Source organism: Peromyscus leucopus, chromosome 4 (assembly GCF_004664715.2).
Source record: "Peromyscus leucopus breed LL Stock chromosome 4, UCI_PerLeu_2.1, whole genome shotgun sequence".
Lineage (NCBI taxonomy): Eukaryota > Metazoa > Chordata > Mammalia > Rodentia > Cricetidae > Peromyscus > Peromyscus leucopus.
Genome location: NC_051066.1, coordinates 130,914,365 through 130,986,135, shown reverse-complemented (window position 1 = coordinate 130,986,135; position 71,771 = coordinate 130,914,365). Strand labels below are relative to the sequence as shown.

The 71,771-nt window shown below is 48.3% G+C and overlaps 1 protein-coding gene across 1 annotated transcript; it reads right to left on the bottom strand.

Annotated features, from left to right (window-relative positions):
- Positions 1-25,891: 25,891 nt before the first annotated feature.
- Positions 25,892-71,261, bottom strand: Chmp4b (charged multivesicular body protein 4B). Its single transcript, XM_028888901.2, has 5 exons — positions 70,934-71,261; positions 29,803-29,980; positions 28,161-28,275; positions 27,206-27,332; positions 25,892-26,225 (listed from the first exon to the last, which is right to left on the bottom strand). The coding sequence occupies exons 1-5, from the start codon at positions 71,121-71,123 to the stop codon at positions 26,161-26,163; spliced, it is 675 nt and encodes a 224-aa protein (XP_028744734.1). The 5' UTR covers positions 71,124-71,261; the 3' UTR covers positions 25,892-26,160.
- Between the last annotated feature and the right edge of the window lie 510 nt (positions 71,262-71,771).

Here is a 71,771-nt window from a genome sequence, read left to right as displayed (position 1 = left end):
ACAGGCAAGGGTGGGCCATGGCACCACCCTAACTGCGTCTAATCAACTCTAACCAAATTGGCTTCTGCTTGATTCTCAGCTGTCGTATTGATGCTTCTTGCCTTGGAGGCCAAATCAGCCCCTAATCAAATTGGATTCCTTATTTCTGGCCATAAAGAAACCCAGAGAGATCAATAAAAATAATAGTAGAGACATTCAGAGGTATGTATTGCCATTCTAGAAAAATAAAGGAAGATTCTTCCAACCCAGCTGGGAGTCCTCCAAGGGCAGGCACATGAGCGAACAGAGGCCAGAGCCAGGACTAGGGGCAGGGAAAACCAGAAGTGTACCAGATGGTTCTGTGGGGCCCAGCTGCCACCCAGGCCATCAAGTGTATGAAATGATCACTAACTAGCTCTTGCAGAGAAATCTGACGAAGGCCAGGGGCTCTTTGTGGGCTGGGAGGAGAGCCTCAGGGACTCGAGGGAAATCCTGGAATCTTTGTCACCAAACATTTGGTCCTCTGTCTACAAGGTCTCTTTGCACAATTTCTCTTCTTTTAGTGGATTCAAATCGAATCAGAAGTCGGACATAGTGACACAGTCTCCTTCCCAGGGACTGTCCCAACACACCCTCTAGGCAACAAGTGTTCCAAGATCATGCCTTTGGATGAAACCCACCAACAACACTGGGAGCATGGATCGGATGTCAGCATCTCCACGGACACCCAGGTGAGCAGCTGCAGTCGTCGGGGTCTGACCTGCTCCAGACTGTAGGTAGATTCTCCAGAATGGGTTGGTGGAGACAAACTTCTGACATCAGAGCAGAATGAGGCATAAGGCACCTGACCAGTCACCTGGCCAGTCTCTGCCAATCAGGGCCCTGGAGAACTTGAGCATGTGGATCATGTTTTCCAGGCAGCCTGGCCACCTTGACTGTCAGTCCACATCTCTCTGGGCTTCCCGATATTGATCCTCTGTCACAGTCAGGCCCGTTTCCAGCCCCGTGGCCCATGATTGCCTAGTGCCTTAGATAGTCCACCTCGAGTCCTCCTGAGGTGTCTTCCCTGTCTAGTGCCACCAGCTCTCATGGGCTCAGAGGAACAAATATATGACTGCCAATTACAGATGCCTAGAATGGGCACCCCAAAACTCCACAAGGCACCTTTCACAAGCCAATGTCCATTCTGTCCAACAGCATTCAGCAGACTATTCTGCAGCTGGTTCAGACTTGGGTTTGGAGTCAGATGGGCCCGGTTTTGAAACCTGGTTTGCTACTTATTAGCTGTGTGTTTGGGGGCAAAGCATTAACTCTTGCTACCTTGATGTTTCCATCTGTAAAATGGGGATATGCCATAGTTTACTGGTTCTATGAAGCATAGTTTTTCACATCTCTAAAATTGGCTTTTTACAGTAGGTGGTATGCCATATATTTTGAAATTTCTCTTCTCATTTGTTTATTGGGGAGTTGAGTACCAGAGTGGGTATGTGGAGATCGGAAGACAGCTTACACAATTCATTCACTCCTTCTACCATGTGGGACCCAGGGATTGAACTCACAACCTCGGGTTTGGCAGCAAGTGCCTTTGCCCACTAGGCCATCTCACTGACTCTAGCACACCATATTTTAATCAGTAACCTTTCTCTTTCTTGCTAGTAATGAAACAAGGAAGCTTATTGGTCTGTGGCAAAGCTGCCAAAATATGGCAACAGTATCTATTACAGGGAGATAGGTAAGGCTCCACAGCTGGAGCATAGGCGAGTGCCCATCCACACCCCTGCCGTGCTGGCTGGCCCCCGTGTGGGCTCTGCCGGCCGTCCTCCCAGGTTCACTGTCCAGGCTGGTCCCCGTGTGGGCTCTGCCGGCCGTCCTCCCAGGTTCACGGTGCAGGCTGGTCCCCGTGTGGGCTCTGCCGGCCGTCCTCCCAGGTTCACCGTGCAGGCTGGTCCCCATGTGGGCTCTGCCGGCCGTCCTCCCAGGTTCACCGTGCAGGCTGGTCCCCGTGTGGGCTCTGCCGGCCGTCCTCCCAGGTTCACGGTGCAGGCTGGTCCCCGTGTGGGCTCTGCCGGCCGTCCTCCCAGGTTCACTGTCCAGGCTGGTCCCCGTGTGGGCTCTGCCGGCCGTCCTCCCAGGTTCACCGTGCAGGCTGGCCCCCGTGTGGGCTCTGCCGGCCATCCTCCCAGGTTCACGGTGCAGGCTGGTCCCCATGTGGGCTCTGCCGGCCATCCTCCCAGGTTCACCGTGCAGGCTGGCCCCCGTGTGGGCTCTGCCGGCCGTCCTCCCAGGTTCACTGTCAGAGGCCTGAAAAACCTACCCAATCTGGGCACTGGGCAATGACTCTGGCCTCTCTGAAGAGCACTCCACTTGTTGGAAAAGTCCTTCATTTGGCTTGAGCTGGAGTGTGGGAGCCCTTGTGCCTGCTCAGAGAGGGAAAAGACACAATACTGTCTGCTCCTCCCCCTAAACTGGGGAGGCTCAACTCCAGAGATCCACCTCTTCCTCACTGGGGGCTTGTTTTAGAGGTCAAAAGTCTGAAGATCTAGTCCAGCTGACCTTTAAGTCCTGAGGTAACCCCTCTCTCCCATTTTGGAGACTATTTTTCTTTTCCTTTTGGGGGAAAGGTGCACATTAGGTCACTGTGCCACACCCCCAAATCCAGTGATAATTATTTGTTTGTTTGTTTGTTTTGAGGCAGGTTTTTCCTAAGCTACTCAGGCTGGTCTTGAACTCAATGTCTAACCCAGGCTGTGCTCTAACCATGGCCCGGCTGGAGACCCTGTTTCAGTGGGAGCCCTTTGGGTTGTAGCAGAAGCCTTGCCTCGTGTTTGCCTATCAAACGCTTCTCTCGCTCCTTTCCCAGGCTCTTGCTGTTCCCTCCAAGGTGTCACATCTGCCTGGTGACCGCTTGACTCAGGCTGTTCTCACACCTTTAATCCCAGCACTCAGGAGGCAGAGGCAGAAGGATCTCAGTGAGTTCAGGGCCAGCCTGGGCTACAGAGTGAGTTCCAGTACACAGAGAAAGAGAGAGAGAGAGAGAGAGAGAGAGAGAGAGAGAGAGAGAGAGAGAGAGAGAGAGAGAGAGAGAGAAACAAAGAAAGGAAGGAAGGAAGAAAGAAAGAAAGGAAGGAAGGAAGGAAGGAAGGAAGGAAGGAAGGAAGGAAGAAAGAAAGGAAAGAAACGGTCTCACGTAGCCCAGGCTAGCCTCAAACTCACTATGTAGTTGAAGATGCCCCTGAACCTTGAATCCTTTGCTTCCATCTCCCAGTACTGGATTACAGGCATGTGCTACCACACCCAGTTCATGAGACACTGAGGTTCCAGCATGTGGTTGGTGGGAGCTGGGGGTGAGAGAATGAGGGGGTGAAGGTGGCCTCACTGTGGGCCTACTGATTTAAAGCTTTTGTTTTTGTTGCTGTTTCTGCTGGGATAGAACCCAGGGCCTCCTACATGATAGGCAACGTGATCTACCCCTCAGCTCTGTCTCCAGCTCCTTGGATTTGACTGAAGAAACCTAGAATTATACCATTCATTGGAAGGAGGGGAAAGAAAGCATTGGCAGCAGAGTGGAGTGTGGGGAGTGAGCTCCGAGGTGGCAGGGCTGTGGGGGTTGTTTTAGAACACCGTGGGGTATGTGTCACAGATACGAGGTTACGGACAGCCACAAAGTCCACTCAAGTGCAGGGCGGACACCATGTGTCACTGAGTGGTATGCTGCACCCTGGCCCAGGGATTTCCAGGAAACAAGGCCACATTAGCACAGATGTGAGTTTCATAAACCTTAAAACATGCACGTCCTGACAAGAATAGCCCAGCCCCTTTATGAAAGACATGGGGCTCACCAGGGCCCCAGACTGCAGGCAGAGGTAAGAGAGCCAGCCGGAAGATGCCCTGAACCCTGAGAACTGCCTCTAGGTGGACACTCTGGTTAGTGGGAAGTGTTTTCCCTGGTGGACACTAGAGGAAACCCTAGACAAAGAAAATGTCACTTGGGTGGCATGACCCAGGGGCAAGTAGACAAGACACCAGCCATGCCCACCACATAGAAATCCATCAGAATGAGACACAGGGACACAGACTGCCAGAGTCCCCTGCCTTCCCTCTTCCTCCTGTGTATAAGTCAGACTCAGTAGGAAAGAGCAATCCCACATCATCAGGGATGCTGTCCTTTAGTGCCACCAACTGCTGACACTAACCTCATCCACAAAGCCCCTTCACAGCAACCCTGAGGCTGTGGGCACTGTGACTGACCACATCAGACCCTGCTCCTCTGTCCTCTTTCCATAAGAAGCCCCCCCCCCCAGGTATCTTGCAGGCCTGTGAGTCACATCCAGTCTTCCCCTGGCACATTCCTGTCAGCTTGTCACCCTAGAACCCCAGTGCCACAAGTGGGCAATCTGGAGAAGGCCCACTAGTTCAAAGAGCCCCTTTAAGCCAATGTCCCTCGTCTTCATCGCCCCTGATGGCTCCTGGGGGCCAGACACGTGACATCATTCTCCTTTAATCATTCAGTGCCTTGGTCAGCAACCCTGGGAGGCTTACAGACGAGGCCGAGAGAGCCAGAGAGCACAGAGAGCTTACTCAAAGATTTGAGGCTCTGGAGCTGGGGAGATGCTTCAGTCTGTAAGCAGTTTCCTGACTTTTTGTTGTTGTTGTTGCTGCTGGTTTGGGTTTTGTTTAGGTGCTCATTCTGGCATATATTTTTACCTTTTGGGTTTTTTTTTTTCCTGTTTGTTTTTTGTTGTATTTGTTTTGTTTTGTTTTGAGACAGGGTTTCTCTGTGTAGCCAGAGTTTCACACTGTTGACCAGGCTGGCCTTGAACTCAGAGATCTGCCTGCCTCCGCCTCCGAAGTGGTGGGATTAAAGAGGTGCATCATGACTTTTAGATTTACTTTTATTATTATATTATTTTATTTTGAAAGTTTTTAACCTTTATTTTATGTATATGGGTGTTTTGTCTGCGTGTATACCTGCATGCCAACTGTGTGCAGTGCCTGCAGAGGCCAGAAGAGGGCGTTGGGTCCCCTGGGACTGTAACTACAGATAGCTGTGAGACACCATGTGGGTCCTGGGGATTGAACCCAGGCTTCTGGAAGAGCAGTCAGTGCTCTTAACTGCTGAGTCCTCTCTCCAGCCTCCTATTGTTTTTGTAGGATTTTTTGTTTGTTTGGTTGGTTTTTGGGGTTTCTTGTTTGTTTTGTTTTGTTGTTGTTGTGGTGGTGGTGGTGGCAGTTTTTATTTGATTTATTTTGTAGTTTTTGTTTGTTTGTTTTGTTTTGTTTTTTTGAGACAGGATCTCTCTACATGCCCTGGCTGTCCTGGAACTCACTATGTATATCAGGCTGGCCTGAAACTCCTCTCCCTATGGAATGCCACCACACTCAGTAAACCTATGGTATTTTTTAAAGATTATTTTTTAATTTATATATTTATTTGTTTTGGAGACAGGGTTTCTATGTGTAGCCCTGGCTGTCCTGGAACTCACTCTGTAGACCAGACTGACCTCAAACTCACAAAGATCTGCCTGCCTCTGCCTCCCAAGTGCTGGGATTAAAGGCATGCACCACCACCACCCGGCAAATTTTGTACTGTTTTAAGGTGTGTGTTTTAAGGTGTGTGTGTGTGTTGTGTGTGTGTGTGTGTGTGTGTGTGTGTGTGTAGACATGAGAGCAGCTGCCCACAGAGGTCAGAAGCATTGGATCCCCCTAGAGCTGGAGTCACAGGTGGTTGTGAGCTGCATAACATGGGTGCTGGAAACTGAACTGGGGTCCTCTGCAAGACTAGTATGTGCTCTAACTGTTCTCCACCCTGATTATTTTTATTATTTTATTTGTGTGTGTGTGTGTGTGTGTGTGTGTGTGTGTGTGTGTGTGAGAGAGAGAGAGAGAGAGAGAGAGAGAGAGAGAGAGAGAGAGAGAATGATGGGGTAGGGTATCCACAGAAGCCAGAAGAGGGCATTGGATGTACCAGGCTTTCTTTTGGGCCACCAACCACCTCCCAAATCCTGACACAGAGACTTCTTATTAGTTATGGATGCCCAGCCTTAGCTTACGCTTGTCCCACTGGCTCTTAGGACTTAACCTGTTTCTCTTCCTCTACTTTTGCCTCGGGGCTTTTGACCTTTCTCTCCTCCGTACATCTTACTCTCACTGTTTCTCACATCTGGCTGGCTGACGGCCCTGGGTGTGTCCTCTCTCTGTCACCCTCGTTCTCTCCTCCTGCTCCTCTCTCTAGCCTAGATTTCTCCTCCTACTTATCCTCTCCACCTACCAGCCCTGCCTGTCCCTCTCCTGCCTAGCTATTGGCCGTCCAGCTTTTTTTTTTAAAGATTTATTTATTTATTTATTTATTTATTTATTTATTTATTTATTTATTTATTTATTATGTATACAGGAGAGGGCGCCAGATCTCATTACAGATGGTTGTGAGCCACCATGTGGGTGCTGGGAATTGAACTCAGGGCCTCTGGAAGAACAGTTGGTGCTCTTAACCTCTGAGCCATCTCTCCAGCCCCCCAGTCAGTTTTTTATTAGACCAATCAGGTGGCTTAGGCAGACAAGGTGAAACAAATGCAACATGTCTTTTCATAATTAAACAAATGCAGCATAAACAAATGTAACACATCTTTGCATCATTAACCAAGGCAGCAGAAACTAGTGTAACGCACCTTCACATAGCTAAAGTAATACTCTGCAGCATAAACAAATGTAGCACATCTTTGCATCGTTAACAAAGGCAGCAGAAACCAATGTCACACACCTTCACATAGTTAAATATTGCACAACTGGATCCCTTGGATATGGAATTACAGCTGTGAACCGCCTGGTGTGGCTCTTGAGAACTAAGAGGGTCCTCTGGAAGAGCAAGCAGCAGGTGCTAACTGTGGAGCCATTGCTCCAGCCCTCATGGCATGAGCTTGTAATCCCAAACTTGGAAGGCCAAAATGAAAAAATTCCTGGGACTCTGGCCAGCCAGCCTGGCCAAATCAGCAAGTTACGGGCCAGTGAGAGACCCTGACTGAAAAAGCAAGGTAAATGTGTCACGGAGTTCGAGACCATGAGACCTATCCTACAGAAGCAGGTGCAGGAAGGGCTTTTAAAAGCGAAAACCACTAGAGCTATTCTGCTCTGCCAATATTAGAGGGTCAAAGTGACCTCTGGCCTTGAAATAGTCCTTGAATGTCTGCATAAGCAAGTTCCAGAGACCGAAATCAGCAGTTAGTCATAACAAACAATGGTCACAGCTGTACACTCCTGGGTGGGAGTCACAGAGTCAGGGTTGCTGGGAACTTATCTCCAGGAACTTGAGTCAGACACAAACGGCTATTAGGTACCCAGGTGGGCCTACCACAAACTGGAGTTTCTTTAGCCATTATAAATGCTGTCTTGAGTAAGGATACCCATGGCTGACCTCTGACCTTCACTCAAACACACACAAATACATTTAAAGAGTTGAGGTACCAAGATTTCAACCCAAGCCTGTGTGAAGTCGGTGTCCACACTGCCTCTCGCAGCCTCAGAAAACAAAAAGGATTCAGGGCTCTTTATGATCTGGGCCAGGCCAGTGCTGGTGGCTAGTTCTGAGGGTTAGGACCTGGCTGTGCAGATGGCTTGTGTCCTTTCTCTGCTACTTCCTCCGTCTGTGAGCTGCAGGCCACAGCTCCAGCAGTGGGGCTGCCCAGAACTTCCCACTTAATTAAAAAATAAAATCAAGGAAAGGCAACTTTTTATTACACTTCCCTAATAGTGGAAAATAGTTTCGGGCATAAAAAAGGCATTCAGCTGGCTACTTCCCAGGCGTCGAAAATTAACAGCCACTACATTTTATTCTGAGGAATTAATGGAAAATTTTACATGGTGGTGTAAAATGCAGGGGACGAGATGAAGGACATGATTCTTCAGTGCAGAGCTCAGCCTCTTGCTTGTGGCTGGGTTTCGCCACCAGTTCTGAGGAACGGTTTTAGGTTCCCAGCTGCCAGGTAGGGTGTAGGAGCCTGGAGGGGAGACACAGGGGGAGGCTGTGTGCAGCTTTGGGGTGAGGGGAACACAGCCTTGGCCCCTCGAGCTGACATCTTCTTTACAGGTCTCTTCCCCAGGATGACCTACCTGGGCCAGGAGCCCTAGGACCAGCTCCTGGTTCTGCAAATTGAAACAAGAAATCTGGACTCTCTCAGGACCCTAATATCCCATAAACTTGGTCATTGTTCTCAGTTGTGAATGTGAACAAGAACCTGGGCTTTGGAGCTTGGCAGGCGTGTATTTAGATACCAGCCCAGTCCCACATCTACCTCACAGCTAAAGCAATTTGTCTCCTGAGTCTCAGTTCCCACCTCTATGAGATGGGGACCATTGCGCAGTCCTTTGGGGGTGGCTGCTTGTGGAGGTTTGAAAGAAACTGGCCCCCAAAGGAAGTGGCACTATTAGAAGATGTGGCCTTGTGGAGTAGATGCGGTCTTGTTGGAGGAAGTGTGTCACTGTGGAAGCAGGCTTTGAGGCCTCATATATGCTCAAGACCACCCAGTGTATCAGATCATTTCCTGTTGCCTGCAAGGTGCAGGACTCTCAGCTCCTTCTCCAGAACCATGTCTGCCTGCACACTGCCATGTCCCACCATGATGATAATGGACTAAACCTCTGAAACTGTAAGTGAGCCACCCCAATTAAATGTTTTTGAGTTGCTGTGGTCATGGTGTCTCTTCATAGCCTTAGAAACCCTAAGACACTACTTAACATTTCTCCTGTTTTGTTTGTTTGTTTGTTTGTCTTTCTGACTCTGAGGTCTCTGGGTGACCACCAGGATGCACATAGCTGAGCCCCACTTTTCTTTTCCTCTGTGGAACACTTCACTCTCAGCTGAGTGAGGAACCATGCGATGCTGTACCAAATCCTCCAAGAGCCAAGGGAAGGCAAGAGATGGTTTATCACCCCAGCCAGCGGTCAGAGCCTCACTTGAAGCCAATGTTCGAACCCTCCTCTGGGACATGACATGGGACTGCAGGGAACCCAGGGGCCTTTGTAACATGTAAGTATGGGGGTGGGCAGTGCTGACTCCTCTGTTACATTCTTGTCCATGCTTTTTCCGCAAATGTGTTTCTCAACCAAAAATTTAAACACTTACTTCTAGTCCTATTTTTTTAAGTTTTTATTTATTATTATGGGGGGGGGGCTGCAAATGCCACAGCATGCATGTGGAGCTCAGAGGACAATTCTGTGGCGTCATTCTCTCCTGCTGCCTTTCTGTGGATCCTGGAGGGAGAATTCAGGTCTCCATGCTCGCACAAGTATCCACTCTGCCAGCTCTCTGGCTCCAAAATTTATTTATTTTTTCAGATAAACATGGATCATTCTAATTATGATGACAATGAACTTGTCAGGGGGCCTACGCTAGAATAAAGTCCCATTCTTCCAGGACTTCTGTCCCCCGACAGCTTCTGTGTCCCCTTGCTCCCCTTCAGGGCTTCTGTCCCCTGACACAGCCATAGTGGTTCCTTGCCAGACTGCCCATGCTCTTTCTGCAGCCCAGTCTTTCTCCAGACCACTGAGTCTGCAGCTTCTAGACTATTCCCTGATGCCTCACCTCTCACTGGGCCTGACGACAACCACAGCTGCCTGCCCCTTCCCGCCTCCACCAGTCCAGCCTTGAGGCAGTGTTCCAGCCATTCTCCCTCGGGCACCTTGCTCAAGTCTGCCCCCTGCTGTCCAGGACTGTCTTCTCCACCTTAGTTCAGCCACGCTGTAGCCCTGCAGGCCTGGTACTCAGTAAGCAGCAGAGGCTGTCTCCCAAGTGCTGAGATGGCTCCTGAGGAAGACCACCAAGGTTGTCCTCTGCCTCCATATCCACAGGAGCGTGCACACACACACACACACACACACACACACACACACACACACACACACCACATGGAATGAGCACCTAATTTGTGCTGGGGACTCACTGCTCAGTTTCCATAGTCCCCCTGGTGCCCCTGATGCCTTGTCCCAGCATGTGACCCTGACCAGTCTCCTCCAGGATCTGCTTGACCACACCTCCCTGCTGCACACCCATATCTTCCTGTCCAGTGAGAGAGCGGAGGCCAGACAACTGCCTAAGCAGAATCCCCTCATGGCCCAAGAGACCCCCTTGCCCTCCTAGGCATCGCTATCTCTATAAGTGGTCCCTCTGAAGACCACGCCCCGTAAAGGGATGGACAGTAAATGGCTCCCTCCCAGGCCAACAAGTTATGACTCAGTAATTCTCACTGTCTCCTGCTGTTTTATGCTGATGGAGCCAAGGAAGGAAGTAGAGCCAGGGGAGTGACTGGAGAGCAGAAGGTGCCCTCCTTTTGTAAGTTTTATAGGGTGTGTCTGGCCCCAATTTAACTGTGCTCTTTAGAATTGGGATCTGATGCATTTGCCTGGCCTCAGTTTATCATTTCTGGGGCATGGTGGCACTTCATGCTGGTAGGTATACAAAAAAAAAAAAAAAAAGTGAATTGTCCAAGCACACACACACACAGTGGAAGCAGCCCTGGTGCCTAACAGTGAGGACCGGAAGGAGAGCAGGCATGGTGGCACACATCGGTAATCCCAGCACTCCAGGCATGGTGGCACACATCGGTAATCCCAGCACTCCAGGCATGGTGGCACACATCTGTAACCCCAGCACTCCAGGCATGGTGGCACACATCTGTAATCCCAGCACTCCAGGCATGGTGGCACACATCTGTAACTCCAGCACTCCAGGCATGGTGGCACACATCTGTAATCCCAGCACTCCAGGCATGGTGGCACACATCTGTAATCCCAGCACTCCAGGCATGGTGGCACACATCTGTAATCCCAGCACTCCAGGCATGGTGGCACACATCTGTAATCCCAACACTCGGGGAGGCAGAGGCAGGTAATTCTCTGGGAGATGGAGGCCAGCCGGGGCTACATACTGAAACCCTGTTTCCCCCCCAAAAAACAAATGAACCCCCCCAAAAGAATCAGGACCACATCTGACTGTTCAGTGTTATACCAACCAGTCCCTAAAGTGGTGCCTTGCACACAGTGGGTACTCGGGAAACATTGTGGGAGAAGGATGGGGGGCAGTGAAGAGGGAGAGAGAAAAGGAAACTTTGATTGGTTCTTCCAGAACAGCAGGAAGCAAACCCATTTCCATCAGCAGAGCTGGAGAAGATGTGGGAGGGGGCTTGGGGGGCAAGGGGGTGGCGGTGTGACTGCTCATTTCAACACTCCCATCCAGTGACGTCAGAATTCAGTTCCAGCCTGAGCGTTTTTCTTTTCTCATTTCGTCCTCTGCCATCTTTTTAACACTCTCTGTCGAATTTCATGTTTTAGAGGCTGATTGAATTGTGGCTCCGGGGACTTGCGACAGTCACTTTAGATACTTAAGGGTTCCAATCATGCTGCCGCCACCCAACCTCCCACCACCTGAGTGCTGAAGAAACCATCTCTTATGAGAGCTGATTATATCTTTACAGCCCAGAATGTCACACTCTAAAAACAGGGCACTGTAAAAATCAGAATTCTCCATGACTAACACAAGTCACACAGAAAGTAGTAAAATGCCTATTTAATGAGAAACGGCTGCTTAGAAAAAGCCACATGCTGGGAAAGTGTGTAGCTGATGTCATTGTGGGAGTCATGGGGTGGGTCCAAGGCCGGGGAAGCCCATGAACACTCCTGCCTAAGTCAAACTGTCCCATCTCTCAGACCAGTGAGGTCCCAAGGTCCTCCCACCGCAGCACCTGAAGAAGCTGACGGGTCAAGGAGACAGTGTGCACACTGATTGAGCACCTTCTCCATGCCAGGCACAATCTCACAAAGTCCTAAGAATAAGGCGTTTCCACCCTTTTCCAGGGGGCGCGTTTCCCTTGGGGCTTCAAAGGGTGAAGAGGAGTAACGGGAATGGAAAGGTCCGAAAAGGTGTTCTCTGACATGGGAACTGCATGTGTAAGCCAAGCGACAATAGAGTAAAAATAGTTGGCACTGCTGCAGCTTTAAATGTCAATGGGGATAGGTGACGACGAGGCTGGACAGTCACCAAGAGTTTTAAGCCAGTGGGTGCAAGAGTAAGTTGTCACAGAGTTCCCAGAGACAGGCCATGGAGCCTGGGGCCAAGTAAACAGGACTGGGTGGCTAGCTAGATCTCATGGAAGGAGAGAAGATGATGCTCGAAATCCAGTCTCCAGGGCTGATGGTGGGACCCACAGGAAGTAGAGCCATAAGACACCAGCCTGGCCATGACTCCTAAAGTCACAGAGTTGAAAATATGCTGGGACAGTGGGTGTGGGAGGCCGCAGTGGGTGGTCCCAGGATCCTCCCTACTATACACAGCTCAGTTTGACCTATCCAAAATCTTTGAGCTCTGTAGCTTGTCTGGGGAAACATGGCCTGGAAAATCCCAGAGTAGCTGTCCCTGGCTGGACGCCACGTGGACAGGATCCATGCTCTGCACCGTCCTCATCACCCTCAAGCAGAGGCTGTGGGGCAGGAGCCACGCCACGGCACTCGCCGGGATTTCTATGGCTACTCCTCTGTCAGCTTCTGGGAAACCAAGAGTGGCCTCAGAGAGACACGATCGCTTGTTTCAATCGAAACAGGACAGCATAGTTATTTGCCAAGACAAGTTCTGTAACAAGCAAAACAAGACCAAGACAGGATCCAAATCTAGGCCAGGTCAGGCTCTTTTCTGTCATTCAAGAGACCTGCTACTGGGGACTCCTGGTCCAAACAAAGACAAGATGGTGTTGCAGTTACTTTTGAACTGCTGTGACCAAACACCATGATGAAGGCAATTTATGAAAGAAAGCATTTAATTTGGGGATCGTGGTCCAGAGGGTTATAGTCCATGGCTATCCTGAGGTGTGTGTGTGTGGGGGGGGACATGGCAGCCCCCATGCCCGGCACAGGAGCAGGTCACTTTATCATGGCGCTGGGGATTCACATATGGATCCACAATCATGAAGCAGAGAGAGCTAACTGGGAATGCGACAGCTTTTCAAGGCTGCCCCCAGGGACAAACCTCCTCCAACAAGGCCACACCTCCTAAGCCTTCCCAAATGGCTCTACCAACTGGGGACCAAGCATTCAAATATATGAACCTACAGGGTCATTCTCATTCAGACCACCACAAAAGAGAAGGACACACGGGGAAGAGAGAGGAGAGGGCAGTGGCAGAGGAGGAGGTGGGGGAGGGGCGTAAAGGAGTTGTCCATTGCTGCCAGGAGGTTACAGTGGGTAAGGTGTGTGTGTGTGGGGGGGGGGTGACATGCAAACACACTCTGCGCTGTACATGAATCCACACAGAAGAGTGTACACATGAGTACATGCACATCCACTAGGCATGTTTGCAAGCCCACATATGACTCTGCATATTCACACCCTTTCCTATGCAGAGGTACATGTATGCACAGGCACAGAAGAGTGCATACAGGGGTGCAACAACATGTACACATAGGCATATGTGTGCATATATATACATTAAAGCACACATAAAGGCCAACACACTATCCTGTGTACACATACTCTTTCCTACACATACATGTACACACTCAGAGAAGAAAGAAATGCAGCGGTGTACAAACGTAAGTAGACACACAAACATGCATGCACATGGACTCAGACATTAGGTACACATGACTGACAGACTGACACACGCATGTGCACGCAGCCTGTGGTCCCCACCTCTAGGGATCCTTGCTCAGACCTCATGAAACCCTGCCAGTAACAATCCAACGACTTTGTAACTAAATAAAAATGATAAATAGCCCCTCCAGATGGCTCCACACACACACACCCACTCCTTGTACTAAGGGATGGCACTCTCTGTGCCAATAAATCCTCCTGTTTGAAAACATTTGCCTTCTTAATTGGCCCGTTTAGGAGTAAAATATGTTTTGGGATAGCGCTTTCCCAGAGAGGGCTGCTGGGCACAGGGTTGCTGCACAGGACACATCCCTTCCTTACCCAAGGCCTGCCCGACCTATGTCCTCGAGACCCAGCAGAGAGGGTGTCACTGTGCCAGAGCGGTCCTCAGGGGGTCCTCTGGACTCACTTTCGTAACAGCCTTCGGTAGGGGAAGGGTGATACCCCCGAACAAATGTTCCCACCAGACCCTGTGAATGCGACATTCCTGGATAAAGGCTCTTTGCAGATTTGAGGGTTTTGAGGTGACGTCATTCAGGATGTCACCTCCGATGTCAGTGACAAGCATCTTTACAACAGACAAGAGAAAACAGTGGTGGCACTGATGTCTGTACACAGAGCTGGAAATGGGGCCAGGGAGGGCCAAGGGCTGCCCGGAGTCCCTAGGAAGGACTCTCCCCACAACCTAGGTTACCACCACCTCAACTTCAGATCACGTAAGGCCTCCTGAACTACAAAGGAATAAGTGGTCACTGTTCAAAGCCAGTTTGAACTGTGAGGCACTGTGTCTGCACAGCCTGAGGAGACAGACCCAGCCCCTTGCCTCCACAGGAAGGGGCCTGATGCTTCCAGACAGCCTGAGACTGCCTTTGCACTGTACCCTGGTGCCTCAGACGGATAAGGACCTGACTCTGACGGATAAGGCGGTGTGTGCAGCCCAGAGCTGCCCAGCTCAGGCACCGCCAGGGGCCTGCTCTGGACTCCACTGGGGAAGAAGGACAGGAAAGTCCCCATGGGGCTCTGTCTGTTTCTACTGTCAGATGGAGCCTGAGCTTTCTCCTCACATACCCACCTCCACCCAGATCAGTGGGCATGGACATCTGTCCTCTGCTGGCTTGGCTGGGAAATGAAGCCAGGAAGCCATCTTTCTGCTTCGACTCCAGCTCGGGCCTGCCTTCATCTGACCTGCTTAACCATCCTGCCTCCCAGGAGAGACAGGGCTGCTCCCTGCTGTAAGACACACCAGGCCAGAACATCGGCTCGGGTACCGGTTCTGCTTCCCCTATTGTCCTAAGAGCTGTCCTATGGCATGCAGCCCCACCGTGTTCAGGTCAGTGAGTGGGCTAATCTTGACCCGATCATTCCTCCTCACAGACTGTTTTTCATCTGAACAATGGTGAACATGATCATGGCCCCTAAGGATCATGTGAGAATGCTCTCCACATCATGCTAGGCACCCAGGTAGTGCCTAGCATAGGCTGGCTATTGTTGAAGAGAGTTTAGAGGCCAGTAATGGGGTGGGGGTGGGGGGGGTAGGGTGGGGTGAGGCGGTTTGTACAGGACAACCTTGGTGTGACTGCAGCCTGTCAGTTGGGACTGAGCCCTGGGTCTCTCCACAGGACACCAAATCCTCTGTGTGACTCAGCCTGGCCACTGTCCCCAGAGCTTGGCCCAGGGTGGCCAAGAGTGATCTGCACACACACACACACACACACACACACACACACACACACACACACACACACGGAGGGGAAGGGAATAGCTGTGAACGCCATCTGGATTTATAACCAACATGATAGCTGAAGTGAGAATCTGCCTTACAGGAACATAAACCAGGTCATTAACACAGCCAGGAGTGGGGGTGAAGGTCAAATGTATTGGTGACAGTAACGTCACCCAACCTTTCACACTCCTGCAGAGGCCCTGTGCGGAATCCTGAGTCAGAGCTGCAGTCTCCGGCCCCTCCCTTGACTCTGTGGCAGGCGAAATAGAGGCACTGTTTTATGTCATGAAGATATTATTTGTCTAAATGATCCTGTTACCAAAACCTCCTGTCCCAGTCCAGCAGTCCCCTTTAATTAGTTCAGTTAGTAGCAGAGTGATGCTCACAGAGCACGAGAATATCACAGCTGTGGCTCTCACAGAACCTGTGGTCTGGAAGGAGAGATAGGCATTGAAGAAGAAAATGTAAAATTTCTACAGTGATGAGCAAGCCAGGCCAGGACATACGAGTGGAGAGTTCGCAAAATACAGAGAAGAGACGAGAACTAGCTGAAAGGCCTAGTCCTGGCTGGTGTGTGTGTGTGTGTGTGTGTGTGTGTGTGTGTGTGTACATGTACATGCGTGTGGAGGTTGGGGTCTACTTTGGGTGTCATTCCTCAAGAGCCCTCTGTGGTGAATTTTGATATAGGGTCTCTCTCTGGAATCTGGAGCTGAGTGAGCCCAGAGATCTTCCTGTCTCAGCGCCCAGGGCTTTTTACGTGGATGCTGGGTATTGAACTAGGTCTTCAGGCATGTGTGGGAAGCACTTACTGAGTGAGCCTCCCCAGCTCCGCCTAGCTCTTCAGGACAAGTGTCTGGGTGGTGCTGCAAGCCGCCGCAAAAATATACAAAGTAGGATTTCAGCTGATTATGACAAAGCTAATACCTGGAAGAAGCCAAGGGCCTTCCGGAGGTCAAGCTGAGGCTCAAGGAGCCTTGGTGAGATTTGGCTTTTGATTATCAGCCATTTTCTGCTATGAGTTTCTTGTGTGCTATTGTAGCTTTTCCATCGTTGATTAGGCACCATTTCCCCTCTACTAAAGGAATATTTAGATAACCTTCTGTGCTGACAGCTATGCACAGCCAGAACCCCAGTTCAAGCCTCCCTGTAATTATCGTCATTGGCAGCATCCGGCCAGGTCCATCTCCAGACAGAGGAGGAAAGTACCTTATCAGAGATACCTCTGTACTCTCTAAGAACAGACTTAAGCATCCAGACTACCTGTTTGAGAAGGCCTGGCAGATGTGCCAATTAAGTTTAACTTCCTCCTTTCCCAAACCTTACCACTGGTTCCAGATCTCCCTTTAACTATCACCAGAGGCATCTAGCTGTACACAGGTTGCCTAGTGACTGAGCACACTTTCCCCCACCCTGCAGAAAAAAACGGCAGATAGCTTGGACAGATAGGAGCCACAGGAAAAAAGAAGGCAATTTTATTTTCTCCCATTGACCTAGCAACTTATAGATTCTTAACATTTTCTACCAATCATATTTAAGGTTATAGTTGAGCATATAAGATCCCTCTTCTTAGATATTACCTGAATTTAGCCTTCAGTTAATTCATTAGTCACTTCCCTTTTGGGCTGCAAATGATAATTAACAACTACTGCCCCTTTGTGTGATTCTTATCACCCCTCCGTTTGACCCTGGAAGTCTGGCGGTTACTGCCTGAGGAAAATTCTTCCCTACCTTTATTGACCCCATAGAATTCAAGCCTGGTGACCTTGCTCAACCAGGGAATTGCTATTGCTTAGGTTTATAACTGGACTCCTGAGAGACTTGGGGAGGACAGAGAGATGGAGAACGGAGAGAGATAAGAAGGATTTTGACCAGAAAGTATGTGTAGACGAGATAGAAAATGAGGAAGATTCAGATGGGGAAGTACTAGCTGGGTAAGAACAAGACAAAAAGGATCTAGATGAGGCAGAATTAAGAAAAGAGAATTAAGATAGAACTTAGAGGGAGTGGTAGATGAATAGAGAGAGAAATCAGGCAAGAAAGGAGCTAGACATGAGAGCAGAATAGAAGCTGTGTAAATAGGATGTTATGCCAGAGGAATTAAAGCAAGTGGACTAGAGAGCTCGGTGTGCTGAGATTCTATTTCCTGAAAACAGTCCTCGACATTAGTAGTTCTCTCTCCTGAGCCCCTGGGATGTATAATTTTAAGGCTGGTCCCTCTAATATTATACAAGATGGTGGAAAAGTGACAAGACCTTGACTAGATACTAAAATGCCCCCGACTGCCTATTGGAGACCTGTGTACAGGGTCAGGTGGAGAGCAGGAGGTGGTAGAGGTCATGGCTGGCAAAGATGGCAGTGAGCAGGGCCTGTTAAGTATCATAGTCACCCAGTCCTTGCAGTTACACAGGCCTTCCATGCAACACTCATCTTTAATTAAGACTCACTCTCTTGAAATGCTTGTTTTGGATTGGTTTTTCTTGTATATTGTTTGGAGACAAGGTCTCATATACCCCAGATCTGGAACTCACCCCTTGCTCTGCTTCTGAAGACAGCCTTGAACTTCGGTTCTTGCCTCTACCTACCAAGTGCTGAGTTTATAAATGCGTGTCACCATGCCCAGCTACAATACCAGACTGCACCCATGTGTTTTGTTTGTTTGTTTCTGGAGACAAGTTTCTCTGTGTAACCCTGGCTGTCCTGGAACTCTCTGTAGACCAGGCTAGCCTGGAACTCACAGAGATCTGACTGCCTCTGTCTCCCAAGTGCTAGAATTAAAGTTGAGCCCACCAGGCCTGAACTATGCCTTTGATGCACGCTAGGCAAGCACTTTACTGAGTTACATCCCAGTCCTTTTGTGTGTGTGTTTGTGTGTTTGTGTGTGTGTGTGTGTTTCAGTGTTTTGGTTTTTTTTTTTTTTCTGTTTGTTTGATTTGCTTTGTTTTTTAGGGTTTTGTTTGTTTGTTTTTTCGAGACAGGGTTTCTCTGTGAAACAGTCTTGGCTGTCCTGGAACTCACTCTGTAGCCCAGGCTAGCGTCAAATTCACAAAGATCTGCCTGCCTCTGCCTCCCAAGTGCTGGGATTAAAGGCGTGCACCACCACCACTGCATGGCTTTGTTTTGTTTTGTTTGTTTGTTTTTTGAGACATCGGCTCATGTAGCCCAAGCTGGCCTCGAACTTGCTATGTATCCGAGGATGATATTGAACTCCTGACCTTCCTGGCAAAGCATGAGCCACCACCCAGCTTGTTTAGGTTTTTTGAGGCAGGATCTCACACTGTTATGGAGCCCAAGCTGGCAGAACTTTCTAGGTAGCTCCAGCACCCCTCCTCCAGGCCTCCACGAAGGACCCCTGCAAAATACGCCAGGGAAAGCAAGTCCTGTGATCACCACTGCTGTCGCAATAGCCTGCCTGTCCCTCTGAGGTTCTCTTACTCACCAGCCTCTGGTAGGAGGAGAGCACATCACACATCTTTCCCTCAACTGTTGGGGACATCTCTGAGACAGCAGGCAACGATGAGGGTGTGAGGGTGCGATTAGAAGAGGGGTGCACGGAGAGGAGACCCCCAGTGACACACACCCTCCTCCCGTGGTCAGCGCCGGAGGAGTCCAGAGCTGCTTCACTGCCTAGGAGATGGCGCCACCTGCAGGCCGCCGGGAGCGCTGCTGCCCTCACGCCCCACGCTCCTCGGAGTAGCCGGCTGCCCTGCTGGACCGCACATCACACCGCTGCGTCCCAGCAACTCCCCAAAGGTCTGTGGATCTAGTGGTTTGGAAATGTTCCTTGGACGTGCTTGGTGTACATCCGCCCCGAGTCTGACTTGAGTTAACCCTGAACAAGACCTTGGGGAAGGAACGGGGAGCGGGGAGAGGGGAGAGAGAGAGAAGGAAGAAGGGGGAGGAGAGTGTGTGTGTAGGGGGAGTGAGGAGGAGAGACATATAGAGAGATACAGAGAGACAGAGAGAGGCAGATCTGCCTGAAACCTGGAAGCTGTGACCACGGCCAAGGAAGATTTAGAGCAGCTGTTTTCAACCTGTGGGTCACGAACCCCTTTCACAGAGCTCACATAAGACCATCAGAGAGCACAGATATTTACAGTACAATTCATAACAGCAGCAAAATTACAGTTATGAAGTAGCAACGAAATAACTTTCGGCTGGGGGTCACCATAACATGAGGAACTGTATTAAAGGGTCTCGGCCTTAGGAAGGTTGAGAACCACTGTTTTAGAGAGAGAATGACAGCTTTTTTTTTCTCTTCTAAAAGAGAAGATCTTGTTGTGTTATCCATGCTGGCCTGAAACTCACAATTCCCAGGCCTCTGTCTCCCAAGTGCTGGGATTACAGGTAAAAGCTGCCATGTTTGAGCATGATGATCAGGTGGACAGCAGGAAGACAGGGAGGCAGCTGCGGAAGTTTCCAGGGAGAGGAGAATGATGCCCCTGGCGATGCCCCTGCCCACGATGGCAGGAGAGTGGGGGAAGAAGGCAGATTTCAGAGGTAAATCCTTCCACTCCTTTGGATACAGGAAGAAAGTGCTACACGTTTTTATTATGCCTACTTCTTATGTGTCTGCCTTTAAAAGCTTCAGGCAGTTACATGCATATTGCTATACAATCTAGCACAGCAGTGTATCTAGAATTTATAAATACAGAATGTGGTAGATATTCAAAAATAATCTTTTGATACAGGTTTAGGGGCCAGATGAATTAATTCATACTTGGAACTTACCAACACACTTGGACCAGCCCCCACTTTTACGACCAGGGTACTCTTGAGTAGAGAGAAGTGAGGATTATTTATTTATTTATTTATTTATTTATTTGTTTTGCTTTGTTTTTTGAGACAGGGTTTCTCTGTGTAGTTTTGCGCCTTTCCTGGAACTTACTTTGTAGACCAGGCTGGCCTCGAACTCACAGAGATCTGCCTGCCTCTGCCTCCCGAGTGCTAGGATTAAAGGCCTGCGCCACCACCACCTGGCATGAGGAATATTTAGATAAAAAGAGATACCTGGATGACAAGAGGAAAGACAGAAACATAGGATAACCTCGGGAGGGACTGGGTCAAAAGCCACCAGCCCAGAACTTTATTCAAAAGGACTTTTTATAACAATGCCAAGGGGAGGGGCAAAAGACCTCCCCCTTGCTAGATACAGCCAAGTGCAGACCCTTCCAAACACCTGGTACTCAGGCCTATGGCCCAACCATCCTCTTATGCAGTCCTGCGGGGTAAAGCAACTAGGAAATCTAGATGGGCTCCAACACTGAACGTGATGTAAAAAGCTGGGTGTGTAGCTCAGTGGTAGAGTACTTACCTAGCGTGGACAAGACCATGGGTTCCAGAGCCCAGGAAAACACACACACACACACACACACACACACACACACACACACACACATTTCAGGGTGGCTTTTTGTGCAGCAATAGAGAAGCAAACCCGCTTCATTATGTACCTTGGTGGCTTTGCCCACTCTTTCTGTGAAGGAGCCAAGTGACCCCAGAGGGCCATCCACGCTGAAGAGGGAGAGGAAGAACCGAACATCAGTGTCTGGGGAGAAAAGAGAAAAGGTCTAAGGTTGAGGGAGGGGCCTGGCCTTAGGGTCCCCATCTTATCAGTCATTATGGAAGGACACTGGACTATTGCATGGCTCTGACCCCACTTCTCCATTCCAGGGTTCTCTAGATGATTCTGGCTTCTGTGGCTTATAACCCTTTTGGCTCTCCACAGCAAGCAGAAATGAGAGGCAGCCCTCATTTCTGAGACTTTGGACCCCAGCATTGGGTCACATTCAGGTTTGGCACCTTCTGACAGGTATATGCCTCTGTGAACCTGCCCCTGCCTCACCGTGGTGACAGTGGAGGGTATGAGGAGGGAGGTTGGTTTTGTGCCTCCTTGCTCAATGCCCTATGACCTTAGGCAAATCTCCTTCACTCTTCTGTGCCAGGGCTTGCCCAGCTCTACAAATGGCTCTGAGACGATCTTCGACCTTCGGGGGTTGACTGGAATGGTGGCTCTGTGTGTGCCGAGTTCACGGCTCCTGCTGAGCTGTTGTTCCTGTGGTGCTCTGAGCCAGAGAACACACTTCCACCAAGAAAGGGACCAGCAAGGCCAGGATGCAACCTGGCAGGAAGGAAGGAAGGAAGCTGGTTTTGTTAGGTGGATACCTAAGACATATTGAAGGAGCCTTGCATGAGCAGAAGGCCTGAGACCATGTCTTAGTGCTGGCTGAGGCTTGGAACACCCTGGTGCCTCAGTTTCTTCATCTTTAATTCATTTCATAAATACTTACTCCAAGTCTATTGACTCCACCATCACTCTGAAGTGGGGCAGCTCCTGACCTCTGCTCATGCTTCAAGGGGGGGCTTCCTGTCTTCACCATCCCCACCCCTCAGTCCTCCTCACTCCTCCACTCTGGCTAATGGTGCTCCTTCCTACCAGCGCTCCTGGAAGGGGGGGGTGGGTTCTTTCCAATGTGTTTCACCACGCTGATTACTCAGAGCCTGGAGGCGAAGAGAAAGAGGCATGATGGCGACAACCTTTCTCAATTTCCTATCAAACCAAATCTTCATAAGAGATGGCAGAGAGACACTCAGAATACATTTGTACGCTGGCAGTGGTGGCGCACGCCTTTAATCCCAGTACCTCAGAGGCAGAGGCAGGCAGATCTCTGAGTTCAAGATTAGCCTGGTCTACAGAGAGAATTCCCAGGACAGCCAGGGCTACACAGAGAAACCCTGTCTTGAAACAAACAAACAAAAATGTATTTGTAGGGTTGGGCTTAGAGTGGGTGAGGTGCTGGGTTCTGGTCTCAGCAGAAACACACACACACACACACACACACACACACACACACGAGTGTGTGTGTGTGTGTGTGTGTGTGTGTGTGTGTGTGTGTGTGAGAGAGAGAGAGAGAGAGAGAGAGAGAGAGAGAGAGAGAGAGAAGGAAGAGAAGAGGGCTGTGTCCAGGAGTGGGAGGCCAAGGCCAAGGGACTAGAACTCCTGTTCCAGGAATTCTGGGTAACAGTAACTGGGAGATAAGCGTGGAGCCAGGTCACAGAGTGACCACATGCTTTCCTGAGGATTTAAGGAAAGAACTTTGCTAAACTGAAGTCTCAGATCCCTCACCTTGTTCTGGGGCTCCAGTTTTTGATAGGGTCTCACTCTGTAGCCCTGGCTAGCCTGGAACCCTATAGACAAGGGTGGCCTGGCCTCTAGCTGACAGGTCCCTCCACCTCATAAGAGTAAATGCTCAGCTATTCTCTCTTTTAAAGAGAGAATCTGGAGATGATTGAGGGATTTGCAAAAGTGTCTTGATTCCAGCTACTTTTAGGGGCTGTGAAGACAGCTTAGGAGTTAAGAGCACTGGCTGCTCTTCCAGAGGACCCAGGTTTGATTCCCAGCACTCCCTTATAACCCACAACCTTCTGTAACACCAGTTCCAGGGGATCTGACACCTTCCTTTGTCTTTCTCAGGCACCAGGCACATATAGTGTACAGACATACATGTAAGCAAAACACTTGTACACATAAAATAACCTTTAAAACATTTTAAATCCATATTAGCCATGTGGTTGATTTTTGGTGTCTGCATGGTGGACGCCTGCCCAGCAACCAGCTGCTTCCTCCTGGTAACAGAAGCCCAGTTTTGTCTACACAGCCCAGGCAGGCTGGCCTTGAACTCAGAAATCCACCTATCTGTGCCTCCTAGGGCTGAGATAAAAGACATGTGCTACTCTGCCCCAGCTTCTCTAGACTCAGACTGGGCAGACTGCAAGATACTCTGGGACCGGAAAGCCCGTCTCCAGGTGGGGGGGGGGCATCCTAGTGGACTCTGTTGCATACATCATATCTCCCAGACTCCTTTGCAGTAGGAACCAGCCATGTAATAGTCATGGCCCATAGAAATAGTCTGTGTGTAATCTTATGGGATCTGTTAACACAGGCAGAGGTGTAAGCAAGGCCAGATGTGGATCCTCCCATTGTTTGCTCTGGGAGTGGCCAGATGTGGATCCTCCCATTGTTTGCTCTGGGAGTGGAGTGTGACCCAGGGCAGCTTATGGACCTGAGGAAAACGCCACGTGCCTAGGCAGAACCGGAGGCAAAGCACTTTGGTTGTTTTTAGACAAGGTCAGTCTCTCTATGTCGCTCTGGCTGTCCTGGAACTACCTATTATATAGATCAGGTTGGCCTTGGACTCATAGAGATCCTCCTGCCTCTGTCTCCTGAGTATACCACACCTGGCTGTCTTGGTTGTATTTTGAGTCAGTCTCACTACTACTACATACAACAAATTAGCCTTGAACTTGTGATCCTTCCAACTTCAGCCCCCTTGGTGCTGGAATTGGTTGTGTTCCATCAGACCGGCAAGAGTGTTGTTCTTGAGAACATGGTTCAGCCACTGCTTCAAACCCAGAACCCCAATACTGCCTAGCCTTCCTGTCCTGAGACCTGCCTGCAAACACCAAGGGCACGGGCTCTTTTGTACACACTCCCAGTGCCTGTACACAGTAGGTGCTCAAAAAAAACTTGAATAAATTTAAAGTGTCATGTCTGTGTGTTGGTTGAGTCTTCTGTTGCTTGTATCCAAGGAATCTGGCATGGTTATGTCTCCCCAGGCCTGAGAACTTCCTAAGGACAGAAAGGGGTCTGGGCACTGGTAAGTCCTGTGCCCCACAGACCCAGGCACAATGTGTATGTTTTATAGCAATGAGCAGCGATTTCTTGGAGGGGCCAAGACACTGCCCTGGACTGGTCTCTGTGCCTGTCAGAGATGAGGGGGATCTGGAAGGCCTACTCACTGAGTCCTACGGTGAGAAGTCCAAGGCAGCTGGTAAGACTCAAGAAGGGCCACTCTGGCTTTCCCACACCAAAGGATGCCTGGGAGCCACACTACGGTTGGCTGTGTGCTACCATTAAATTCTTCATGAGGTGTATAGAACTTGTGACCTTAGCCAAATCCAATCTCTCCCAAGCCAGGAATTTTAAACCCAGTCATCAAGTCCCAATTCTGAGTGTGGCAGCCATGAGGGTAAGGAGCGGGGGCATGAACAGCTTCACATAAGCAAAGGAGAACATGAACCCAGGGAGCTATGGGGTTTGAATGAGGATGTCCCCCATCAGCTCCTATGTTTGAATGCTTGGTCCCTAGTTGGTGGAACTGTTTAGGGAAAGATTAGGAGGTGGCCTTGGAGGAGGTATGCCACTGGGGGTGGGCTCTGAGGTTTCAAGCCCATGCCAGGCGAAGTCTCTCTCTGCCTCCAACTTGTGGATAAGATGTGAGCTCTCAGCTCCTGCTCCGGCACAGTGGCTGCATGCTGCCTCGCTCCCTGCCTGAAGGACACGGACTCGCTCTCTGAAACTGTAAGCAAGCCCCCAGCAAATGTTTAAAAGTGGCCACGTGTCTCTTCACAGCAAATGTAGCAGTGGCAAAGACAGGAACACAGGCAGCTTGCTCTGGGCCCACTGTGAGTGTGCAGTATTCCATCGTGGACTCCGACTGGTTTTTATCTCAGGAAGGTGAGAAGCCAGGGCAGTGGGGGTGACTTCTCAGTCCTGAGACAAGATGCAGAAGGAACAAATGTGGAGATCTACTTGCCCGGAGGAGAGGTCAAAGCATCCATCAGTCTCTAGAGAGGAAGGTTCGGAGTGGAAGGGTCGGGCCAGAGCCCCCCAGACCGGCAGACCAGAGTGCCCTCAGTCCTCCCTCGCTCTGCACACTTCCCTACTACGAGAACGCACCTCCTGCCCGGGTCTTGTCATGACGGCATCATGAGGCACCAGGCGGAGGCTCCCACAGGCACTGCCTAGGTGCTGGCAGGCAAGAAGGAAGGTTCTGGGGCTGCACAGGAACCGCCTCACTGAGAGGGGCCCAGAGGTGAGTAAGGGCCGCAGCTGAGTGGCCTCCAGGAGCGCGAGGTTTCTAGGAAGGGCTGCTCTTCACAAGCCCTTCATGTTTCCCCAGGTGACCCCGGACCAGGGCTGGCCTGGAGAGGGTCGACCCCCAAGGGAGGTGAGCGATTGACTGAACACAACAGCAAGTGTGAAAATTAAATCGAGATATTTAATAGACAGTGCAAACCATAATTTCATCTGAATATAAATGTATGCACATGTTTCCAATGAGTTATCTATCCATTATCACAAACAGCATGAGGACCTTAGAGCTATGTTAGAAAACTGGATAGCTGGAATTCAATTCTCACAATCGTACTTGCTCTCAAGAGAATACATCCATTTCAGATCCGTGTCAGACTCCAGGAGACCAGCGGAGCAGGACTGACAGGGTCAGGGAGGTAAACACGGGCTGCTACACAGGTGACAGACAGAGACACAGCTCTTGAGGAAACCAAAACCAGATGTGCTATGACGGCTGAGGACAAGGGGAAGCCTATCTATGGCTTTTGAAAAACGACTTTTCTGCCAGTACCATACGCATCTTACAGAGACGTGGGACAAGTCAGCTGACTTAAGGACACAGGCTACGGTTCCGGATCGTTTCAACTGCAAGTGGCCGACCCTTTCCACGGAGGATTCAGCAGTGGAGTTAGCGTAGTCCAGAAGCTCAATGTTGGATTTGCAAATACAGTTTATTTTACAGAAATTCAACATTATAAACAGCAGGCACCTCCCTCCCGCCCACCCCTCCCCCGCCCGCCCGCCCCTGGGCACAGACCATGCTATGCGAGAGTGAGCAGTGATGCGGCTACTGCTTTGGGTGAGAGCTGAGCGATGGAGGCTGCCTGCACCGCGTCCTGCCTGCCCCGCGCACGCACGCGCCTGCCCGTCGCACAGGCCACCAGAGTCTGTCCGGGCCCAGCCTAGGCTGGACCAGTTACATGGATCCGGCCCAGTTCTCCAATTCCTTCATGTCGTCGTCTTCCTCTTCCTTCTTCTTGACTGTGGAGACAGAAAGGGCGATTTCTGAAGGCTGGCTGGGAGCTGGGGCTGTGCTCCACTACATCTGCACACAGCCCTGTCCTGCGGCTCGCTGAGGCCTACAGCGCGCTACTCTGGGGCCCAGAGGCTGCCGCCCAAATTCAGGAAACCAGGCACACCGCTGCTCCCCTCAGCCCTCGTAGGGGCAGCCACACCAGGAGGGGCTGTCTTACACCGAGGGTCCGTCCCTCAGTCCTAAAGCACCCTGGGGTGGGGAGAGAGGCAAGACCATCCCTCCAAGAGATGCAATCCTTGCCAAGCTGACCCCATTTGGAGTTGCTGGAGCCATGCTCGGACAGCGAGGGGAGGGGCCTCTCTTAACCGTGGGTCACACCCTGTTCACACCCTGCTGGCAGGCCCTTGTCTCCACTCCAGATGGACAGTTCTGCCTTTTTAGGAGCTCTGTGTGGAGCACTCGGGAGAGGAAGAAGGAGAAAATGCAGGCAAGGAAACGATGGTTTTACAAAACAGGTCTCCAAACCAGCCCAGCCGGCTCTTTCCCGAGTGCACATGGCGCAGGGTCCTAGATGGAGCAAGACTTCAGTTCTCACACCTCTGCCCAGTGCCTAGAACTTTCCCCTACTCGGAGGTAAAAAAACCACTCTAGAACAGAAGCTGTTAGTTCCCACTCCCAACCCCACGGGGGACATGTAGCAATGTCTGGAGACACTGTAGTTGACACAACTCTGTGTGGCAGCAGTGGCTGCTCATCCGGTGGGGAGAAGTCAGGGGTTACGCTGTAAGACAGCCCCACCGCCCCCAGAATTATCTGGCCACGCCAGCAGCGCTGAGGTTAGGAAATCCTGTCCTGCAAATGATACTGGCATTACAGTCATCACAACACACCCTCTTTGGCTCAGAGCCCAAACCAAAGTCAACTGACCATGAGATCACCCCCTTCTCATGGTGCCAGGGTGTGTCCTGACTGTGGGCATACTCACCGGGTTTGGACGGTAGGGCTACAGAGGGGACATTTGGTAGCGGGACTGTTTCGGGCCCACTGATCTCCAGCAAATTCTTGTCTAGCTCCTCCTGTTCAAGTTCCTCCAACTCTGCCAAGAGCTCGTCCTGCAAAAGGAAGTGTGGTGAGACCTCCCTGCAGCCATTCCTCCCCTTGATGCCCAGTGACCCTTCTGCGGAGGTCACTGGCGCATGTATGCATCTGGGGTGCCACCTAGGAGTTTATTGGGAAGAAGGACTGTATCTTTTCATTCCTTTGCAGGGGGAAGTACTGGCAACTGAAGGCAGGACCATGCATACGCTAGGCAAGTACTCTACCACCCAGACTTTTTCACCTTTTTAAAAGTTTGAGACAGTCCTGTGGTCCAGGCTTCTTGCCCTCCTGCCCCGACTCCCGAGTTGCCGGGTTACAAGCCTGCGCCATCAACCCAGCACCGCCCGCTGCTTTTGCTCATCTGAGATTGGATTTTGAGTGTGGGCGTGTTTTGTCTGCACACCATGTGCACGTGACGCCCCCAACAGCAGGCATCAGGTCCCCTAGGACTGGAGTTACAGACTGTCGCTAGCTGCCAAGTGAGTGCTCACACCCTCTTCTGGACCTCCAGGAGAACAAGGCGTGCAAGTGGTGTACAGATATGCACACAAGCAGACATTCTTAAATGTAAAGTCCAAATGATCTTTTCTTTCTTTTTCCTCTCTTTTTTTGAGACAGGGTCTCATTGTTACTCTGGCTGTCCTGGAACTCTATGTAGACCAGTTGGCTTCTGCCTTTTGAGTGTGGGGATTAAAGGCATATGCCACTATGCCAACCATAAAATACATTTTAAAAGTTTAAAAAAAAACCCAGACTCCAAGGAGGTGCACACTGTGCCTACTGACATCCGAGCCTCAAGTTTGCCACTGAGAGACGCGAGTGATCTTCAAGAAACCACTTACCTCATCAAACTCTTCCCCAAAGCCTACAGGTTTGGAAATAGCTGTGGAAATCTCTTCTGCAAGTTCCTGCTGGTCAGCAATGTCCTGCATTAACTCGTCCACTTTATCGATGTCCCTTGAAGTGAAATGAACAGGTTTTCACGTTAGCGAAGGCCGGCCTGTGCCTGGAGCAGAGGCCCTGCTGCATGGCCTCTGCTTCTCCGCACTCAGTAGTTCTCCTTCTCCTTCAGGAAACTGCCTGTTATTACTGCCTTCCTCCCTCCCTTCGAAACGGAGTCAGGAGCTGGCGAGACAGCTCAGCCGGTGAGGTGCTTGTGCAAGCCTGGTGACCAGAGCTCTTGCCCCGGAACCCACAGAGGTGGAAAGAAAGAGCTGACTCCACGGAGCTGTTCCCTGACTCCCACACGCACCAGGCAAGGGCACACACACTCAAAATAAACGTCAAGTGGACAATCACAGAATCAAGCAGACATCATTTAGTCCAACACCGAAGGAAATCAGGCTTAGCACTAGGTGGAATCAAGCCCCCCCCTCCCAACACCTTCATGAACAGATTTATAAACAGATTTGAGACCACAGGACTTAACTCCTGTGCCAAGACCTCTTCTTCAAGCCCCAGGCAGCTCTAAACAGGAGGAGGTAAAAGCCACAGAACACAGCCGTACCTTCCCCACTCAAACACCTATGAGGTCCCAAAGGAAAGGCAAATGCGTGTGTTTTATACAGTGGGTGTCACACACTTAGTTATTCAGGATGATCTGTCTGTGTACTTCAAACATACATGCTATCCATTGTGCTCAATGTCTGGGAGAGCAGAAATAAAGGGATTCAGATTTCACCTGAACAGCACACTCCCACACCTCATGCATGGGAGGGCAATGTTCCTGCACCTCTTGTCTCTAGAGCAGAGAGTGGCAAATTTTTCCAGCCCACTAATAACTATTTCAACGTGGTTTGCAGAGACTGTTACACTCAGCAGCGCAGCTCCAGACAGTGTGTAAATGCAGGCCAGGCTGCTGTACAATGCAGGCCAGGCTGCACCCGGCCAGCCCTGAGGAGCTGGAACATGGCTGAGCAGCCAAAGCAGCAAGGGCTCCAAGCACCCAAGTGCCAGCTGAGGCCAGGCCAGGGACTACAACAACCGAGTGTTTTCACGGAAGACCCTGCCTTTACAACCGGAACCAGGCTGAGTATCTAGCTCTCAGGCCACTGGCACAGAACCGTCCCCAGGGCGGAAGGACCGCTGAGGGCAGAAGCAGATCGAGGGCAGCCATAGCCTGAGGGCAGGGAGAGGCAAACAGGTCCCTCAAAGCAGGCCTAAGGACAAACTCAAAGCCCTGGCAGGAAGCACACGTGCTAGGGCCAATCCCATCCCCGCTTAGCACAGGCAGCTTCCATCTCTGATGAACAGAGGCGGCTGAGAGGACCTTCTAAGGACTGTCCCAACTTGGAACTAGGCCTATCACGATAACCTAGCACCCGGCAAAGCAAGAGCAACAAAACCACTTCTCTTTCTGCTCCTGAGCTCTCGTGGAAGCAGGCAGCAGGCCTCCGTCCGCTCAAACTCCAAAAAGGGAGTCAACCACAACCAGACCAGCAACATCCTCCCTCCAGATGTCCCCTCCCCAGCAGTGGCACGCACATGTTGTCGTGGGCAGCCTTCATGGCCTTGGCGGCATAGCCCATGTTCTTGAGCACCTCTGTGTTGGTGTTGGCATTCTCCAGGGCCTCCCGCTGGAACTCGATGGTTGACAGGGTGCCATCGATCTGTGCCAGCTGCTTCTCATACCTCTTCTTGCGCTTCAGAGCCTGCAGGGCCGCTGGAAGGAAGAAAGCAGACTTGAGTATGCTTGGCATGGTGTGATGTCAGAGAGGACTCGGAACCCTCTCCCAAGTGCACTGTATGCACGGCAGCTGTTGCCCCTCTGTAAGAGGGCTAATGACGTCTCCCAGGAGCACATTCAATTTTCTAAGGAAAGGCACAAAGTTCACACACCTCACAATGCAGACAGGGGAGATGCACGCAAACACAGTTTAAATTCTCTGGCAACCCCATCTGCTGCAAAAATCAACCTATGGACAGGCTCCTAGAGTAAGAATGCATTCTGGGATCAAACTGCAGCTCACATACCCAGGTGAGTGGCTCAGCTTCCCTGCTAGGTTCACTGTGAGGAGTAAATGGGCTAACACACAGAGCAGCCTGGCATATTAGCAAAGCAGATAGCACACCAAAAAACCCCTGCCAGCTCTAATTATTATAAAGCACCATTCGGTGCCATTTCACACCAACTAAATGACAAAAATAATAAATGACTGTAGCAAATACTAGATCAGTTTGGTTAAAATGCTATGTCACACAAAGCCAACAGTTCTGCAAATTGTTATGCTTCTGAAAGTACAGTGGGAACAGAGGACAGCATAAAGATGTTTCTGGCTCTCCAAGCCAGTACTTTCTGTCTGGAAATTAACTGAACAAAACCAGAGAGCCCCATGCCTACTGGTGGCTAGTACAGCACTCTCTGTAACAGAAACCACATAAACAAACTGAGGACGGGTTCCTGCCATGAACAAATCTGGAGTTTAACCATTTGGTCAAATCAATGGTATTTGCTCTCTTAGCTCTCTGCCTGTGTAGAGAGAGATCATTTTGTCCGAGTTCCAGTCAAGGCAAGCATTTCAATAAGACCAATCTGTGGCAAAGCTAGGACCAATCTACATCTCCCCACTTTACATTCTCAGAAAGGTAGCCTAGCAGGTTTAGGCAGAAGGAACAGCTGGACTGGACTGGGTTGGGTCAGGGAAGCTGCACGTACATGCACTCATGCATGCATGCTCCTTCATCCAGGAGGTGTGTACCAGTTCCATTCCCAAAAGGTGCAGGTCACAATCACCTCCACTACAGAGGTGGTTTCTTTGTATGTCATAAAGGTTAACACGTTCCTTCCACTTCCAACTGTCTACCCTACAACATGTCCATGGGGTATATATGAATACCCAACACAAAACTGTAAAGTTACTTAAAACACTGCAAATTATCTTTTTGTTTTGGTTTTGGGTTTTTTTTTTTTCCTTTGGTAACTCAATTGTGTACTTCTCCACTGAGAACTCTGTAGATGACAGCATTGTGCCCAATGTCTGATGGTTGAAGATACCTGACTATTAGCCTAGGCATAGTTCTAAGTAAGAACCATAGTTCATAGTTCATAGTTCATCTGTTCTAAGAACCACTTGCCAATAACAATGGTTTGGCCTCAAAATAATTAGGTCTTTTGGTTTTTTGAGACAGAGTTTCTCTGTAGCTCTGGCTCTCCTGGAACTCTCTCTGTAGACCAGGCTGTCCTCAAACTCAGAGATCCAGCTGACTCTGCTTCCCAAGTGCTGGGATTAAAGACATGTGCCACCATACCCAGCATAATTAGGTCTTTGAAAGGGAACATTTAAATTGGTTAGGACTGGGGACACAGTTCAATACTAGGTCCAACTCCTAGCACTGCAGAAAAACCAACTCCCCCAGCCAGAGGAAGAGGATAAAGGCTCTCAACCTGCAGGTCACGACCCCATCGAGGATCTCTAATCAGATATTTACCTTACAATTCAGAACAGTAGCAAAGTTACAGTTATGAAGTAGCAATGAAAATGATTTTATGGTTGGGGTCACCACATGTGGTATTAAATACATGCTGTATTAAAGGATCACAGCATTAGAAGGGTGACCACTGGACAAGACAACCTGAAACAGACGAGAAGAGCGATGTACTGCCCCTCACTGAAGTTTGAAAAGCCACTGAATCTGCTGACTTAGATCTGGTCCTGAAGGACCGAAAGGGCAGACCCAGCCCCTTGTTGAACTTGTATGCGCATGCTGTGGAAGTCTCTCACATCAGCAACCCTGCAAGGTTTCAGCAGATGAGGAAACCGAGGTTCAGAGCGGTCCTACTACTCAGCCAGGATCTCCAGGCAGTAATTCCAGAGAGGGACTTAAACCTGGTGCGGAATCCAAAGCCAGTGCTTGCTATTCTGTTAGTGGGCTCTCGCCCTGGAGGGAGTCACCAGCCCAGCAAGAAGTGGCCAAGGAGAATAAATCCAACCATTTTTCTTAAAGTTTTCATGGCTCTCTGGCCCATACTACAGCCTCCTACATTCAGGGTCCTGCAGATGCAAGAGAAGGTCTTCCTCCATAAGCCTAGTCTGGGAACCCTAGCACCCGGCTGGAACAGTCACCCTCAACAACTACGGCAGCAAGCAGGACAATCAAGTTATCCAGGTCTGGGGCTACTTCACTTGTGACAGAAACTTAACACCCCCACCCCAATCATCCAGTGACTTCAAGCCTTCATTCAGGCCTTCTCAGGCAAGGCCCTCCATCTCCCAAGTGCTCCTTCCTCAGACTCCCCTGCTCCTTCTAGCCATTCCAACCACCCAGGGCTCAACTGAGAACAGAACCTGTCTACAAAAGACTCAGAAATGTAGCTCCATGGCTGAGTACCTGTTTAATCTCTAGTACCAAGGGACAGACAAACAGACGGACACAGGGACAGATGAACATACGTACACACACATATTCTCTCTCTCTCTCTCTCTCTCTCTCTCTCTCTCTCTCTCTCTCTCTCTCTCTCTCTCTCACACACACACACACACACACACACACACACCTACAGAGTATTCTGGAGTCTAAAAGGCTGTTTGTGTGGCGGTCACTTAATTACGTCACTCAATCCTCTAGCACCCTGTCGTAGCATAGAAACTCCAGATCACAGCCTAACATGGAGACTTGGAGCCCATAAGGGAAAACATTCTACAAGGTCATCGGCTGTTATGTGGGAGAGGACAGCTCTTGTCCCCTGCTCCCCACCAGCTCATACTTTTTTTTTTTTTTTTTGGTTTTTTGAGACAGGTTTCTCTGTGTAGCTTTGCGCCTTTCCTGGAACTTACTTGGTAGTCCAGGCTGGCCTTAAACTCACAGAGATCTGCTTGCCTCTGCCTCCCGAGTGCTGGGATTAAAGGCGTGCACCACCACCGCCCGGCTAAAACTAAAGTTATTATTTCCCTATTGACACCATTAGAACCACTTCATCTTTTTCTCTAGTACATTTTCTAGTTAGCAGTAAATCCTAGTATGCCAGATCTTAAATTTTCCTGATTATCCATCTCTACTTCTAAAATCCCCCAAATCCCAGGCATGATAGCACACCACTTTAACCCCAGTACTTGGGAGGCAAAGGCAAGTGAATCTCTCCAAGTTCAAAGCCAGCCTGGTCTACAAAGAGTTCTAAACCAACCAGAGCTACATGATGAGACCCTGTCTTAAAACCAATCAAACAACTAAATCTAAATATATATATAAATAAGCTGGGTGGTAATAGTGCACGTCTTTAATCCCAGCACTTGAGAGGCAGAAGCAGGCAGATCTCCAAGTTCAAGGCCAGGCCAGCCTGGTCTACAGAGTGAGTTCCAGGACAGCCAGGGCTACACAGAGAAACCTTGTCTCAAAAAATCAAAAAACAAAACAAAAAATAAATTATATATGTTTGGACATATATAATTATACAAACACACACACACACACACACACACACACACACACAAAAGCCCCCAAGAATAATGACTTAGAAGCAAATGCCAATACACCAGGGAATAAGGAAGCAAGCCCCAGTGAATGAAATGATGATTACTATCCGTCTTTGCAGACCAACATCTAACACACGGATTGGTGTGCAGTTAGTTAATATATGCCAAGTTGAATCTTGAACTCCATGTGTTTTCATATACAAATGGTCCCATCCTAGCACTTAAGGTAGCTATGTAAGGAGTACTGTATGCAATTTTCACTTTTTATTTACAATGGGTTTATCAGTGTAAGCGGAGGAGTATATATTCTATATAGGAGTCTTCAGGTACACTCCCTGCCTTTTTCTTGGTTCATACAACAGCTCCTTTTGCAAGCCCCTCACTGTAAGGTAAGCATGCAAAAGCTAGGTAAAGGTCCCCAGAAAATACCCTGGTCTCCAGGATGCCTGCTGCGGGCATATAAAGTTCATACCATTAAAGCAGTGGATTCCCCAGGCTGCTGTCTGTCAGGGACTATGTATGTGGGTTTTTTTTCCCCTCCTACCTCATATTTAACCTGTGTGTGTGTGCATATATATATATATATATATATATATATATATATATATATATATATTTGGTTTTTCGAGACAGGGTTTCTCTGTGTAGCTTTGCGCCTTTCCTGGAACTCACTCTGTAGCCCAGGCTGGCCTCGAACTCACAGAGATCCGCCTGGCTCTGCCTCCCGAGTGCTGGGATTAAAGGTGTGCGCCACCACCGCCCGGCTTAACCTATATTTTTCAACTACCTGACCACACTCTGAGAAAACCCCAAAATATGTTTCACAAGTAAAGTAACCCTGAAAAGTGCCATTTGCTCAGCATCTGGCCCCCAAGAATGGGTGTGAACACAGGTATCCCAGCACTTCCCGCACTTTCAAATGTGGGGCACTGCACTGGGGGATAACTCAGGGGACAGGTGCTCCCATGGGCCAAGTGACACATTCCTTTCTCAACACTGTCCAAGTAAAACTCCCTTCTTCCCACCTGGATATCTACTTGGGGTGGGGAGTTTGAGACAAGGCCTTTCTTATGCTATAGTTCAGGCTGGTTTGGAATTCACTGTAGTCCAGGTTGACCCTGAATCACCCTGCCTCAGCCTCCCAGGTGCTAGGATTAAGCTATGAGTCACCGTACTCAGCTCTAACCAGATTTCTTTCTTCTTTCCCCCTGTCCCCTCCCCCCCACCCCGGAGCTGAGGACCGAACCCAGGGCCTTGCACTTGCTAGGCAAGCGCTCTACCACTGAGCTAAATCCCCAGCCCCATCTAACCAGATTTCTAACCAGTCTTGTTTTCCTAAGTAGCCCAAGTCCACAGAGCCCAAATCCAGTATTTACATAAATAAATGCAAACTGGCTCACAAGGACTTGCCAACCTTCTTAAATTCTGGATGGTTATAGTAAAGAAAGAGCTTCGAGGCTAAGGAACAGCTGTTCATCAAAGCCAAATCTTCAAAGAGGAAGCATCCAAAGAAACCCATCTTCAGCCACAGAACTCAGTGTCATTTGTAAACACACTGGCTTTAACAGCAGAAATTTAACCCTGCTAACAGAAGTTTAAGAGGTTGTTTTTAGAAGAGAAAAAGTCTGTGAAATCTCCATATTTAATTATGCCTTTGCCAGTTCCAAGAGAGTAATTACAGCAGCAATTACAGAATCTAATAACCAGCTTTATTGGCTCTGAAAGCTGAAGCAAAAGCAACTGCAACCATGTTGACATAAACACTGGTCTCCAGACAGTTGCTTCATTAGCCCTCCTAACAGCTATTTAGACAGCGTGCAGGAGACACCCCAAGAAGCAGAGCAACTAGTAGGGAAGACATTCACCAGCACTGGATGCCTTCTACAAGGCGTCGACAACAGGGGCCATGTCAGGTCAGCACCACTAGGGAGGACTTCCTTTCTTCTAGGTGAAGGTCAACTCGATTCTCCTGGAAGAAGAGAGGTCTAAGTGCTTCGATCTGCCCCACATTCAGTATAGATGAAAACGGCCCAAAGCACGCCCATGCACTCCCTATGGACACGGAGAGCCCAGGAGCCAACTCTTACACAAGTAGATGGCAGTGTCTGAAGTTCTTCCAAGAGCCATGATCTACAACTGAATGACCATCAGAAGTGAAGGTGAGGTGGGGTGAGGGTCTGCACTTCCTTCCCAATCAGCATACACCACACAGCAAACACCAGCACAGTCCAGAAGATATTCGCCAAAAAAGACAACACTGTGCCTCCAGCATGAATGAGACTATGAAGACCCTCAGTGGCTTGGGCATGCAAGGGAGGACCACCACGGGCAGAGAGCCAAAGGCAGCTGAGGGGCCTGATTCACCTGCCTCTAGCCCTCTTTCAAGGGCTCTTACCTCACTCTGCTGTGAATGAAGATTTTTAGAGAACCATGACCTAGGAGACCGGAACTAGGCATCAAGCCACTGATCACTTGCTGAAAGCAGGCTAGGGGCTCATCTACCATCAGTCCTATGTATGAGAGCAAGACAAGACACAAAGTCAAAATCCCAGTTAACCAAAGTCAAAGGCGATCCTTCTGCAGGAACAGCGATCAGCCAGAAGAGAGGTTGGATCCCTTGGAGCAGAGTTAAGGGGGCCTGAGCCACCCAATGTAAGTTCTGGAAACTGAGCTCTAGGTCCTCTGCAAGAGCAGCATGCTTAACTGTGGAACCATCTCTCGAGCTCCTCTCTTTCATTCCTAAATTCTGCCCCTTGCAAATATTGTTTAAGATTTGTGCTGACCCATGGAAGAACTGAAAAATGACACCGTTCGCTCTCCTAAGTCCTCAGAAGAAAAAGAGGCCAGGCACAGTGGCTCACATCTGTAATTCCATGCCAGTCTGAGCAACAGGAAAAACAGGAAAAAAAAAAAAAAAGAGTTGACAATTGACCCAGGTCAAAGGTCTTTTCTCTGAGTAGTGCTGGGATTCTGCCTACAGTACCAGAAGGCTGGGCTAGGGTGGAGTTTTCATTTTCCTACCCTGTAAAAAGGCAGCGGGAGCAGCTTGGGCTTTAGAGTAAACACCAAGCTCTTTGGGAACCAGGTCCAGTGAGATGGACACTTGCCAGCAAACACGATGATCTGACGCAGATCCCCCAGGATCCACATGGTGGAAGGAGAGATATCATTTCCTACAAGTTGTTCTGTGATCTGTGCACATGCGCGCGCGCGCGCGCGCGCACACACACACACACACACACACACACACACACACCTCTAAATAAATGTTATAACATTTTTTTTTAAGTTCTCAGAAGCAAAAATGCACCTTTAAAGTCCAAACAGGTTGCTTTGTTTTAGGATCCCCTGAAGACCAGCCAGCCTCACTCTGACACAGCCTTAGAATGATACCCCAACATCATTGTATTTACTCCCACACAGCTGGGGAGTTCAGGTCAAAAGCACAGACACATTTTTCCAAGCAGCATCATTCTCGCGATATATCTCCTGCTCCCTAATTTGCTCTCCGTGGCCTGGAGCAAATGCACTCCATTTAGAGATGGTAAAAATAAGGACTTGTGTATGACCAGGAAATGGGAGTCCGAAAACCTGCTGACTTCATCAGCGGACACACAGGGAGTACACAGGCAGTACAGTAGTACTCTCAGCAGAGGAAGATTCTAGAGAAAAGGACTCTGATCTGTGTAACACAGACAAAGATGAAAGAAATAAGCCCCACAATAACAGCCTCACAGAATGCTGAGCCACCCAGAGGCACTGAGACAGCACATAGTGTGTTCTATGTACAACTGGATGAGACACCTGCATGGTCCAGCAAACTCAGGATCTGCTGGCTTACAGCATGGTATAACTGTGGCTTGGGAAGTCCAGCTCCACCATTATCACCCTGAGCCAATTTCATAATTGTGACGGTACCAATCTCAAGAGGTTATCTTACTGGTCAAAATGAAGTATGATGTGACATGCTGAGCAGAGTCTGATACACAGTAAGTGCTCAGAAAATATCTGTCACTGGTATATGTAACTGCGGAACTTCTGGACAGAGCCTATTTTAACAGGAAAATATAATCATCAGTCTCAAGATTAATAAAAAAGATCCAACAAAGCAAAATAAACAGTGTGCATATGCACACAGACATATACACATCAACATCTGCAAAACACAGCATGGGGCCCAGGCAGTGGTGGCACATGCTTTTGATCCCAGCACTTGGGAGGCAGAGGCAGGTAATCTTTGAGTTTGAGGCCAGCCTGGTCTACAGAACGAGATCTGGGACAGGCACCAAAACTACACAGAGAAACCACACTTCTCAATGTTAATTCCTTCAATTCTGACACCTCAGGGCCCGGTGGTTTCATTATTAAGGCACAGTGAGCCTGGCCATCCCGTGACTACACCGAGAAGGAGGCAGTGGAGACTTTAGTAAGAGGGAGCTGTTCCAGACTTGATAAGGAATGGCCCAAGACACAAGAGAGGAGAGGCGAAGGGAAATCACCTACGAGGGAGAGAGTTCAGGGGCCAATGTGGCTGACACCTTCTACTCATATGAGGGAATGGCTTCCCCTTGGCTCTGCTACATCAGGGTTCTGCCTGGGCAGGAGGAGGTGGGGATTCTTGTTGTTTTTGTGTTAGGGCCGTGTATGCGCTAGACAAGCGCTCTCCACTGACCCTGACATAGCAGCAACCAGGAAGTAGCCATGGTGATAACTCAGACCAGGACAGGGACCTTAGGAAAGAGGTAGGCCTATCACTGGCTACTGACGATCTACCCAAAGCCAAGGTCCTTTTCTGCTTATCAGCCAGGCTGACTTCCACTTGAACAGCTTCATAAGTTCAAACTCAGAACCAGTCTAGCCCACACATAGGTCCTAGCTATTTCGTGTCTTTATTAAAACTTGTTTTAATTAAAATGTGGGCCTTAGCCACCTGTGGTGATACAAGGCTGTAATTCTAGCACTTATGAGGCTGAGGCAGGAAGATTTTGAGCTGGAGGTCGGTGTGGACTTCAAAAGTGAGATCCAGTCTTAAGGAAGGAAAACAAATTCATAAAAACAAACAGACAAATGCTTGGTACGGCAGCACACACCTACAATCCCCGCACTTGGAAGGACCAGAAGTTCAAGGCCACCCTCAGCTACACAGTAGGCTTAACACCAGCCTGGGTTATATGACCCTGTCTCAAAAAATAAAGTAAAATAAAAACCCGACAAAAGGTCTTTATATTTATGCATTTATATATCTACATTTGGGGCTCCCTCTGCAAATGCTGATTATCTGGCAACACGCAGCCCCCTCTGCAGCCTGGCACCAAACTGCAGCAGCTAAGCAGCAGCCAGCAGCCCTTCGATGTATCTACCTACCTATCTATGTCTCTGTCTCTGATGCTTTTGAGACGAGACCTCACTATGTGGCCCAGCTCGGCCTTGAATTCTTGATCCTCCTTGCCTTACAGCCTTTTACACACTGGGATTACATGTGTGCATTATCCACGGCCAGCTGTAGAAGATGGATGATGTACTTCCTGGTCACCATAGAGCATATGGCAGCCCCTCTGCTACCTGACAGTGCTGGACACCAAGTTTACCTCTGGAGGAAACCAACAGGGATTATCCAGATATACCGGCTTGTCTTCAGACAGTGCAGGCTACGTCCAACTGAAAGCAGGCTCAACACCTTGCTGAGGTCACAGCATCGAAGCTAACAGACAAGAATCTAGGTAGGCGTGTTCTGAATGGGCAGCACTCTCTCTACTCTGAGAGACACTGGGTCCCGACAGCACCTGCAAGATACACCCCATAGTTCTGTATATGGAATCTAGCTCCAACTGTGTCACCGCCAAATTCACATCTCATGGCCTCGGCCTCCCCAGAAAAGGATGGGAGTGGAGAAGAGATATTTCCCTTTAGTCTCCCTCCAATTTTACAACATGGGAGCGCACGGAATTTGAGATTTGCACTAACAAGTCAAACAAAGGTAAAACTCTCCTGATGGACATGTATCATCCTGAAATGCAATTAACACCCACACACGCCACTTCCTGAGTATGTCATATATCACGTTTGTTCTGTGTGGGGTATTTATTAGCAGCCTCTCTCGTCTTGACTGGTTTCACAACCTGCGTCAAAAAGATCAGAGACTCCTGCGGGCCTCTGAACTCAGCTACTCCAGCTGGGCAGAGGAAGTCAGCCCCCAGATTTAATGCTGGCCATAAATGTCACTCGGGAAGAATAAAGCCAGATCCCTCCTGCCATCTCCTTACACTTCTAACACTACCACCCTCTCGCAATCCCTCTGCTGGGGGCACTCACTCTGGCAGGCTCCCCTGCCCCACAGCCATCTCTTGCTTTGTTTTTTCCGCCCTGTGTAGGTAACTGAACCCAGTACCTCACACAGAAACACATGTTCCAGCACCGGGCTAAACCTCCAACCCCAACCATTTCTTCTTCAGTTTAAGAGGGTTTCAAAAAGCAAGCAACTACCTTGAACTCCAGTGTTGCTAACGACTCCCTGGGGGTGGGGGACAAAAAAGCACAGAGTCAACAGCACAGACACTGGGAGTCAGGTGAAAGGCAAACAGTAGACTTGTTTATTCAGCAATGAGGAGAGCCTTATAGACCCGCCTCCCAGCACCCAGGCTGCTTCCCGATTGGGTGACATTGCGTGGTTGCCCCTCACTGGCTAGGCAAAATCACAATTTCTGACAGTGCCTATTGCTATGCACTCAGGAACACTCCAGGTTGGCTCATCTCTCGGCCTTATAGGCCTTATCTTCCTACATTGCCACTCCAGGTCATCCTCCTGCTTAACCCCTGAGTGCTGGGATTACAGCCACACGTACACCCACTGTGAGGATTTTTAAAATAAGCCTGCAAAATGGAATCCAGACTGGCCCTCCTCAGACTTCTCAGTACTGGCATTACTCATTTGTATCACCATGCTCAGCCATAGCTAGCAGATCTTAAAAGGATAAACAGTTCCCAAGAAAAAAAACTCTATAAGAATACAGAAATAGGGGCTGGAGAGATGGCCCAGAGGTTAAGAGCACTGGCTGCTCTTCCAGAGGTCCTGAGTTCAATTCCGGTGGCTCACAACCATCCATAATGAGATCTGGTGCCCTCTTCTGGCCTATAGGGATACATGCAGACAGAACACTGTATACATAATAAATAAATAAATTTTAAAAAAAGAATACAGAAATAATAGTATCCAACAAGGAAAAATTTACATTTGAGATTCAACCAAAAGTTTCTGATCATAAGAAAAGGGAAGAGGGATAATAACCATAATGCAAAGAAAAAAATTCAACAGTTACATAGTAACACAGTATGAACACAGATGTTAGAATTAGAAGAGACTTTTGTGTGGGAGCCCGTTCTGGGGTTCCTCGTGGCTTTACCCAGCAGGTCCGAATAGAAGATGATTAGGACCACAGACCTGAGTGCAGGTGTCTGAGATGGTCTGCACTTGGCTGTGCTGGGGGAGGAGGTCTTTTGCTCCACCCCTTGGCGTCTCTATAAAAACCCTGGGCCAGAGACAGTCGGGGCCCGTTGGAATAGGTTCCAGGCCCTCTCGAGGCTATCCTTTATTTTCTATCTGTTTATCTCCGCAAGATTCTCCGCTATAAATCCTTCTATCTAATATTTCCTGCTGCTCGCACTCAAGAAAACTCTGGGAAGCTGTGGGGGTGGTGGGTAAACGCCCCACACTTTTGTTTTGAGATTTTTTTATTTTTTGTTTTATTTTTATGTATTTATGTGTGTGTGTGTGTGCGCGCGCGCGCGCGCACACACACACACACACACACACACACACGCATGTGCGCTTATATGTGTATACCATGTGCATTCAGGAGCCTGCAGAGGTCAGAAGAGATCATTAGATCCCCTAACTGGAGTTACAGACAGTTGTGAGTTGTCATATGAGTGATGGGAATTGAATCGGGGTCCTCTACCAAAGTGTTCTTGACTGCTGAACCATCTCTCTAGCCTCTAGGTCATATAAAGCCCAAGCTAGCCTCAAACTCACCATGAAGCCAAGGATGACCTTGAACTTCTCTTCCTGTGTCTGCCTCCTGTATAGTGGGGTTACAGATGGATTACAGACAGAACATTATACCCAGTTTATATAGTTCTGAGGTAACAGGCCAGCCTTCCTGCATTTGAGGCAATCATTCTGACAACTGAGCCGTATCCACAGCCCTAGCCAGGACACTCAAACAATTATAACCTTTACAAACTGGGCAAACCTGTAATCCTAGCACTTGGGAGGTTGAGACAGGAGGATTGCTTCAAGTTTAAGCAGATTGGGCTATATCACAAGAACCAGGCCAGCAACCAGTTACACAGCAAGACCCTGTCTCAACAACAACAACAAAGAAAAGAAAAGAAGAAAAGAAAAAAAGAAAAAGATTTAACTCTGCTCTGTGTTCAAAATATTATGGTGATTGGAGATTTTTTTGTTTGTTTGTTTTTGTTTTTTCAAAACAGTTTCTCTGTGTAGCTTTGGAGCCTGTCCTGGAACTCACTCTGTAGACCAGGCTGGCCTCGAACTCACAGAGATCCACCTGCCTTTGCCTCCTCAGTGCTGGAATTAAAGGCATGTGCCACAACCTGGCGGAGATCTTTTTTTTAAAAAAACCAAACTGAGCCACCAGATTTAAATTACTGTTGAGGACTCCCTGAGGACTCACACTGCAGAGGAGAGATGGTAAGTAAGAATACACAACAGCACAAACTAACCAAACAAACAAACTGGTACCAGGTGGAAAAAAGTAACGCTCTAAGCACAACAAACCTCTAACACGCACACCCCATCCCACAGCACAAAATGAAAGTGCTCAAAACAGAGACAAAAGAAAACCTTTAAAGCATCCAGAAGAAAAACATAATCATGACACAGAGAATAATCATGGTTGCTCACCCGTTATATTACCTCAGCACTTGAGGCTGAGGCCAGCCTCAGCTACACAGTGAGACCTTGACTCAGTAACCAAACAAGGGCTGCGGGTGGGGCTCAGCTGGTGTATGCGCCTGTCCAGTGTACAAGAAACCCTGGGTTCAACCGTCAGACGTAAACTCTATACAGTGGCACATGCCTGTGATGCCAGCATTCGGGGGGAGGCAGAAGGATCAGAAATTCAAGGTCAGGGCTGGAGAGATGGCTCAGTGGCATACAGGGACTTGCCACCAAGCCTAAAAACCTGAGTTTGATCCCACATGGAGTATGCAAAGAGTCAACTTCCACAAGCTGTTCTCTGATTTCCATGTGATACGTACACACACAAAATGTAATAAAAAAAAAAAATTTAAAGAAAGAAATTTAAGATCCTCCTCAGCTATGTATGGGAGTTCAATACCAGCTTGGGCCACAAGATACCCTGTCTTCAGAACAACAAAAAGATACCAGTGGAACAATTTCTTCATTTGTTGTAGTGCTGGAAGCTGAATGCAGGGCCTCGAGCATGTCAGACAAGTGCTCCAGCCCTGGGCTCCACCCGCAGTTCACTGGGGCAGTTTCCTTAAAGTACCAAGAACATCCCTGGAACCCACAGTAGAAAGAAGAGGACAGCCTCCTGGAGGATATCCTCTGACCTCCACGTGTGCAATGTACCACACATGCACCAGCACTCACAAACACATTACACACATGCACATTTGTACACACACACATACACATACTAATAATTTAAATTAAAAAAATTAAAGTACCAAAAACAGCTGTGCATTGTGGGACATGCTTGTAACCCCAGCCCTTGGAAAGCTGAGGTAGGAGGATTTCTAATTTCTGGCCAGTCTGATTACATAGTCAGACTCTTAAAAAAAAAAAAAAGAAAAAAAGAAAAGAAAAGAAAAGAAAAAAGTCCCACAAAATTCCATCACCTTAGAATTCTAAATACAGCAAAATTTCTCAAAAACAAGGGTAAAATAAATAATTCATCAGGTACAGAAAAACTGAAAAAGATTCCTCATCACACACACACCCTTTGAGTCAGCAGGAAAATGGCACAGCTGAAAACCAGATTTCTAAAGGTATAAAATGAAGAGCATCACAAAGGACAAACGCATAGGTGATCACGTCAGACTTTAGTTATTTAAATCTTGATGGGCAACAACAAAATAATACAAAACTTAAAACATACACAGGGAACTCGGAATCCCAGCACTCAGGGGCAGGAAAGGTGGAACTGTATGAGTTCTAGGCAAGCCTGGTCTACATAATGAGTTTTAGGACAGCCAGGGCTATATAAGAGAGACCCTATCTCAAAAAGCAAATCAAACAAACAAAAAACCTAACCAAACGTACATGGGAGAGATGCAGGTACATGGGAGAGATGCAGCAGTGCGTAGGAGTGTCCTGAGTTCTATCTATCCATGGGACCTGTACTCTGGAAAGAAGGAATTGATTCCACAAGTTGTCCTCTGACTCCTCCCCCACACACACAATACATAAATAGAATGTAATTTTTAAAAAAAAGAAAATTAAAGCCGGGCAGTGGTGGCACATGCTTTTAATCCCAGTACTTGGGAGGCAGAGGCAGGCAGATCTCTGTGAGTTCAAGGCCAGCCTAGTCTACACACGGAGTTCTAGGACAGCCAGAGGTACACAGAGAAACCCTGTTTCAAAAAAACAAACAAAAATAAAATAAAACAAAAAGTACGTATAAGCTGAGTGTGTGGTGGCACATGCTTGTAATCACAGCCCAAGAAGCTAAGGCAGGAGGAAGACTGGCACCAGTTCAAGGCTTGCCTGGGCTATATAGTCAGTTCAAGCCTGGGTTAACAAGACCCAGTCTCCAAATTCCAAAAGCAGGAAGTGCCCACAGACTAAAGTAACATGAATGACAGCTGCACCCAGGCCAGGAGAAGCAAGGCAGTGTGCTCCTGTGGTCCAGAGGCCATACATGGGGTGGCAGTGACATCACTGAAAGCAGACCACAGTAAGTTAAGGATGCACATTAAGCTTGGGCATGTGAGAGCACTTCCCTAGCATGTATAAAGTCCTGGATTTCATCCCTAGCACCAGCAGAAGGGGCAGTTAGAAGATGTGTTTATAAACTCTATCTAAAACAGACACTAAGAATTTGTTTGAATTATAAATAAGAGGATAAAAATAATTATTGTCTTAGTTAGGGTTACTGTTGCTGTGATGAAACACCACAATCAAAAGCAAAAGTTGTGGAGGAAAGGGTTTATTTATCTAGCTTACACTTCCATATTACAGTCTGTTACAGAAGGAAGTCAGGACAGGAACTCAAAAACAGGCAGGAACCCGCAGGCAGGAGATGATGCAGAGGCCATGGAGGAGTGCTGCTTACTGGGTTGCTCTTCATGGCTTGCTCAGCCTGCTTTCTTACAGAACCAAGGACCAGCAGCCCAGGGATGGCACCATCCACCATGGGCTGAGCCCTCCTCCACCAATCACTAATTAAGAAAATGCTCCACAGGCCTGTCTTATAGAAGCATTTTCATTTCCTTTTCTTTCTTTCTTTCTTTCTTTCTTTCTTTCTTTCTTTCTTTCTTTCTTTCTTTCTTTCTTTCTTTCTTTCTTTCTTTCTTTCTTTCTTTCTTTCTTTCTTTCTTCTTCTTCTTCTTCTTCTTCTTCTTCTTCTTCTTCTTCTTCTTCTTCTTCTTCTTCTTCCTCCTCCTCCTCCTCCTCCTCCTCCTCCTCCTCCTCCTCCTCCTTCCTTCTTCTTCCTCCTCCTCCTCCTCTTCCTCTCTCTCTCTTTTTGTTTTTTCAAGGCAGGGTTTCTCTGTGTAACCTTGCTGCCTTCCAGCCTAGCCCCAGGTTCAAAGAGACCCTGAGGGTATAGGGTGGATCAGGATGCCTGACACCTGGTGTATACGGGCACACATGCAAACTGCCACCACCACCAGCTCCACCACCTCCTACAGAAAACCAATAAGGGCATACTACAAGACTTTAACAGGCAACTGATTAACCTGATTTAACTGATATCTGTAGAATACACCACCAACAGAGGGGCAGTGGTGGCGCACACCTTTAATCCCAGCACTTGCAAGGCAGAGCCAGGCAGATGTCTGTGAGTTCGAGGCCAGCCTGGTCTACAGAGCGAGATCCAGGACAGGAGCCAAAACTACACAGAGAAACCCTGTCTCAAAAAAACCAAACCAAACAAACACACAAACAAAAATAAACCACTACCACCACCAACAACAATTCAGTCTGGAAACAGGAGTGATGGCGAGCAGTTAAGTTTCCTGCTCTTCCAGAGGACCAGGGCTCAGCTCTCAGCACCTCTATCAGGGGCTCACAACCACCTGTAATTCTAGCTCCAAAGGATCTCCCACCCTCTCTGGCCTCCACAGACACCTGCACTCACATGCACATACCCTGCCCCCAATCACATAAATAACAAAGTAAAAACCAGGCCTGCTGGCACACGCCTTTATTGTAGCAGGAATCTTAAAAGTTCTTAATAATAAAATCAAACCCGAGGCGAGTTATTGGGGTCCATGCTGGTAGATCAGAGAGACAGAACAAGCCACAGCTATCTCACCTCGCCGGATCCTCAGCAGGTCTTGTCTCCTCAGACTGGAGGCCTCTGAGTCCTCATCCGGAATGGGTCTCAGCTGAATTACTGCTCAAAAGCCTGAATGCTTAACCAGCCACATGTTTAACCAGCCAAAAACTTCTAGTTTCTGGTCCTCACGCCTTATGTATCTTCCTGCTTTCTACCACCACTCCCTGGGATTAAAGGCTGGCTTTCTGGGATTAAAGGCGTGTGTCACCATGCTTGGCTATTTTCAATGTGGCCTTGAACTCACAGAGATCCAGAGGGATTTCTATCTCTGGAATGCTAGGATTAAAGGTGTGAGTGCCACCATTTTCTAGCCTTTGTATCTAGTGGCTGTCTGTTCTCTGACCCCAGATAAATTTATTAGAGTACACAATATTTTGGGGAACACAATACCACCACACTTTATTCCCAACTCTTAGGAGGCAGAGACAGTGGGTCTGTGAGTTAGAGATCAGCATGGTCTACAGAGCCCATTCAGGCCAGTCAAGGCTACCTGGTAAGATCCTGTCTCGAAAAACAAATAAAATAAACCTAATAAAACTACAGAAAATTTTTGTTTAGTTTTTGTTTGTTCATTTGTTTTTTGTTTTTGTTTTTTCCAGACAAGGTTTCTCTGTGTAGCTCTGGCTGTCCTGGAACTTGCTCTGTAGACCAGGCTGGCCTCAAACTCACAGAGATCCATCTGCCTCTGCCCTCTGCCTCCTGAGTGCTGGGATTAAAGGCATGTACCACCACCATGCAGCTATAAAACTACAGAAATGTTTAAAAAATAAATTTTTAAAACAAACAAAAAAATCAAGACATCTCATTCTGTTGTTATGCACACAGAATATTTACTAAGGTAGGCTCTATCTCAGGCCACAATATAAGATTCAACTAATTTAAAAGGTGTGGGGGCCCACAGAGGCTCCCTAGTAAGGCCTTACTCAAGGTCAGAAAGTCTGAGCTTGCTTTGCCCAGCAGAGCTGCATAATAGGATGATTTGGCCAAAATCGTGATTACCAGATGTTTTGAAGGGTCTACACTTGTTGGTACCTTGAGAGGGGGAGGTCTTTCGCACCTCCCCTTGCTGATGTACAAAAAGCCCATCATGAATCAAGTCGAGGCAGCTGGGTATTGACCCAGGGCCCTCCTGAAGCTATCCTGTGTCTGTCTTTCTCGTCATCTCCATCTCTATTTCTATCTAATACTTCCTCACTCCTCTCTCCTCTCTCCTCCCTCCACAGCTGGCCTCCTACAAAAAAAGATTCAAGTTATGCCAAAATGGAATTAAACTAGAAATCATAGAAGGAAGGTATAAATGAAGTCCACGGCAAAGGAAAGATAATACAGATGGAGTAAAGTGAACGTAAGAGAGAACTAGAGGTCAAGAAAATAAAATCTGGTTCTTTAAAAAGACCAATGAAATTGAACCTCTAGGCTGGACAGTGGAGGAACACACCTTTAATCCCAGCACTCAGAAGAGGCAGGCAGATCTGAGTTCAGGGCCAGCCTGGTCTACAGAGCAAGTTCCAGGACAGCTAGGAACAGAGAAATCCTGTCATGAAAAACAAAAACAAACAAACAAACAAAAAAATTGAACTTCCAGACAAATTAATCAGGACATAAAAGATGATAACTAGCAGGGGTAAGAAATGTGGAATTGCTACAGACCCCACCACTATTTAAAGGGTAAAGGACAACTTAGATGAAATAGGCAAATTCTTTGATCAACTCAAATCCAAGTTCTTTCTACTACATCAAGACTTTATCTTGTTTTTGACATTTTTCTAGAGAGACAGCACACACTTGACAAGAAGGTAAGAGACCCCAGAGGTGTGGGAGAGCTGAGAGTAACGTGCTTTGTTAGGGAGCTGATGCTGGACTTTATCCCAGGGCCAATGGGAAGCTCCTGAAAGACAAAACAGGACAGCAACAGACACAGACTTCCAGTGCAGAGATCTCCAGCGGCTGTGGGCAGTGGAGACGGCGGACTCTGTGGGCAGGGTCTGGATTTCAAAGGCCTGAACTGGGGCTGGTGAGAAGGGCTTGCTTGAGTCTGGACACACTACGGCGGTGACTCTAGGGGCCTGTGCCACCCGCTTACCGAATCCACATCAGGGAAGAAAGGGGTGGGGATTCTGCTGGAGTCCCGGGTTGTTAGGTGGGGAGCCAGGTGAGGAGATGACTAGCATTTCTCAGACCAGTGACTCAGAAGACAAGGTGGGTCTTGAGGGGAAAAGTACTCGAAGGTCTTTCTGTGGGACTGTGGGCTCATATTTTCTAAATCCATTTAATGAAGATGCAATCCAGGGATTTCTGCCGATTTTTGCTTAGTTTGGCTTTGTGTGCACACAGCCCTACTCTGACGGCCAGGGTGGCCTGGAATTTGTGATCCTCCTGCCCTCTGACTGCTAGGACTACAGTGTATGACACATGCTTAGTTCAAATCCATTAAAACAAATAAATACAACAACTAAGAGCACAGGATCCAAAGGTAACCGTTCCTAACAGTTACCATTTCGGGGTGTATATATCACAATGCACAGGCCTGTCGACATCTCAGGGTCCACCTCCGGGCCTTGTACCTGGGAATCTCGGGAAAAGACGAGTGGGTGGCCAAGCAAGGTACTTTTCACGGTGTTACCATTTATACAAGTTTCTTAACAGAAAAGAATACAAGTAAAAAGCTGACAGGTAATTCCTTCCCAAGGGAATGGCGGCTGCCGTGAAGGCTGCAATCAGTTCCCAGGCACAACCTCTGCTCTGTGCTAAGCTGTGTGGTCTGGTCCTACCCAGAGGAAGAAAGCTCGACGCTCTTCCCTACAAGCCAGCCCTGGGCTAACCGCCCTTAGCCTGGGTGACCAGCCTGGGCTGAGATGGGGGGAACTGCCTGCCCTTGGTTTCCGTTCCCAGGCTGCGATGCAGGGTTTCTTTTCCAACTGGCTTTTCTTCCTCTGCTTCTAACTGAATCCATGCCAACAAAAGCCCCCTTCTGCCTGAGCGAGCATGAGTGCCTTGGCGACTGAGGTGACAACAGAGCTGGGGGCTGGGGACACTTGTGTGGAAGTGAGCAAAGAGGAATGTCAGCAGAAAGTGTTTCCAGTCTGTGCAAGTGTTAGAAGATCCACCAAAGCAGCCCGCCCTTGCCGAGTCAGTCAGTCCCAGGGAGGGGGCTGCAGGGCCACATCATTCCCTTGTCCAGTCAGCAGCAGGGGGCACGGGGCAAAAGAGGCTCGCTTCTGGGAACAGGCAGCCTTTGCTTGGTCCATACAAAAACAGGGCCCAGAACTGCCGAGTCCTGGCACCGTGATGCGTGTCTCCCTTTACTCCGCGTGCCGCTTAACTAGAATGTGGCCCACTCTCCCAGGATCCCCGTACACAGCAGGTGCTCAGAGACAGACACTCCTGCAGGAAGTTTAAGCCCTGGGCAGGGGGCTCAGCAGACCCCAATAGGAGCCAATGAAGGAGTGGACCTAGGAGCAGAACCCAGGTCTCCACCTCCCCTACAAGCCTGCTTGGGCTGGGAAAGAAGACCTGAGCAAAGCAATATGCCAGATCAGGAAACAGGAGAGATGAGGTGGACAACTGTTTTCCTAAAGCCCGAGCCTTGGCAAACAGACTGCTTCCCTATCACAGGGTGGGGTCGCCCTGTTATCCACAGGTTTGTAGTGATTGGCTGGTCATGAACACATGACCCCAGCAGCCAATCAGAATCCTCTGCTGTGAGTTTTCTAACTGGTGGGAGAGAAAAGGAGGTAGGAGGAATTTTCCTTCCAGGAACAAAACTATAAACCATCCTGGCCAGCTGCCATGACTAGGCTTAGAGGATGGAGCCAAGAGAACAGAGGTGACTGGCAGAAGGGAGTCCAGCCCCACCCTGCCCTTTCCCACAGTCCTGTGAGCCAATAAACCCCTTTGCAGCAGAGTAACTAATGCCAGCACCTCTAACTACAGCATCGCAGGCCTGCTACGGCGGCTCAGCTTGCAATCCCAGGCCTCAGGAGATGGAAGCAGGAGCCTCTCCTGACCAAGGCCATCATCCTCAGGGAGTCCCAGGTCTGCCTGAGGTACTGAGCTCCTGTCTCCAAAGAAAACCAAAACAGCTGCATGTAGCAAGTGATGGAGCTCAGTTCCTCTGACTCCAGAATCCTTCCACTATCCTGTCTGTTTTGAGAAACAGCTCATCTTAATGGCAGGAAGGAACCAAACATAAGAGGTTTACATAAGAGTAAACGCAGGCAGGGGCTGGAGAGATGGCTCAATGGTTAACAGCACTGACTGCTCTTCCAGAGGACCCGGGTTCAATTCCCAGCATCCACATGGCAGCTCACAACTGTCTGTGACTCCAGTTCCAGGGGACCCGACACCCTCACACAGACATGCATGCAGGCAATACGCCAGTGCACATAAATATTTAAAAAAGAGTAAGCACAGAGCAGTTTAACAGTAAAAAGTGTACTTAAAGGCACAAGGCTATACGTTTACTAGTCATTAAAATGGTAAGTTTCACGTTTTGTGTTATATATATCTTTACCACCCTTAAAACAGAACAGGAGGCTGGAGAAGCAGCTCAGGTGACTGAGTATTTGCCTAGCATTTGCAAATCTCTGGGTTCCATCTCCAGCACTGCAAAAATCAAACACGGTGCCACACGCTTATAATCCTAGCCCTTGGGAAGTAGAGGCAAGAGGATGAGAAGCTATATTCCAAGTTTGAGGCTGGAAAGCACTTGGTCAGCATTCACAAGGCCCTGGGTTCAATCTCCAGCACTAGGACCAACAGCAGACTGGTCATGAGCCCACCCCTGATCTTCCCTAGAAACACAGCAGACAAAACATGTCATGTATGTGAGAATAACAAAGTTGGAGGACATGCTCCAAACTGCACAGAATTAACAGAAATTGAAACACTGGATGAAAATGATCTCTGCTCCCTTCAATAAGTCTCAACGGTGCTCCATCACAGACTGGTAGTATAAAAAAAAAAAAATGGAGAGTAGGAAATGATCAGAAAGGAGGATTCCTAATCCAGCACAATGTGTTGCCCCTAGAATCTTAGCACTCGGGAGGCAAAGACAGGAGGATTACCATGGGTTCTAGGCCAGCCTGAGCTAGGTAAGACAAACAAACGAGTGCTGAGGATAGTTTAGATGATAGAGTGCTTGTTTAACACACAGGAAGTGCTGGTTCTAGCTTCTGGATCACATAAATTGAGCACTGTAATGCACATCTGTAATCTCAGCAGTATGGGTATAATCTCAGAAGGTACAGGACAATCAGAAGTTCAAAGACATCCTCAGTTATACAGTGAGTTCAAGCCAGCCTGAGCTGTTACACGCCGTCTCATAAGCAAGAGGTAGGAGATGAGATGGCTCAGTGAATAAAGACTAATGACCTAAGTTCCATCCACAAGACCTACACAACAGAGACAGAACTGACTCTACAGATGCACTGTGGCACGTGCCTGTGTACATATGTACGTACGTACGTACGTAAAATAAATATAGTTGTTAAGAGTAAAGGATGGAATAAAGACATTTAAAAGGGGAGAGAAGGATTAGGTGACGGCTCAGAGAGTAAAGCATGAGCCACAGCATGAAGAAGGGAGTTTAGATTCCCCAGAACCAAGGTAAAAAAGCAGGTGAGAGAGCCGGGCGGTGGTGGCGCACGTCTTTAATCCCAGCACTCTGGAGGCAGAGGCAGGCGGATCTCTGTGAGTTCAAGGCCAGTCAGGGCTACACAGAGAAACCCTGTCTTGAAAAACCACAAAAAAAAAAAAAAAAAAAAAAAAAAAAAAAAAAAAAAAAAAAAAGAGCAGGGGAGTGAGGGTGACAACACACTTGTAATCCCAGAGAGGAGGAGAAAAGGGAACTTCCCAGAGCAAGCTGACTAGTCAGGGTTAGCCAAAATGGTGATTTCCAGCTTCCGAGAAGACACCCTGCCTCCAAATACAAGGTGGAAAGTGATCCAGGAAGACACCCAATGTCAACCGTAGACCTCCACACGGCCACACATGAACACGAACACACACACACACACACACACACACACACACACACACACACACACACACACACCAGGTGTGGGCAATGGCCAAGGGAAGGCCATGTGAGGACAGAGAGGGATAAACTCAGATAATCCCTGGTCTTTGTATTTCTAAGAGTCAGGGACTCATTAGAGCCTGAGCAACAACATTCGGCCAGACTGAGCCGTCGCCTCCCTCCTTCCCTATCTACAGTCTACACATGTGCATGACAAGGCTGCAGCATTCAGACATCAACCCAGGGTGCTGCTGGGATACCCTAGGGAGTTGCCTCCCCACACTGACTCCATCTTAGGAACCTTTATAAAAGTGGTCGCCAGGAACCTAATTTGGACATGGCCTTCCTCACTCCCACTGACCAGACAGTCATACTCCCTGTCAGCAGTTAAAACCTCCACTGTACTTCAAGAAAATAGATCAGAGAACTTGCTCTTGGTCTGTTTTCACTTAAGAAAAAGAAAGCCTCGTGTTTTAAATTCTCCAACCGAAGAAAGCAAACATTCAAGCCAAAATGGTCTCAGATATGTGGTCTTACACTGAAGATGCAGAGAAGTCAGCTTCTGGGAGCCTGGGACCAGGGGGGGAGAGGGACTGCTTGTTTTTGTGCCTGCCTGCTTCCCAGAGAGGAAGGAAAGGCTGGAAACAGAAGTCCAGCTCTGAGCAGAGCCTGCACCTCTCCACAGAGCACGAGAGTGCAAAGAGCCAGCTGGGAGGCTGAGAAAATGGCTCAGTGGTTAAGAGCACTGACCCCCGTGAACCCAAGCCCCCACTGGCCCCCACAGGCACTACATGCACTAGGCACACAGACAGACAGACATGCAGGCAAAACACCCACACTGAGCAAACAAATTAGTACTTTTTCATTACTATTAAGTGGGGAAGAACCCACAGGAAGAGGCTGAAGTGTGAAAGTTATTTACAAACACTGGGACAAGGACTTGGGAAGGGGGTGGTGGGGGAGGGACGGGGACGGAGGGGAATGGGGCACCTACATAAATGTCCATGTAAATTCTTATATCCACCCACTCCTCTCCTAGTACGTGGTAGTTCCTCTTCTAGAAAGAAGCTCTCAGCCCTTCTGGATTGCTCCCTTGGACTACAGTCATAACCCGATGTGCTAGAAGTATAAGACAACACACAGCCACTGACCCTTTCTGGGCTCCCTACAATACCTAGCACTGTGCACTGCAAGGGTCTCCTTGTTATCCTGTTGAGATAAACACTGTTTATCTCCTCAGGTCCTGAGTGGATGGCTATAAGGTCAAGACTACCAAGGGTGGAGACTTTAGACAGCTTCAAGGGAAGGGAGTTGTTTACACAGGTATTTATTGGTAAAAATTCATTAAGCTATACTCTTCAGACTCATCTGCTTTACTGTAAATAAGTTACATTTCAATTACACACACACACACACACTCTCACTCATAGAGTTGGGGCTGGAAAGATGGCTCAGTGGTTAAGAGCACTGGCTGCTCTTCCAGAGGACCTAGGTTCAATTCCCAGCAACCACATGGCAGCTTACAACCACCTGTAACTCCAGTTCCAGGAATCTGGGGCCCTCATACAGACATCCATGTAGGCAAAACACCAATGCACATGAAATAAAAATAAGCAAATTAATTTTAAAAATTAAAAAAGGAAACTCCTATATACTGCTATGCCAACTTTTTCTCAGGTCTCTAAATCCTCCCAAAGTGGGTTAAAAGGGAGAATTAGTCAGATCATTTGCATGGGGGGGGGATACTGGGACAGAGTAAAAGCCAATGTCTTCTTAGCCTTGTCACAGAGAAGAAACGTAGCCATGGCAGCCCCTGAAGTTTGGGATCCTCCACCCAGGCTATGCCAGCCGGCCAAACCACCTACAGCCACTTAGAACTCCAAAGAAAACAAACCCCAAAATAGCAACTGTTCATTCCATCTCTTCCGTGCTGGCTTGCTGCACAGCAACTTTTTTTCCCAACCATCCTGGCTGGGTTGGCAACACTGAGCCACAGTGCCAGTCTGTCTGTCAGAAAGCATCAAGGCAGGAGAACTCAGTCTGCAGGGGCTGTGTCCCTGTTAACAAGGCACCTGGCCTCTCTGGGCCTGGGATACCCTCCTATGTATCTGGAGAATGAGCTCTGGAGTTCTCTGGCTTTCCAAAGCTTCTCAGGAGAAACAATGTACTGTGCAAGTTAATAAAACTCAGGAGAGAGCCACTAGGATGGGCACTCCTTGGGACTTGAGGTTTTAAAGGTCCTGATTTAGAAGCAGAGAGGAAATGTTTTCCATATTAGAGGCTTAGCTGTTCATGGCGGGGCCGGGCCTCACACTGATGCCTTTGGAGAAAAGCCTGCTCCTCTTCCTGACACTCCCAGCATCCCAGCAGAGATGGTGTCTCAGTCACTGCCCGACATTAGAGCACAGTTAATTCAAACACTCGAGGTAGGTCAACCTTAACAACTGGTCCCTTTCTCCACTACCCTTACACAGGAGACAATCCTCTACACCCGATGACCTCACAGGTGGGTCAGCGAGGAAGTAAAATCCTGTCAAGGAATGTATCCCTGGTGCTTAACTGGCACCGTTAGAGTTTTGTTCAGTAAAACCTGAGGCTGTTCAAACCAAAAAGAAATCTGTGTTTGATTCACCAAATGGCTAGGCTGTTATGGAGCCAGGAGAAATGCCCTCCTGAATCTGCGCTGTTGCCTGGATCCAGGCTCAGGGGAGCAGCCGAAAGCCATTATCCGGCTCTAGCCTCTGAACTAGAGAATCAAAATGGAAACACCTCAGCACCTTCTACAAAACAGCCTGTGGCTGCCCTAGAGTTCACAATGAGCAGGGTTATACTGAGCGAGCTGTCAACCAACAAAATGAAGGCTGAGTTACTACATCTTTTTATGCAGCCAAACTGCTTGGAGCAACACCAGGCTCTCTGGAGGTTACAGTGATGTGGCACTTGTTGACTCTGAGAATGGCAGAGCATGAAGGAGTCTATCTTCCTTTTACTGCTGAAAACATAAAGGCCCAAAGGTGAGAAGGCACTTGCTCAAAAAAACACAGGATTAGAAGCAGAACCTGAGTGCACAGTGTCTTGAGGCCTTTGTGGGCAATTCAGAGAGTAGTCAGAGGCAGGAAAGCCAGGAGGTTAGGAAGCCAGGAGGTTAGGAACCCAGGGGTTTGTGAGTAAGGCCTTTGTGGGCAATTCAGAGAGTAGTCAGAGGCAGGGAAGCCAGGAGGTTAGGAACCCAGGGGTTTGTGAGCAAGACAAAAGTCTGGACTTAACTGAGAATGTCTAGTTTTAGAAACAGAGGTCGTGTTGTCATCCGAGAGAGCAAAAATAAACACACAGGAAGATTACATCATTTTTAAAGGGCTAGAAAGATGGCTTAGCGGTTAAGAGCACTTGCTGCTCCTACAGAGGACCCAGATTCAATTCTCAGTACCCACACAGCAGTTCACAACTACCTGTAACACCAATTCCAAGGGATCCAACATCCTCTTTTGGCCTCTGTGAGCATCAGGTGTACACACAGTGCACACAGTACATATATACATATAGGCAAAAACACATATGCGAAATAAAATGTATAATTTTTAAAGCATTTTAAATGATTTATTATTTTATGTGCACTGGTATTTTGCCTGCATGTATGTCTGAGGGTGTTAGATCCCCTGGAACTGGAATTACAGTTGTGAGCAGCCGTATGGGTACTGGGAATTGAACCGGAGTCCTCTGGAAGAGCAGCCAATGCTCTTAATTGCTGAGCCATCTCTCTAGGAAACCCTGCCCCTCCCCCTCTTTTTTTGTTTTTTGGGTTTTTTTTAAGACAGGGTTTCTCTGTGTAGCCCTAGCTGTCCTGGAACTCACTCTGGAGGCAAGGCTAGCCTTGAACTCAGAGATCCACCTGCTTCTGCCTTCCGAGGGCTGGGATTAAAGGCGTGCGCCACCACACCCAGCCACCCCTCTTTTTTTGAGACAGGGTCTCTCTAGGTACCCTGGCTGCCCTGGAACTCACTCTGTAGACCAGAATGGCCCTGAATTCACAGAGATCTGCCTGCCTCTACTTCCCAAGTGCTGAGATGAAAGGCATGTGACAGCACACCTGGCTTATTTTTAAGTGTGAGTGTGTGAGTGTGTGAGTGTGTGAGTGTGTGTGTGTGTGTGTGTGTGTGTGTGTGTGTGTGTATACATGGGTGCCGGTGCCAGAGGTTTCAGATTCCCCTAGAGTTGGGAGTTACAGGAGGTTGTGAGCTCCCAAAGTGGGTACTGGAAACTGGCCTTGGGTGATCTTAAACACCAAGTGATCTCTCTAGCACTAGATTATATAATTCTGAAGATCAGAGTTAACCAGGTGAATCAGCCAGGCAGCTGAGAGTGAGCCACACAATAAATAAATACCAGGAAGCCATGAGCCTGCTAGTTAAATGGGGGTGGGTCAAGGCAGTTTACGTAGCCAGGATTGTCCTGCTCCCTGAGGCAAGCCATGATATAGCTTCAGAGTGTGTGTGGGGATGGGGGGGGGGGGGGGGGCTGCTATTCTTTCTCTGTTCGGCTGCCCAAGATGTGCTGGCACAGGAAAACAAGGGCAAAGTAACAAGAGAAAGAGCCGTGATGGCTGGGGCTTCCCTTACAAGCAAGCAAGCAGCTCCTCTACCCTCCCTGTCCTCACAGGCAATGACGGATAAAAAGCCCTTCAGAATGCTGCAGAGAGATAACTGCTGGTCCTCACATAGTGTGGGTGCAGAAAGTCCCTCAGTATGTACCTCAACACAACTCAAGTTCTCTGACTTTTTTTTTTTTTTTTTGAGTTTGCCTCAGAAAACCCTAGGTGCAGCCTGCCTGACTCTCCTCACCCTCCCATAACACATGGCATATGCTAATCTCCGCACCCTGGCTTCCACAATCTCTACCTGGAATGGTCCTTTTCTTTAGTTTCTTCTGTACCCCATTCATCTACCAGGACCCAGCTCAGAAACACCCCCACAAATGCATACCCCCTGGCACTGTCTGACGCTCCCAGTTGGAAGTCTTCTGTCTCTTGCACACTGTGACTGAATACCAATGGCAGTATACTTATTAAACTAGCTGGACGCCTCTACAGAGTCACAACTGTGTCCCAGATGGCCCATGCAGACAGTTTCACAGTGTGCTCAAAATGTTTGCGGAATTGGGTGGAACTTAAAACTACCAGCCTATGTTCTTTGCCATCATCATCTAACAGAAATAAACAGCCCACCCTGGGAGCCATCCAGGAGCCCAACTCCTAGTTCTGGGAATGGCTAGCTCTTTTTCTGGGATGATTTGTGTGGCCTGGCTTGGTCTGGCCTCTCTGCTTCTTACCTCTGAACTAAGAATAATGGTTCTTGTCAGAGAAGCAGAGTGTTTTGAGATGAGCAGCTCTAGAAAAAGATTCTCAAGTTCAAGGCCATTATTTCAAACTCTCTTTAGACTTGTGCACCATTTACCAACTAATGCTAGAAACTCAAAGCCTGTTTGCAGCCAAACGCCTCTTCTTTCATCACAAACACCCTAGTGTGTAGCAGCTGAGAGCTGCACTGAGGACTCTTGGGGAGCCTGTGGATTCTGTGTTTCCAGAGTGTAAGGATTTCCGTCTCAAGTGTGGAGACAGTTCACAGTTTCAGGGAAAGCCCAGAGTTTCAGGCCCACTGTGCTCTCCAGCATCCTGGTAGAAATCATCCATGAGCCCACAGCGTTCAGTTAGCAGCCCAGTGCTCTATGACTGACTGTGCTCACAAGCACTGCTTGCACACTAACTGATGACTGTACCAAACCTTCACAGACTCCTCTGCCTGACCATCTCCAGTGTTGTCGGATACAGTCCAAGGGGTGCTTAGTGGACATTGGCTGGGAAATTTTGTAGCTGCATTTAGTATCTATGGGTACTAAAAGCACAACTATTATCACCGAACTGTTTCTGATAACTTTTAATTTAGAAACAGATCATCCAACTTTTAAAAAGGGTCCCAGCTGGGGCTGGAGAGATGGCTCAGTGATTAAGAATACTGGCTGATGCACTAAGGACAGGTCCCGGTCCCACTGCCTGGGTGCCTTCCAAACAGTTCAAGCTAATCAACTGTCTCAGCTATTGGTTCATAGTTCATGTGTTTCCACTAGTTTGGTTATTTGTCCCTGTGCTTTTTCCAATCTTGTTCTCAACAATTCTTGCTCATACAATCTCTCCTCTTTCTCACTGATTGGATTCCTAGAGCTCCACCTGGCCTTTTGGAACCTGGGGCTTATGCAGGGACACTTTGCCCAGCCTGGGAGGAGAGAACTGGACCTGCCTAGACTGAATCTACCATATTGAGCTGAATCCCCAGGGGAGTCCTTGCCCTGGAGGAGATTGGAATGAGGGGTGGGCTGGGGGGAGGGAGGAGGGGGAGGAGGGAGGACAGGGGAATCCGTGGCTGATATGTAAAATTAAATCAAATTATAAAAAAAAAAATACTGGCTGAGACAGTTTCTTCTTCTGCATAATCAGGCTAAAAAAATCACAACCTAGGCTGAGCTTAGTGGAGTGTGCCTTTAATTCCAGTACTCAGAAGGCAGAGGCAAGCAGTGAGTTCAAGCCAGTCAGCCCAGTGATATACAGTGAGACCTGTCTTAATAGAGATAGGTAGAGATGGATGGATGGATGGATGGATGGATGGATGGATGGATGGATGGATGAAAATCAAATCATATCCTTATGGCTCAATAGTACCATGTGCCTACCATGTACAAGGCCCTGGGTTCAAGAGCCTGGGTTTGATCTGCTCTCTTCACCGTATGTATATGACAGTGTTATGGATACCATAAAACCCTGTAGCTGCTTGTAGGTGCTCAGACTGTGAAGGGAATATTATAAAAATGAATTCCCAATTATATTGATAATTTATGAGTGTTCAAGGAGATGGAGTTCTGGTCTTATGAGAACATTAAAGATACCACAGCCACTGTGATGCAGTCTACCTCAGAACACCCAAGGCAGGCCTTAGTCAGCCCCAGTATGTTTACGTGAACTAAGCCTCAGCTTTCTCATCTCTAAAACAGGAGGCACCATGCAGTGCATGGGGTTACTGAAAAGGCCAAAAAAGGAATCAAATTTGTAAAGTGTGCCTTTTTTCCCAGGAGCAACAAGCTGAGCAGCAGGCAGAATGACACCAATTCACTCCTAAGACATGGCCACAGAAGACTATCAGCAGCATTGTAACTTCATGTCCTGATTATCTAACTGTTGTAAGATATTATTTTAAGGTGTGTTACTTTTGTTTATGTTGCATTTGTTTAACTCTGTAAAGCTGCGTTACTGTGCCTGTGTAAAACACCTGATGGTCTAATAAAGAACTGGCAGCCAATGGCGAGGCAGGAGAAAGGATAGGCAGAGCTGGCAGGCAGGGAGAATATATAGAAGGAGGAATGAGAGCAGAAGGAGGAGGACTCCAGGGGCTAGCCACCCAGCTACATAGTAAGCCATGGAGTAAGAAACAATGAAAGGCATACAGAAATAGACAAAGGTAAAAGCTCAAAAGCAAAAGCTAGATGGGATAATTCAAAGTTAAATAAAGCTAGTAAGAAACAAGCCAAGCAATAATGAGCATTCAGAGACGGGTAATACCTGAGGGGCGCTCACCAACCTAAGACAGAGTGCCTCTGTAGCCTGGGCAGGCGTCTCATTGACGGGTAAGGTGACCTGCTGACATCCCATGCAACCTAAGTCAGAAACTCACTTTTTAGTAAAAGGGAGACCTGTAGGGTCCTGGCCCTTGTTTTGGGTAACTGTTGCCTTGCTTGCTGACCTTGACCTTGATATCCTCCCTATGCTAATTCCCTCCCGGGTTCCACCCTCCTGAATGAAGTTCCTTGTCTGTGTATTCTGCATAATGGGCGTTAACAGCTTAGATGCAAGATTGTAAAACATTGGTAGCGAACTTCTGCCCTCCAGGGTTCTCCCACTGTGCTGTAAACCTGTATTTAAGACCTTTTCTCTCCTTCAATAAACAGCATTTGGCATTAAATAAAAAAAAAAAAAAGAAAAAGAAACAAGCCAAGCTAAGGCCAGGCATTTATAAGTAATAATAAGCCTCTATGTGTGATTTATTTGGGAGCTGGGTGGTGGGACCCCCACAAAAGAGCAAAAGCAAACAACATCTAACTCCAGAACTGTCAAGCAATCAGTGACAATGAGCTACCAATATGCAAACTCTAATGGGCAAAATGCTCCAGAGAAATAAAAGCAATGGGTCTACCTGAGGGAAAAAATTAAGAAATTAGCAATCCCAGCACTCGGAAGGCAGCAGCAGGCGGATCTCTGTGAGTTCAAGGCCAGCCTGATCTACAGAGTGAGTTCCAGGATACTCAGGGCTACACAGAGAAACCTTGTCTCAAAAAACAAAAAACAAATATATAAATAAATAAATTAGCAATCATTTAGCTTTTAAAAGTCAGCCCTGGAGTTGGAGAGCTCAGTGGCTAAGAGCACTTTCTGCTCTACCAGACTGAACCCCAGTTCAGTTCCCAGAACCCACTTCAGATCCTAATTGCCTGTAATTCCTGCTCCAAGGAATCTGACTCCCTCTCCTGGCCTCTAGAGGTACCCACATACATGGCAGGCAAGCAGACATACAGAGACAATTTTTTTTAATGTCAGCCTTGTCAGTCATTATCCAAGTCATATGATCAAATTTGTCACTTTGGTATGGAGGTCTCAAGCAAACATCTTTCAGGCAGCCTTGTCTAAAGAGGCCTTCCTCTCTGAGCCTGTACAGGGAAGAGCAGCAGGGCCATACAGAGAAAAAATTTTTTTCCCCTATTTTTGTGTTTACAACTATTGTATCTTATTAGGATTACATACAAAAAATTCACAGTTCTTGCTTATGCAGATAGTAAAGAATCCATTCCTAGAGTTCTTCATTCCTACTTCCTTTTACAGGAAGCAAAACAACTGTTATTAATTGATCTAACTGAATTAATGAAGCAAATTAATCACTGGAACAAGCAATGCCTTAAAATAGATCCCAGTGTTAATTATTTTATTACTAGATAGAGTTAAACATTGGTCCATTCTCACATCCCCTCCATCACTGGTGCTTCTGATCCAGACACAGCTTTGAAAAAGCACAGCACTTAAATTGGGCGGTGGTGGCGCACACCATTAGTCCAGGACATACACACACACACACACAAAGCACAGCATATACTTCCAAAAACTTTTTTACTGGGGCTGGAGATATGACGCAATAATTTAGTGCACTTGTTGCAAAGGACCTGGGTTCAGTTCCCATTACCTACATAATGGCTCACAACCATCTGAAACTCCAGGTTTAGAGGATCCAAAACCCTCTTCTAGTTTCCATGAGCACTGCACACACACACAGACATACATGTGGCCAAAACACCCATACATATGAAAATAAGCCTTCAATATATTACATATATATAATAAAAATCTATTAATTCCAAGTACATTCAAACACTTGATGTTCCTTTCTGCCTAAAATTCCATCAGTCTCCATAATAACTAAACAATAAAACATGATTTTCAAGGTTTCTCCCCTCTCCTCTATTCTAGCTCCCGCCATGCATTACCAAGTACTCGTTTTTTTTTTTTTTTTTTAGGTTTTTTTTTTGGGGGGGGGGGTATTTTTTTGAGACAGGGTTTCTCTGTGTAACAGCTCTGGCTGTCCTCAAACTCACAGAGATCCGCCTGCCTCTGCCTCCCAAGTGCTGGACTAAAGGTGGGTGCCACCACACCCGGTACCAAGTACTTCGGAAGATGCTTCTAGAACAGATCATCCTGTACCTGACTATCTGTTTATCACTTCAGGTAAATTGCAAACTCCTCAGGAGCAATGAGCTGACTGTTGCCTGCAATTTACCTAGCAACGAGGACAGTATCAGCACACCTCCCCACTAAAACTTCTTACTCATCACGTACAGGAATGGAGCCAGGTTCCAGCTGCTTTCTTTTTCAGACGAACACCTGAGCAGAACCTGGTGGTACAGACCTGTAATCCCAGGTCTTCTGAGGCTTGAAGATCACAAATCCATTGTCACTTCTAGACACTGTCCTATCTGGAAGAGCTGCTAAGGCTGGAGATGCAGTCTAGAGGACTCACCTAGCATGTGAGATGCTGAGTTTTAATACCTAGCACAGAAGTGCAGGAAAAGAAAGAAAAAAAATAGACCTTTTGGGCTAGGCATGTACTCAGTTGGTAGAGTGTCTGCATAATGCACAAGGCCTGGGTTTAATCCTCAGCACCCACAAACCAGGTGTCTGTCATCCCAGTACTCCAGAAGCAGAGGCAGAAGGACCAGGAGTTCAAAAACAAACAAACAAATAAGTGTTGCAGAATATTTGTTTAACTATGTAAAGATGTGTTGCTGTTTTACCTTGCCTGCCTAAGGCACCTGATTGGTCTTAATAAAAAGGCAGAACGAAGCCGGGTGGTGGTGGCGCATGCCTTTAATCCCAGCACTCGGGAGGCAGAGGCAGGCGGATCTCTGTGAGTTCGAGGCCAGCCTGGGCTACCAAGTGAGTTCCAGGAAAAGGCGCAAAGCTACACAGAGAAACCCTGTCTCAAAAAACCAAAAAAAAATAAAAAAATAAAAAGGCAGAACGGACAACAGCAAGGGAGGCGGGACTTCTGGGCAGGGAGAGTAAGTAGGAAGAGAAATTTAGGCTCAAGGAGAAAAAAAAAGATGTCAGGGAGATACCTGGGGCCAGCCAGACATTAAAGCAAGAAAGTAGGACATACAGAATGAAAGATAAAAAGCCCTGAGGCAAGACACAGATGAATAGAAACAGGTTAAATTAAGTTAAAAGAGCTAGTGGAACAAGCCTAAGCTAAGGCCGAGCATTCATAATTAATAATAAGTCTCTGTGTTTTTATTTAGGAGCTGGTTGGTAGCCCAAAGAAAAATACAACTACAAACAGGGCTATAAGTGTGGCTCACTGGCGGGGTGCGTGGCTAACATACAGAAGTTATGAGGTCTGGTCTCTAATATTAAAAACAGACAGAGCACCCTTGGAATTAAGTGCAAGTATCTATCTATGAAGAATTCAGACAAAAAAGACTTGGAATGTCACTGGGCCATAGTGGCACATGCCTGTAACCCCAGTATTTAGAAGATGGAAGAAAAGTTCAAGACCAGCTGAGTTACAAGAGTGCAGTCTGAATGGAAATGGAAACAGTCTCCCCAAGATGTATGATATCCAAATTGGTTTTGAAATCAATCCCTCAAACTTTCCAGACATGGTGGCACAAATCAGTGATCCTAGCACTTGGAAGGCTGAAACAGAAGAATCACCAATGTGAGGTCAGCCTACGCTACAAAGTGAGACCCTCTCTCAAAAACAAACAACATCCCACAAGGCAAGCAAGATAGTTTGTGGGTAAAAAGCTTGCCATGCGAGAACAGCAACTTCAGTTCCAATCCTTAGGGCCCACAGAAAAGCCAGATGTGGTGGTAAACACCTGGCCCTGGCGGAGACAACACAGTGACCAGAGGCTCACAAGCCTGCTGGCCTCAGTATACAAGCGCACAGGGCAGCAGAGAAAGAACGGAGATTGAGCCTCAAAATGCAGAGCAAAAATGACTCCCAAAAGTTTCCTCTGCCCTCCACACAAACATCATAGTGTGTGCACACGAGTATACAAACACACCTCAAACTCTAAGGAACATACAAACTACATAGGAATTCCATAAAAACAATGGTTCTGCTTTAGGGAGTCAGGATGTGGCCTCTGTGTCTGCATTTTTTTTTTTTTCTTTTTCTTATTTGAGAAAGGGTTTCTCTGTGTAACAGCCTTGGCTGTCCTGGAACTCACTGTGTAGATCAGGCCATCCTGGAACTCACAGCAATCCACCTGCCTTTGTATCCCAAGTGCTGGGATTAAAGGCGTGTGCCACCACCGCCCAGCTGTGTCTACATTTCTTTTCTTTTTTTTTTTTTAAAGATTTATTGGGGTTGGGGATTTAGCTCAGTGGTAGAGCGCTTGCCTAGCAAGCGCAAGGCCCTGGGTTCGGTCCTCAGCTCTGGAAGAAAAAAAAAAAGATTTATTTATTCATGTATTTTATGTATATGAAGGCTGTCTTCATGAACACCAGAAGAAGGAATCTGATCCCATTACAGATTGTTTGAGCCACCATGTGGTTGTCGGGAATTGAACTCAGGACCTCTGGAAGAGTAGTCAGGTGCTCTCAGCCACTGAGCCATCTCTCCAGCCCATGTCTGCATTTGTAACAATTCCCAAATGTTCCCATAGGCCACATCAAACACCAAGAATGTATAGATAGCAACTAGTGTATTCTGAATTGCAACTGAAGAAGCCAGTGCTCATAAAGATGAGGAAACTTGGGCAGGATTCCAGAGTACCAAGAGGCTGAGGCAGAGGCAGACTGTGAACTTAGGTCTTCTGACCCCAAACCTAGCACTAATCTTTTGATCTATACATTACAACCAAATAGATACACAGCTTTCCTTTGCCCTATATGGAAGAGGGAAGAAGTAGAGCTGGAAATACCAGCTATGGGAGAATCAAGCCAGTCAGGTACTCATGACAATTTCAATCATCTAACCTTCAGCTAAGACTCCTTAAAGGGCTGAAAGGGGCGTAGGGGTTTAGCTCAATGGTACAACATGTGTGTGTGCGCGCGTGCGCACACACACACACACACACACACACACACACACACAAATTGTTTTTTGAGGGGAGGAAGATCTGACTTGGTGACAGGGGAATTACCTGGCCCAAGAGCTTGTACTAAATACCTAAAGAAATGGCATGACCCTGCATGTTCTGAGCTATGCTGTTCAGACCTCTGCTGGAATATTCTGAGTACTCAGCAGCACCCACCACTGAATGGGTGAACATCCACAAAGGGTAACAGAAGGAACAGAAACATCTGTCTGTCCTAGAAAAGTGCAGGCTTGAAACATAAGCACCAACTTTCTCTATCAGCCATGGCAGAGAGAGTTCAGACCTGTCCTCTGTGGCCCAAGGATGCCAAACCCACCCCAGTTTTCCAGTTCACAGTTGTCTAGTATCAGACCCCAAGCTCTCTGACTTCAGCCCAGGCTGCTTCCCCACAGGAGACCATCCAACCTGATCCAATGTAAGCCTTTCAGGAAGACAGCTCTCAGCCCAGGTAGGAAACATATTCTCACAGGCAAAGCTGTCTAAGACAGACTAAGCTATAACACAGGCCAGAGATCCTAACGCAAATCCTGTCAGCAGGGGTTGGAGGGTGGTTCAATCAGAGGTTAATCACTCAGCAGGAATGCAGCAAAGGGAATCTGGGCCCTGGATGTGTGGCTGAGTGACATGAACCAGCCAAGTCCAGAGTAGTGCCATCCCCTACAAAGGGGATGAGACTCAGTGAGTGAGCTTCAAGGCACTGATGACGGTAAGAGGGAAAGCACATGAAAACAGGGAGCTGTCCACCCATGCCACTATGTGGACTTCCTCCTAGAAAAGCACAGTATCACCTCCAAGTACCAGGAAGAATCTCAGAGAGGAACTTCTTCTGAAGATGTCCCTATGGAGGTACAACCAGAGATTATCTCCAGACCAGAGCAGACAGAAGACAGCCAGAATCATGAGGCAAGCTCCACATGTGGGGGTTGCCAGAAGAGACTCCTCAGAGACCCAAGGACATACAAATGTGAGGAATGTCCCAGAACCTTTAAATATCCCTGTAGACTTTCAGCTCACCAGAGAATACACAAGAAGGACCATGTGTCATAAAGGCTTCTACACTCACTCAGACCTGAGAGTGCATGAGGTCATACACCTGGAAAATAAGCCTTTCGAATGTAGTACATGTGGAAAGTCTTTCAGCAATCAAACAAATCTGAAAGCTCATGAGAGGATTCACACAGGAGAGAAGCCCTACACCTGCTCCCTGTGTACCCGAAGCTTCCATCCGTCATCTACACACCACCGTCACTGGAGGAAATGCCACAAGTCAGACTGAACTGTGTACCTTCCTCACCAGAGGTTAGCAGGGCTCCAGCTCAGTGTTTCATCTGTAGATGAAGAAGCGTGTAGCTTCTAAACAGCAAGTAGCCATTGAAGACATGACTGGTAACTTCTGGATTGTTCCCTCTATCTGTTGTCATAGTCTATTGCCATGTGTGGATAAAGAAGATGAGTCTGTTTTCTGTTCAGTAACATTTTTCTAAGGCCTTAAATAGCTTATAATTTCTGCCTGATATATATTAAATAAATGAATGGAATTGTTAAAAAAGGAAAAAAGAAAAAGCACAATAAATGCCTGCTGACTTGAGCCCACTACCTTAGATGCCAGCTAAGACTGCTGTTTCTTCTTGCTGTGCTCACATTTTCCTTCCAAATACAATCATCCATCCTCAGTGACTAAACTATACAATCATCCATCCTCAGTGACTAACCTATACAATCATCCATCCTCAGTGACTAACCTATACAATCATCCATCCTCAGTGACTAACCTAAAGCACCTGTTGGTTTAGTCCAAGCTTGCCTGGAACTGGCTATGTAGTCCAGGCTGGCTTCAAACTCATGAAAATCCTCCTGTTTCAGCCTGAGTGCTGGGTCAAAGACCTGTGTGGACCCGAACAGTAAATGAACTGATTTGCTTCCATGAAGCTACAGAAATGTACCAACACAGGGTGTGACTACCAGTCTATATCACTTAATCTTACACAACTGTGTGTAACTAAAATAAGGCCCTTCCTACAAACTCGTTTCCTCTTTATTAAAGTAAGAAAAGAGAAAATCTGAACTACCGAAAGGAGATACTTCCTTAATTAGCTACCATGCCGTAAAAAGAAACGAAACTGGGACAGTAAGTTGGCTCAACAGGTGAAGGGCACTTGCCTGGCATCTGCTGACCTGAGTCACCCCAGCTCCCACTCCCACGGTGGAAGGAGAGGACCAACTCCATCAAGCTGTCCTACACACACAGAGAGACACTGAAAAAATAAAGATGTGGTGGTACACATCTGTAACTCAGAATCCCTGCACTCAGGAGGCTGAGGCAAGGGGTCACAAGTTCAAGGGTAGCCTGGGCTATACATAGCAAGCCCCACCCCACCCCCGCCACTGCCCATACCCCCTTAAAAAGATAAAGCAAGGAGTTGGCGAGATGGCTCAGACGGTGCTTGCTGTCCAAGCCTGATGAGCTGGGGTTGAGCCCCAGAACCCAGAGAAGCAGAGGCAGAGAGCTGACTCCTGAGGTTGTCCTTTGACCTCTCACATGTGTGCTGTGCCTTGAGTGCCTCCAAATAATAACAACAATAGTAACAATCATAACCATAACAATAACAATTTAATTTTGAAGTAAAGAGGCTGGAGAGATAACTACTTGCTTAAGGGTGCTTGTTGCTCTTACACAAGGCCTGGGTTCGGTTCCTAACACCAGGCAGCTCACAACTGCCTGAACCTCCAGGTCCAAGTGATCCAATGCCTTCTACCGCCTCCCAGAGCACATGCACACATGTGGTGCACATAAACACAGAGGCACACACACATACACAGTAAGTAACTAAATCTCTTTTTAAGAAGATTGGGGGCCGGGCAGTGGTGGCCACATTCCTTTAAAGCACAGCACTTGGGAGGCAGAGGCAGTGGGATCTGTGTGAGTTCGAGACCAGCCTGGTTAGGACAGCCAGAGCTACACAGAGAAACTCTGTCTCAAAAACAAAAACAAACAAACAAACAAAAAATACCCCACAAAAACAACAGACAAAAAAAAAAAAGGAAGGGGTGGAAAAAGAAGGGAAGAGAAGAGAATCTGAGCCATATGATCAACTTTCTTTTTTTATTTATTTATTATGTACACAGCTACAGTGTTTTGTGTGCATGTGTACCTGCAGGCTAGAAGAGGGCACTAGATCTCATTACAGATGGTTGTGAGCCACCATGTGGTTGCTGGGAATTGAACTCAGGATCTATGGAAGAGCAGTCAGTGCCCTTGACCTCTGAGCCATCTCTCCAGCCCCATGATCAACTTTCTTGGGAAACTAACAGAGTACTGTCTACAAAGGTGCCTAAAAACTTTTGGATGGTTCTTGTTGGTAGGCCTCGACCTGAGGCTGGTTTCTAGTAACAATTAACCCATATAAATCTGATCAGTGGTAACTATCAGTCAGGTACCTTATGTCTTATTCTTTCATACATATCTTAGGTAATCCTCACCTCAGCAAGGCAGAAATATTTCACAAGTGAAGATAAACTTAGGTCTCCTGGATGGCAGGGTCTACGTCCTGGTCACTTCTCCACAGGGTATCAGCTTTCTCTCTACAAGCATCTTTTAAAACCAGTTCAGTCACCTCTCCAACTGCAGAAACTAAGCTAGCCCTAGACCAAGAGACCTGAGTTATTGATCCCTTAGCACATGACGGGCGCTGTGCTTGGAGTCCTGTAGGATGGGAGAGGACGTTCGGTGACACCCTCCTCCACTCCACTGTGAAGAGGCAAACTTCCCAACATGCAGACTAGCAAAAGCCAGGCCTAATTACCGCTGGTGAAAGAGGACCCTGATTAAGGGAGAGCTGTCAGGGAAAAGAGCTGATTTACCAACACAGCCCTCTTCTCCTCCACAGCTACAACTGGTGTCCAGTCCACAGATGGAAGCCTGCAACTTCTCTGCATGCCCCTCCCTCTCCAGAGAGCAGCCAGATGCTTAAAACTCTTACCGATGATTAGGACGGGCTTCAGAATACCACCCTTCAAAAGCTTTCCATCCACTTAGCATCCAAACTCTGCTGCCACTGAAGGCCCATCCCCCTTTCTATTTACCCCCCTCTCCCCCAATCACTATACTCCAGATACAGAGGTCTTTCCATTTCTTAAATCTTGCCAACTTCCCAGCCACCCCTATGCTGATCTCCCAGGCAGGAACAAGCCCCCCAAAGCTGGTTCCTTCCAAGACTCAGTCCAAACTTGAAGAGTCAATGAGGCTATCCCTCTAAACATCCTACTCAACAGCACCCTCCACTCACTGTGAGCAACTTCTCTTGTTTAACGCTCCTCACTGACATCTCCAGAATGGTTCGTTCCTTCACTTAGTGTCGTGCCTGCCCCTACTAGCTCTCTTTTAGAGAAAGGGTCTCTCTTTTTGGTCAGGTTGGCCATGAAATTGCTCCATAAACAAGGATGACCTTGACCCTCTTGCCTCTCCCTCCCAGGTGCTGGGTTACAGGACTACAGGGACATGCATAGCCAGTATCTTGTCTCTCTCTTTAAAGTGGGGGTTGTTTGGTGGCCCTCTATGAATTTGACTGGATGCTACCTGTGCTCAGAATTTCCAGAATGTTTGCTATTATCGAGGAGCATCCCCAGGATAGACCACCTTTTTTTTTTTTCTTCTGAGACAGGATTTCTCTGGCTGTCCTGGAACTCACTTTGTAGATCAGGCTGGTCTCAAACTCACAAAGATCCACCTTCCCCTGCCTCCCGAGTGCCGGGGTTAAAGGTGTGCACCACTACCCACAGCTAAGAATAGACCATCTTATTATGAGAAAACATCAAGCAGATGTTTACAATGTTAGTTAAGCCCCTACTATATGTTGGGTATTATAAATCCTTCCAGAAGGGCAATCCACGAGTTCACAATCCCAGAACAAACTTCCCTGGTGACCTTCTGGGTTAAATAATTGTTTGTATGACTCCTACACCCCTCTCACCTTTGGCCCACTCTCCAAAGAAGATCTGCCATGCTATGATTCATGCTCACATTGCTGTGACAAAAAGCAGAGCATTTTGACATTCTTTACAGTCACTAAAGCACTTTCACATTCATTTCCTTAAGAAAACTACAAGGCACTTTCCTAGACAGACTCACAACAGGAAGTAAGGATGCCGTCAAGTATCAATCAACAACAGCACTACACCGGCCAATGGAGGCACAAGAGTCCTCGTACTTCTGGTTCAGGAGGGACAGGAAAGTGGTGAGTCACAGGGGGTAAGGCTTACAATAAATACGGAAGCTCCGAGGAGGCCTGGATATGAGGCAACCAAAAGAGAATCACAGGACTAGCAACATCTTGGGCCTCAGAGGCCAGATCCTATCGAGCGAGCGGATGCGGAAACTGAGGTCTCAAACTTGTTCAATTCCACTCAACAAGTGAAGAGAGTGGGTACCAGAGGGTCTCCTCACTCCCCAACCCCCCTTTCTCTCCATAAAGGAGGCTTTTCAAGAAGACTCCCGAGTCAGAGGCCGAAGGCAGCTCAGGCTCCACCAAGGGCTCGGAGGAGGGCAGAGGTGGACCGAGACACACATAAATGACAGGGTGGGGAAAAGAAATGAGCCAAAGTGGGGGTAGATGGCAGAGGCTGGGAAGGAGGGTGAGGCCACAGGGAGCAGGACGCAGTAAACAGAGTGGAAGAGCACGGAGTTACAGTGCGGTGAGATCTGGGTCAGAAGAGGCCCGACCGGGTGGGGAAGAGTTTGGAGGGAGTCTGATGGTGGAAGTGAGCCGGCTCAAGGAGACACAGAGGGAGGCGGGTGGAAAGGGGTCCCGGGCCGGGAGAGGCACCGAAACAAGTCTGGCCCAAGAGTTCCAGGGCTGAAGGAGACCCCGAAACGACTCAGACAAAGTGCAGTCCGGGCCTGGGGGGCCTCAGGAGGGGCAGTGGAGAGTCTGATGGGGCCAGGGCCGCCTCACCGCGTTTGTTTTTGGTGCCATGCTTCTTGGCAGCAGTCAGCTCCTGTTCGATCTTCTTCTCCAGGAACTCCTGCTTCTTGCTCAGCATCTCCTCCGTGTCCCGAAGCCGCTGGATGGCCTCCTGGGGGGTCGGGCCGCCCTTGCCCGCCTTACCCCCTCCAGCCCCGAACAGCTTCCCGAACACCGACATGGTTGCTGCTCGCCGCGCCGGCCTCCCGGCGCCTGCTCCGGCTCGGCTCGGCTCCGGCGCCCGCTCCCGGCCCCGCCGCTCCCCGCAGCCGCAGGCCTCGCCTCCACCTCCGCCCCGCAGCTGGGCCCGGCCGCGCCACCTCCCACAGGCCCCCACGCCCGGGCCCGGCCGGCGTCAGGGCAACGCGCCGCTGACTACAGCTCCCAGAACACCACGCGCCCGCAGCCCCTCGAGTCTAAGGGAGGACCGTGCGCTGCATGCCGGGAGTCCGAGTCTTCCGGCTCGTGGCGTACGACGGCGCACCTTTTTAGTCTCGCCGAGGTCAAAGGGCGAGGTGGCATGCTGGAAAACGTAGTCTCCTTGGAATGTGTTCTGTAGAGGCGGGAGAACAGGAAGAGAAATAACTATTACAAAGAGAGGGATTCGTTGTATTGCTCCGTGGTAGAGGCCTGGGTTTAATTCCCAGTCCCCAAAGCACATGATCACATTGGATTCTCATAAGCAGTTTATGACGGATAATGCTGTCCCTGCTTTGGAGCCAGGTTTTCATGTAGCCTAGGCTGGCCTTGAACTCCCTATGCAGCAGAAGCTGGCCTCGAATTCTTGATCCTCTGCTTCTGGAGTATTGGAATTACAGGTCTGTGCCAG

Coding starts and splice junctions, on each gene's coding strand:
- Chmp4b (XM_028888901.2), bottom strand. CDS start 71,123: ATGTCGGTGTTCGGGAAGCTGTTCGGGGCTGGAGGGGGTAAGGCGGGC. Junction 28,276..29,802: donor AAGGCTGCCCACGACAACAT/GTGCGTGCCACT, acceptor TTTCACTTCAAG/GGACATCGATAAAGTGGACG. Junction 27,333..28,160: donor TTGGGGAAGAGTTTGATGAG/GTAAGTGGTTTC, acceptor TTCCTTTTGCAG/GACGAGCTCTTGGCAGAGTT.